The sequence below is a fragment of the Esox lucius genome, chromosome 16, assembly GCF_011004845.1.
Source record: "Esox lucius isolate fEsoLuc1 chromosome 16, fEsoLuc1.pri, whole genome shotgun sequence".
Lineage (NCBI taxonomy): Eukaryota > Metazoa > Chordata > Actinopteri > Esociformes > Esocidae > Esox > Esox lucius.
The window spans coordinates 26084705-26156793 of NC_047584.1; the positions used below are offsets into that span (position 1 = coordinate 26084705).

A 72089-nucleotide genomic window follows, 5' to 3' on the forward strand; every position below is an offset into this window, starting at 1 on the left:
TCATCAGTAGGTGGCAGTATGTTGAAGACATGCCGCCATCCGCTGCGCACTTAATGCGGAGCTTCATATTCAATGAGCTGCTTATGTTGATGATGAGCCATTTACAGTTTGGGAATCTTGTAATATTGAATGATTAACATGGTTGCCCAGTATTTGGTCCACAGGGAAAAGTTGCCTAGTGCGTGAAATGCTCTGAGGTTTGAAGGTTTAACTACACATTATGTGGCATTACATCAACATTTTATGTAGCAATATCATTTAGTGATTTTTTTGCACAAAGTAATTTCAATCATCTACAAAAAAAATAGTACAGAATTTCCCAAAGCTTTAAATGCTGAGTCTACAACATCTACCTGCTACGAGGGATCCGCAGTATTCGCCAATCACCACGGTACCCGCCAATCACAGTGCGCACGCGGTTCTGGCTCCTCCCATGTGTATAATTGAAGTTTCTTTAGTTTCTCCAGCAGAGTCAACACGCAGTGTAGCCCGATTCAGTGAACGGATAAAAAGCGGCACCTAACGTGGAACGATGTTGCCCAGGAGCGTAAACTGTATGTTGTGACCATGTGTCTATGGATTATAGTATTGTCCACCCATGGAACCATCGCTGCCAGGAGCAAGCAGGATGACTCTTTCCTTCACTGGCAGCATTTACCGTGGCTAGATGCGCCTCAAGATGTCTCAGCCTGCACATCACTCGCATCTCTGCTTTTTTTAAGCACTCTCAGGTAGGCGCGTGTTGATCACAGGCTCTTCAACTTTTTAGCATTATATGAGCTGCTAATAATACAAATATTACATTTATTTAATGTTTTAAATAATTATTTGTGTGTTGTGTGTTTGTGGTTTGTGTGTGTTGGGTGTCACAACACACCCCCATACAATGTGACTATGAATAATGGATTACTGGATTAGGTCCATTACAAAATGTGGCATAAATAAAGTTGAATAAAATTCACTTTTAAGATATCTGGACATTCCATGACACAGAACAGACTTCTGAAGGCCTTGTGTGCCCATTCCAAAAGTCTCATGGAAAGTGTCTTAAAAGGGCTGGCTGCTGATGACCCTATTGGTTTTTAGTTTTGCTTTGCTGTAGAATTGATTCATTCTGGTGACATGTTGTAGGAGCTTACCATTATAATGCAAGGACATTCTTAATTTGTTATTTTGATAATCTGAAACCCGTTTCAATTAACTCATTCATTCATTCAATCACCATAGTACAAAATATAAATGCTGTTCTTGATTCTGAGGTTAAAAAAAGTTGTGGTGGGATTTGTGGGCAGAATTTGTTGTTTTAGACATCTGTCAGAAATTACTTGTTTTATCTTTTCACATATCACTTACCACTCAATTAACTTAACAATGATCCAGAAAATAGCATATCACAATGATGACCTACCATTGATTATCACCTTATGTGTCCCCATGTTTGTCTTGTTTGTGTTGGAAGAAGTGATTTTCTGTGAAATGAGTCTGGTCCTCTGGATGATTTGGTGTGTGTTGTCAGAGATGTTTTCTTCACCCTCCACTGGACACACTCTCCTCTCCCAGGACCCTGTGAAAGGGACTCGCAATGATTCCCCAAGTCTCTTTCACCCAAATGTTGGGTGGAACCCAAAAGAATATTTGCATTTGCTAGAATGAATTCAGTACTTTCACTCCCTATTGTGTGTTATCATTAATTGCTGTGTTTGCGGAATCAATGTTGGAAGATTTTTATTAATGCTCATGGATCATTTAAGTGCTTTGTCTCCCTCTCCTGTCCTTTCCGTTACGTTAGTTGATCTTATTTTAGGAAACATTTGTGTTTTATCAGCTTTATTCAACCACTGAGTCTAGTTAAGTTAACATAACATGGTTTAAAGAGTTTCAACAACCTTTAATTTTGATGCCCTATAATCTGCCACCCTTTTGACTAGAAACTATGAGAATTAGGTGGAATTGATCAACTCAGTAGTACTAAAGAGTTAATTGTGGGGTAATTGCCTGAAGAGCCGTATCAGTTTCATCTCAGGTGTTCTGAGGGTAGGAAATGAGGAGGAAGTGTTCATAAAAGAGAAGCATTTTTGCTCGATGATAAGAGGCTGGTTGAGCAAGCTTGAAGCTCCAAGAATAGAAGCCAATTGTTGTTGATACTCTGAGGACTGTCGAACGCACTGTGTTCTCAGCAGGTCCTTTCATGTGGAAATAGGAGTTCTGGTCAGCTGCAAAAACACAAGACCCCCCCCAACCCCCACCCCCACCAACCTTTGCCCCAGCCCGTGGCCCTAAACCCTGCCCGCAAAATGCCAGCGTCACACCTCCTAAGGGGGACACTAGCCTGCTGACGCTGCCCTCAGTGAGGTCACCTTCCTGCTAATCATCAGAGGCCCACTTTGGCTAAATGCGATAAGCTCTAATGTATGGATGCCAAAACCCTGGAACATGTCCAGTCAGCACTGGAAGACCTACAGGTGAATCTGCATCCTCTGCTGGGATCTTATTGCAGAGATGGGGGCTCGGCTGGGCGGCAGGCGTTACTTCCCCCAGCGTGATTGAGACGGCAGACCTCTTAATTCTACTCCGACCGCGTTCATGGCTAGGTGTCATTTGATACTGGAAACCAAGACACCCAAGGCTTCCGGTTTCATGGACGTGGACCCTTTCAGTTCTATCTCTTGAGGGAAAATGTTCTGTTACTAGATTTTCAAGTTAGAACAAATATATAAAATAGACTCTTTGTTGTGTGTATTGTATAAGAGCCATTTTATTTTGTACTAGATTGTTTTGCATATTGAAATTAAAACCCGAAAATGATTCAGGCACTTCAAAACAGTACGATCTGACACTCAGTCCTCCTTTGAACTTGGCAGAATCTGGATCCAAGTAATAGGTTTAATTGCCTGTGATAATGAGTTACTGAGTGCTGTAGGAAAATACTGTGCCGATACAGAGCTGTGGAAAAAGACATGGTCTTTTTTTGTCTTTATATTTATGGCAATTTAGGATTTATATTTGTGGAAGTACTTCACAAATACAGATGTATTTATTACCATTGACTTCATATATGGGGGAGTTGTCACCCTGGAAAATAGACAGAGAGAGCAACACCCAGTCATAAATATGGCCACTGGACATTTGAAAATATTAAGAGTGAACTGGGGCCTCTGTTCCCTAAGCATTCTGAAAGCATCAGGGTTGGTGTGGATTATTTATGCGAGGGCCATAAAGCCCAAAAACAAGTGTGTCCATGTGGTTTTGTTATTACATTTGAAACTCATAAAAATAGAAAAATCTGAAAAATTCGTCTTCATACCCACAATGAGTGGGGCTGTGAAGGTTTTGCACTTTGAGACGTGTGTTCATGGTGGAGGAAAGAAAAACACGGGAAGGTGTATTTTCCATGTCCTCTTGTTTTTGCCTTTTGATATTAAATATGTTGGTGTGGAATTAAACCACAGCCACTGCTTGTCCCATGTGTAGACTTTTTCATTGGTGAAGACAGGGGATGAATAGAGGTCTATGTAGCTGAGCCTCACCTCTCTGTAAAAGCTTTTAAAGCATGACAGTCTTGTCTGTAAATCCCAGCTTCCAGTTACTACTACAGCCAGTTACACCCTCAAATGCCTCCTCCTCAGATAAACAGCACACATTCGTCGACAACTTAATAATTTTAATCTGATGCTACATTAACTTTCGATTATCCTCAAGATGAATAGTAGAACTATGAAGTACCCAACCGTCACAATCCCACTCTGTCAATACACTGATTGATTTGCTCAATGCACAACGTTTTGAACTTTAGATCTGGAGCATTTATATTTGAACAAGTCAGTGGGTGACAGGACCTGGATGGTTTCTTCGTTATTTTGGTCCAGGGAGACATTAGAGGCAGGTTGCTTGCTTGTTGAGCTGTCTCTGCTTGAGGTTCCAGTTGCATTTGAGAAAAAAAAGCACACTTCACTTTGAATGAAGTGGCATTGGAAAATTAAGAAAAGAAACAAGTATTGTCTGCACGCAGATGTTTTTGACTATGTTTTATCCAAACAGTGGTTTGACAGGCTATTACCAATGTCAGTGATTTGCCTGAAATACATACTGATGTTCATAAGTGCTGAAAACAGGCCAAATGAGCTTGTCATTCATCTCTCATATACACTGTGTTCTATCGTGTTGGCCCAGAGCTGCACCGTTCTGACCAGATGAATGTTGAAAGCAAACGCTCAATGTCTTCAAAACCAAATAGACAAACAAGACATGTCTGTCTTTGGTTTTTAATGAAGGAATGTGGTCCTCAAAGGCAGAGTAGGTTTTTTTCTCTCCCGTTTCTCTGATGTCTAGACAATGCATCTGGCCACCTGCTCTGTCTCCTCACACAGATGCATGTCTAGGATACATTTGTGTTGGCATGACTTCCCCAGTGACACAGGACTTTCTGTTAGTCACCTCAGCAATTAGACCCCCAGAGCACCTAGGTTATTCGTTTTCTTTCAGTTGTTTCAGTAAATGTCTGGATTTGGAACGCATTCATCGACCTTTTGAGAGCGGCTCTGCGTAAAGTTGAGACGGCTGAGGTATGCCACTGTGAGTTGTCGGATGAAGTTCTGACCTATAATTATTCCCCCATTGGTCCACGACATGCTGGGGTCAAGCCTGGACAGCGGGGCAACGTCCCCACTGAAGCACATCGGTCCCTGCAGAGATGCTGTCACCGGGCAAAATTAGCCCTCCACAGATCCCTGCCCGTCGCCACTGACAGATGGGTTAGGAAAGGTGTCAAAAGCCAGGCCTGTGATTTAGGAGCCGGTCTGGAGCCGTGACAATCTGTATAAATTATCTTGAGTGATCGCCCTGAGTGTACATACCAGGGTTTTATTTTCAAAGTCCGTGGCACTGCCAGGTTCTTCTGACTTAGTTTGATTGTTTTGGGTATATTTAGTACAATTAGATTTGTTTTACACATTTACAAAATGTAATTGATTTTTTTTTTTTAGAGCACATTTCAATCAAAATACATTATGCATGAATACAGGACTTTGCTGTGGCCTGCCTTCAAGTTCTGTATCCCAGTGTCAGGGCTTTCCATGCAATGTAAAACCTAAATTCTGTTTTCCATATCCATTTGAATCTAATTTAGTCGTTATTTGGTAAAAATGATGCGAGCCAGTCCTGCATTCTTTTCAGCAGTGACGTGTATTTTATTTTAGGTTTCGTTTTTACGAGAATGTTATGAAATGCACCTTTAGTGAAGTCTCTGCTCTAGTCTCCCTGATGCACAATGCCAGTCTTTGAAGCTGGCTGACCGTTATCCTTGACACCAAATGCACAACACTTGCTGGTACTGGATGGCAAATTAAAGCCTTTAATGATAAGTTATTTCCCGAGGTCTCTCTGGGAATTTCCACTGGATTACATTGTTTGAGAAGGCTTTGAACTTGACATTGAACTTGAGCAGACGTTTCGGTTCGCAAACCCTTAAAGTTTGGCTAGTCACTCAGTCCTGACGCGGTGTCTTATTATTGTAAGGAACAAAGCTCTGGTTCATGTCCAATTGTTACTTTTCATTTGAACATAAGTTTGCTGAGGGAAATTCATACTCATTGCCTTTATTAACAAGGTTTAATTTCTCTTGTTTGGACAATTGAAACTCAAAACACATGCACCTGAGCCTTCCGAGCTCAAACCGCAGCTCAATATTTGCCCCGCAGGGCATTAATCAGGTGGTCTATTTGTCTGGGTGATCATTTATCTTCCATTTAATGTCCAAGTTAACCATAATTGCAGAGAATAGCTTGTGGTTCTTTGCTCCATTGGACCTCAGGAAATGGCCACTTGCACCAGGCATTTAGACTTTTCGAGATGACAGGGAGACACTCTGTCTTTAGCCGGCACAAATTAGGACCAAATGTTTGACTTCATGGGCCCCAGAAGGTGGCACTTCCACAGCAATTCAGGGGAATTGGAGGTGTCTGCAGTTTGCATGGGAGTGCTGACATCAGTTCCTGTGTGTGACCTCTGGGATGGCTGTTGTAAGAGTAAACGCAGACCAAAAAGGTTTGGGGTCACCGTTCTGCTGCATAACACTGAAACTGACCAGAGGTTTGACACCTCCCTCTCCCGCCCAGCTCTTTGCTACCTTAGGTTCTATGTAGGGATGTATAACGCCTCGTAGTGTTTTTCGTTTTTTTTTTTAAGGTGGTCTTATACGTTGTGTTTACCTCACAAACTGAATTCCAATGTGCTTTGAATTTGTCACAACAAAAATGTAACTTCTCTTCTCTCCGTTTTCTTTACAGAACAACGGGTCCTTGGTGTGGTGTCAGAATCACAAACAGTGCTCCAAGGTAAGTCTTGACCACTTGAGCTTCATATGTCAACAGGAAACCTTCTAAACAATTCTGATGTACCTGATTATATCCAAACTTTACGGACTTTCTGGGTAAACAATTTGGAAATATGATCACTGTTACGTACACACTCTCCATCTTTTATATCAGTCGTTATTGACAGACTAGAGCTGAACCCCACAACTTTGGCTTTTGGTTCATTAGAGTTATGGTAGGCCATTTTGTGCAGTGTTTCCTGAAGTCTTTGATTATTTTTCTGCCCTATCCTGAAGACGGTTGATACAAAGATGGTGTTGACAGGCATTCTGAAAAGATGGTGCTGACACGTACTCTCAGCTTCTCTGGGAGCTGTTGACAAGCCCCGTGCGGTGGTGCTGAGCCCACTAAGCAGACTGTAGAATGAGGACAGGCTCAGCCTAGGGCATTCTAGGAGGAGAAGGTTGAGGAGGAGGTTGAGGATGGGGATGATGACAGTGGGGCTCAAAGACCTTGGGTAACTGAACCCAATTCGTTAGACTGGATCACCTTATATTCCCCATGTGACTCTGAAGTAGTGCATTTTAACGCAAATTAAATGCCATTTCAGACTGAATTTCGGAATTCCATCCAGGAAGTAAATAATTTATCTTTTACACTCGTAAAGGTTTTTCTTTCACAAGACTGTGTTTGTTTTGTGTTTTCTTGTAGCGTTATAAAATGTTGTCGGTTTATGTGTCTCACACTGTTTCATTGCCGTCGTAGAATATATCATACACCTGGAAATGCTAAAAGACGCCCATCTGACCAACATTTGGGCAACAGTTTGTGTGTTATGATTTACAAATGACATTCAGGAACCCCCTTCATGATTATAAATAACTACATGGATAATATGAAACAGAGAAATGTGAAAAAGCATAAGAGGATTTGCTGACTTCCCAGTATTGCATTTGTTATGAAGATTAATTACAATCAATTTCTTGTAATCACACGCACATGCAAACAGTCTCCTTATGTTTGATATGTAAATATTTATAAATCCCTTTGATATTCAAATCAATTCCATGCTGATTATATTTAATTGATAATGGTTTGGGAAACATTTGTTATTCAGGTCCTCATCTAAGCTGCAGTACATATTTATGTAATTCATACAATGTGGTCATATGTGCAGTATCAGTACATCATACTTCCACCATTTAGAAGTGCTTTTTTAAGAGTGCAGGAAGGCAAAACATTAATGGACCTCATCTAATATTGCTGGGGGGCTTTGGTAAAAGCACAAACAAAACTCATCCTGTATGAGAGAGTATCTGCTAAATGATGAAAATGTAAATGCAAAGAAAATATTTCTTGGCTCCAGATGATATTTTTTTAGGCGATGCCTAATTAGCTTGTCAGGGTGTTAAAGTAGTGATATGCCTTTTTTTTTTTTTTTAAAGGAGACACTATTGTTTACACTATAACACAGCTAAACATCTCTGCTTTCCATAGTGATGGCCAACATCAGTTCTTGGCACATGCCGTTCCTCAGTCATTCATCATGAGTTTTATGTTTGAAAAGGCTTTTTCTGGCTGCAAGTCCAAGCAGAGCATACGGTTTTCATAATCAACCAGTTACATTGCTGAAACTCTGAAAATGCCAGAGATTCTTTAATGGACATCTTGCTCTCTTGCCTCTAACTAGCATGTCAGTTTGAACTTGTTCACCCTCTCTTTGTGTGTCTGTTTAACCTGTCAGTGGTGTACACTTGTTTAGCCTGTACTTAGTGTAAACAAGAGAATGCATATTTGAAAGTAAAATGTAACATTAGCTATCATAATACTGCCATAGGCAACTAGATTCAGATAGTTGAAAACGTAAACGTAAAGATGTATTCTTAAAATCAAAATTGACCAACAAAGTCCAAAAGGAAAGTATTTAAAAAACAACAATGTTATGCTGTTAGTTTTATCTTCTTTTGGTGAGGATTCTAGAATTTACTGAGCTAAACTAAATTAAGCAAAATTCTTGATGGTTACGAGTGTTTTTAGACCAAACGCAAAATAATTAAAAAATAATAATAATATAAAGGTTTTTTTTGGGGGGGGGGGGGCAAAAGGAAAAAAATCACCCTCTACTTATTGCTGACCCCTGCCTCACTTTTGGCCTTAGAGCAAAAGGCTGTGTTTGAGTAGCACACAGGCCCGCACACTTCACATCGGCATAATTGAGTGGAGAGTTTGCAGAGTGTGTCTCTCTGGCTCTCTCCGATCGCCTTGAAGCTCAGGGGCCATTGTGCCAGCTCCAACAATCACCCTAAATGGGCCCACGTTGTACATTGCCTCTGTGTGAATGATTAGCCACTCCTAACTTCATGAAAAGCTCACAGACTAACACACAGACAACAACACCCTCCCCTCCCTCACTGGACCTGCCTGGCTGAGGCAGAGAGACACACTGTCTATGCATCCATCCTTCCATCCAAGGCTGGAGTCAGGATGCTGTGTGGACAACGTGTGGTAAAGAATCGTTAATTATTTAGACAAAGATGCTATGACCCGGTCCATCTGTCGGCCGTTTAAAGAAATCAAAGCCTCCTAGTTTTCATGGGAGACGGGAGAACATTGTCCAGGCCTTTTTCGTAGGCAGTGTCTGGAGTCGCCCCTGTTGCCTCCGAACTCCCAGCACCCCTCATTGTCATGGTGATTAACCCCCCTGCCCTCTCACCGGCGCAGGGAGAGGTGGCCCTAGCGGGGAGTAATTAGCATGCCATAACACCAGGACGGCCTCTATTCAGCCTGGGGATTCCATGAGGACAGAACAGAGCAGGCAGCGTTTGTTGGAGCTATTGTCATTTGGTTTACTCCACTTTGATGGTGTCCCACTTGAGAAAATTAGAAGAGGTAATCACTGAAAGTCTGCAAACTACAGGGAGTAGTACTTTCCCAGCTAAGTGTGTGTGTGTGTGTGTGTGTGTGTGTGTGTGTGTGTGTGTGTGTGTGTGTGTGTGTGTGTGTGTGTGTGTGTGTGTGTGTGTGTGTGTGTGTGTGTGTGTGTGTGTGTGTGTGTGTGTGTGTGTGTGTGTGTGTGTGTGTGTGTGTGTGTGTGTGTGTGTGTGTGTGTGTGTGTGTGTGTGTGTGTGTGTGTGTGGTGCAGCTAAAAGTCTTTCCACATGCGGCGTATGGCTAACATTAACAGGGGTTGCTTTACCGAAGGTTTGACCCAGGTTCCAAATCAAATGCTAGGATTGACTTGAGGCAGCTAAACGGCAGTTTTCAAATAAGCAATGCACTTCATTACCCAAACTCCTCTGTTTGAGTGAAAAGAAAAGGGCCTGTTTGTGCCATGCTCCGTTAAACTGGCCTGGAGAGACACTGGAATACACCCAGTTTTCAACCCATGTTCTCCAATACTTGGCCAATACAATCTCCCATTTTTCAATTTGGTCTATGAACAAAGAACATTTTTGATTACGACTTGGGGCATAATGGAAAACAGGTGTGCCTTTAATGGTTCGTTGATGATGTTGATTAATTAGTCTTACTGGCAGATTGTGCTATACTATCAGCAGTACAGCTACGCTGACTGTTGCCCACGCACTACGTTAGTATTGTATACATTTTCACAGAAATATTATTTTTTTGGGATGGAAACTTTAGAGCTTTGTAAAAAAAAGGGCACTTTTGAAGCCAACAATCTCCTAGGTCTTTTGTTTTTAAGCATTGCGTGAAGTAGCATGATGATGCATCAATCAGTTTAAAAAAAAAAAGCTGTTATTGTAGAGCTTTGGCCCAAAGGCGGCCGTGAAGAAGAAAATCAAGCTTTCAAATGAAGATGTAAAACCATGTCATGCTCACTTGTTGACCGAGAGATGGATTTCTCCGTGAACTAGAAAGCTCAGCCCATCACTAAGCTGAACGTAAGTAATCCATTAATCTGTAGTCTAACATCCCTCTACAGTCCACTGACAACTTTGCCTCGTCTCTGTTTTCCCAGACCGCCACATCTCCAACCCACCAAGGTTTTCAGTGCTTGCCAAGTCGGAAGCTTTGTAAAGCAGCATTGTCTGGAGGACGTCTATTTAATGGCAGTGAGTCGTGTTTGTCCTTCAAGGATCTGAAATGCCCCAGGTGTCTTTTAGCTCACCCGTCATACCAATAGAACTAGACACTCCTGCAATAAGAACAAACAGCCTGTTCATATAAATCTTTTGGGTAACACATGTCTCAACCAAAACCTTTACATTTTGGGAAGAATGCTACAGTGTAGTTTGTTTGAATAGCTAGCGCTGGAGAGCTATACATCTCTCTCATTTGAAAGTGTATTTTAAAGCTTGCTGTCACCCCTCCTCCTTCTTACCCACTAGTTTTCTCACAGCAATTTCTTTTTATCTTCCATTCCCAACAGTAGTGTTTTTCTAGGTCAATCAGTCCAATAAAATAAAAGTGGTAGTGCTGGCCTGGTCCTCAGTCTGCATTAATTCTCATTAAGAAATACAATAATGGCGTGTGTTCTGGGAAAATCTCACATTACTACATTGGCTACACACTTGAGGAGTGTGTCATGGCAATTTACTGAGGTTTTTGTGTGGTCATCTTGTGTTTAGCTGCAGGCAGTATATTTTGAGGTGCAGTGAAAAGATCTGATGGAATAGGTGCTGTGTGGATGGTTTTACGGTCAGGCATGGCTGGGACTCTTTGGTCTGCTTGGACACACTTCAAAGCACATTTTAGCAGTCACTGACACCTCTGACTCTGTCCTCACCAGTCACCTAAAACCACACCGCCAGAATGGACTGGACCCTCCTCATCTGGGTGAAAATCACAGAATTTCTATTTAGAGTTGGACTGCAGATCAAAATGGACTCCTGTAAGTGAAGGGTCAGACATAAAGCAATGTGAAACAGTACATTCACCCTCTGGAACGTTTGTCTTTTAAATTTTTACATATTTTAACTTATGGATATGTAATCTAGCTAACACTAACACTATTTCCCTAATATAGCAAATGACACCAAGAGATTGTATTTAGTAAACATTTATTTGTGTAGGAAAGGTAACTACACCCTTAGTTTCAGTAGCTGGTTTTGGCCCCTTTTTCTGCTGAAATAAATGTTTGTAGCCATTTACTCTAATTGTCTATTGGTCCCTTACATCAGCTGGGAGGATTTTTTCCCCCACCTTTCTTCACAGTTCTGCTTGAACTGTCCTGTTCAATGGCTTTCTTGCATGCCCTACCTCCCTTAGCATTTCGATTGGATTCAAATCTGAGTTTTAACAAGGCCATTCCATAACCTTCCATTTCTTCTTTTTGAGCCATTCTGTTGTAGCTTTGCTTGCATGTTTTGGATTTTTCTCCTACTGCAATATCCATGTTATGGTTCTGCTTTTTTGACAGACGGCCTCACGTTCTCCTGAACAATTCTCTAATACAGAATGGATTTCATGGTTGACTCAGTGATGGCAAGTTGGCCAGGTCCTGAGGCAGCAAAGCCAACCGTAATGCCACTGCCTCTATGCTTTGCGGTTGGCATGAGGTTATTCGGTTTAAAGGAAGTGTTTCATTTTCGTCAAACAACTACACATTTGACTCATCTGTCCAGAGCACATTGTTCCAGTAGTTCTGGTCTTTACCCAGATGTTATCTGGCAAATCTTCTCAAATCTTTTTTTAAAGCAGAGTCTTCGTCCTTCCTGACGTCCCATGTATGCCAAGTGTGTGCAGTCTCTTTCTGACAGTTGGGTTAGGGTTATATTAATAAAGCCCGTAGAATCCTTGATGTTACCATGGCATTCTTAGAAACCTCTTTGAGCAGCTTTCATCAGTTCCCGGGCCTAAATATTGAACACCTGTCCTATGTAGATGGTCATGGTCATCGATCCTTCTTCTGAGTATCTCTGATGGGTCTTTTGATATTGGTCTGATGTGTGTTACCACTGGTGATGTTATTAGCCAGAATGGTTAAGACCATACCTCACCTCATTTTTGAATGTGGAAGACTGGACCCGCCATAGTTACACTCTGATAATTTACACCTGTTTTGGTACGCCTGATTCCAATTCTAGCCACTTTATGTTATGGTAAAGGTGGGGGTGTAATAACATTTTCTGCTTTAGGATGCATCTGTTTTTTGTTTTCTTTTCACAAATAGTTTCTACGTTTTTTTTATTCAGTGATTTGTTCCGGGGTTACCTTAGTCAATGAATGTGTTTGTATCTTAAGAAAATCTAACTTTCCAAAGGTTGTACTTCTCACATGACTGGACCATTTGACCAAATATTGATTGGACCAGTTGTTCTCACTTGTATTCTGGTGTTCCTTTATACCAATTACAGAATGGTCTTTATTCATGTTGAACTCTGTGTGCATTAATTACTTACCATTTTTAATCACTTTAATTTTCCACCCTGCTACTTTATTTCTGAAGTGTCTATGTGTGTGTGTGTGTGTGTGTGTGTGTGTGTTTGTGGGTGGCAGGGGAGTGTGAAACAGGGATGGTCAGTCCCAGCAGGAAGGACCTGATCTGGACATGGCTGTTAACTTTCATTGGTTGAGGGGGGTTGCTCCATTGCCTGCTATCTGTGGAGCTCATTATTCACAATGTGGGTGGCAGGGAGAATAAACCCCCACAGCAAGACAAGACCAGCAACGCTGGAGACCAGCATTCTCCAAGCTGACGTTACAGCCCCTAAACTTTCCTCATGGGGATTGTTCATTCCTGATGATTCCTATGTTTTAAGGCAAATGTGGAATATTGAAATGCTGAAGGAGAAGTTCTGTTACCAAGGGGAGGCTCCGTTAAGTCATCTCGGTGAAATGTGAACCACAGATATGTTTGTCATTTAACGGAGCTATATGGAACACTTAATGTCAAACTGTACATGAAGATTTTATTTTAGCGCGCGGAAGGCACTGATATCTTCAAAACAACTTAGATAAAGTGTTAATCAGAAAGAAGCTTCACAGTTCCCCCGTTGAATGTTTTTTTTAAGAAGTCAGTTTTTTTTTCCAGAAGGATTATTGTAATCACAACGTCTTGTCAAATCCCCTTCACGCAGTAATGACCCATCATGCAGAGACAATCTGGTCTAATCCAAGTTGTTTACTCCCATTCTGCGGATGATGAACTCTGCTGTTTTCTGTTGGGTTGCGTGGTTTATTGGCACCCACAAGCTCAGTCTATAGCTTAATGCTCCTGTCCTCTGGTAGTTAACCCTACTTCATGTATGTTTGTTTATTTGGATCCTCATTAGCTCTGGCAGATGCAGCATCTAGTCTTCTTGGTGCCCAAAGCAAAAACAAAACACGAACGATAACAAAACGCATATATTGATAGGCGAAACAAAAAAAGGTGTGTGTGTGTGTGTGTGTGTGTGTGTGTGTGTGTGCCTCTTCACAATCTTTGATTTGCCAAAAGGTTTTGTTTTATTTTTTAAAGATCACCTTGCTATTTGCTTAAGTAACCTAAGATGAAATACCATGTTACTGTGTTTTATACCTGAGGACTTTGAATAGAACTTTGGTGGAATGTCTTGGATATGTCTTGGGGTGCCTATGGATATCAGAGCTGTATGTTATCTCATTATGTGGATTATTTTGACTTTACTTGTATATTCACAGTACAAATTCTCATTAAAAACTGCCTAGAGACAGTCAATCTCCTTTCAACTCTCAACCAAGAAAGAAAAAGCATCGCATGTCGTTAATGCTATATCTGTGTGTGCCGTTTAAAGCAAATCATGCTCTTTTGTTTTGATCTAAATCTAGGCTACTTATAAAAGGTAACCACATGTTATTTTTAAATGATAAAAACATGTATCAGAAGTATCAGGACTGGCAATTGCCAGAAATGTAGGTGCCAGTGCGATATGTATTGCAGTTTTCCTAACACTACATGTATTGCAATTCAGTTCTTTGATTTTATTTCAGTTTGATATTCAACAAATTGCTTACCGTATTTCTGTTGCAGGGGGACAATAATGTTTTAATCATTCGTAGAAGTACAGGTGCAGAAAATAAATAGGTTCCCAATTTAAAAATATTTCTATAAAGAAAAGTATTGGTTTTGATTCAGATACAGAAATCCAGCAAAACAACATTGCGATTATGTCCAAATGATGCGGTGTCATCGCAGACTATCATGTTATGCAACCGTCATGTTATGTTTCCATCATCACAATGAAGTATGCCAAAGCCATGACAAGAATTGGCTGAGTGCTAGTCTAGGTAAATAAATGTTCATTTTACCGGAGCTGGATGAGTTTCTTGGCACACACGACACACCTCCATGCCTCCGCATGTGAGAGTCGAAGAAGACTGCGGCAGAGGAAGAGCACAACAAGTAGCTATTAGGCGCTGGGTAGCAAAAACATCGCATAAAGGCAATCTTGTGTAGCCCGTGGAAAGACGAGTACAGCGGATGCTGATGAGGGGTTAGTCAAGTTGCAGCGGGCCCATTTCCTTTGATTCAAGGCCAAATCCCTCTCTCCGCTTAGCTGTCGTTACATGCCAATATAAACTCAAATGTCATAAATGATTACGGGGAATTAGACCCGTTTAAATTGTCTGTTATAATGTGAAAAGGCCCTAGCACTGTTAGGATTTTCGACGGCTGCACATTTCTGTAATTGAGAAATCCTCCGTTGCGTCCTGAGGAATGTCTATTCCCGACGCACACCCTGCTGGGTACATTCCAGTGACCTCTCACATTGCCATGTGTCCCCGCGGGTAACGGCATTGTCGGTGACATTCTGGTTTTGTGTGCTTCAAAATAATATTCTCATTGGTGGAGATAATAATGCAGACTATCCAGGGGAACACCGCTCCCATTTGGGAGTGTTTGTAGAGGTTAGCGGGGGACTGCTTGAGTGGGATTAGTGGATTTGAAGTGTTTCTCTAACCTCATATAAACAACAGGAGATAGCAGTGGAATGCCATTAGGTCAGTGTTACTCCCTCTGAAGACTTGTCATGTTGCAAATGTTTCTGACCTAGATAGGGAAGGTGGTCTGAATCCCAGACGCTCCAAATCATCCACGTTTCATTTGTAATCCCTTATTCCAGGACCAGACACAATTCCATTAAGTAGCATGTACAGACACAGCGGGAGCACGTTAGCCAAGCCCAAATGCATTTCATTTGGACGCTACCTCCCCAATTCACCACGAACTGCGTTGGCCATATCAAAAAAATAAAAACGATTTTTCTCTCTTCTACTGTGAGGAAAATATGATCTGATTATCCAAATCTTGCGTCGGGATCAAGCCCTTCGCAAATGACTGGGATGCTGGGAAACTCCCATTCTACGCTCGGCTTTAATCTATCCATCACAGGACGATGATGTGGTCCCTGTCGTCACTCCAATGAGGGAGAGCTTAGAGTACAGTAAATCAGATGGGACGTTAAGAAAAGTGGCGTGGGATGGGGGGGGCAGGTTTTTCCCAGGCCAACGCCACGGCAGCCCATTGACAAGGACAAATGGACGTCTTTATCACCCATCTGACCCCATCCGATGGAGACTTCCTGTTGAGTCTAATGGTCACGACATGTAAACCGAGCCCTGAGAAAGGTGATAAGTGAGGCTCACGTTACCAGCCACTGTAATTTCCACTTCATGTCTGTCCTGCTGGTGGCATTAATGTGACAGCACTACCAAGCGGGCAGATTGGAAGAAGTCATATTTGATGTGGCCACTTTGTTGGCGTGTATTTTTCAGAAGTTCTATGCTGGCGGCTGGGATGGTGTGATTGGTTGGGTGGGTGTTATGGGTGTAATGTCAGAGTCATGAAGTATCAAGTGAACTGGTGTTGGTTCGTCAGGAGACCGGCAAAGCCCCGATCCTGGCTGGGTGTTTTTTAAGCTCATAAATAAAGCAGGCACCTCTGATTGTGGGCTACATGTATAATGCATGAACACCCCCTTCTCCTCCCCCATTTTCCCCTTCTCTCTTTCTGGCAGCATATTCCTCCAAGGCTCTTTGTTGTCTGTTCCCTTCAACCGCATTTAAATTAATAATTAAAGTGAAACTCAAAGAATGTCTGCGATACCACCTGCTAGGATGCAGTTTCCCACTTCTCTATTGACGAAGAGAATAGTCTTCAACCATCTGAAGTTCAGCCTGTTAGAGCTGCAGCGCAGTTTAATATTTGTCGGTTTGAAAACATTGGATGGATAATGATATTCGTGTTTTAGAACTTCTTCCCTTTTAAGTCAGTATAGTATTTGGAAGTTGGCATATATTGTAATCTGAGTCTAATAACATCGATAAAGCATACGTTCCCTTGCTTGACATTCGTTCCTACTTATCATTGTTATTAGCCCGTTAATAACTGTAGTGTATGAGCTTCAGAAGTATCCCGGGAACATTGTCTTTAAAAGAATAATTTGACAGCTTATGATTGACAGCAAACGGTAGATGAAAAGTAGTTTATAAAAGAGTTTTGGAACAAATCCGAGATAAAAACAGGAAAAAAAACCCACAACAACAACAAAGGGCCTTGTGGAAGGAGCGGATGCACTCCATAGGAAAAGAGTGGGATGTAAAGGCTGTTTTTTCTCAGGCTGTGAGGAAGGGCTGTGTCTGTGTGATCCTCGCTCTGGGCTGTGAACCTATGATAGGGCGTATGGTGACATGACTCATGTAATCCATGGTAAGTATCGGATCCAACACAAACCAATGTCAAGGCTTTTGAAGTCCCGAGTCGTCTTGAGTCAAACCAGGACTTGAATTGCGATGAAAGGTGTGTGTTCATCATGTGTTTGTGTGTTTATGTGTGCGTGTGCGAGCTTGGGAGGAGGGAGGTGTGGAATCATGTTTCAAGTTGGAGCACTTCAGTTAATCTGTCTTCTTCTCAAACCTTGACATGCCTAACCCACTCACACACACACACACACACACACACAACAGCGATGGCATGCCCTGGTTGCATTGCTGAACATTCAGCTGCGTTGGTTTACTGCGAGCAGAGAGAGGGAGCAACCCAACCTCAGAGCCTGACACACAACCACGCCCCATCCTCTCACGATCCCCTGAACGAAGGTGCCCAGTAGAATACAGTAGAACAAATCACTCCGGACAGATATATTCCGCAACATTTCTACAGTCCTGTTTGAGTTAATGACAAGTCAAATACCTGTTTGAAGCCTTTAGAGCATGAGGGTTTCAGAACCCCTGCCACTCAGTGAAATATGTTTTGACAACTGATGTGTTGACCTCGGCTTGTTTTCGTACTCCCAGTGAACATCAGCCGACAGGCAACTCCTCACCAGATGTACAACTGTAATTCTTTCATTTGAAATATGTCACGAAATGCACATTTTCAATGTTTTCTGGGACAGGGTTGAAATAAAAAACCCTTGACTTGAATATGGATTTGCATGGAAATCAAGCTGACTTTGAATTCTCTAATGCAGTTTGAAGTCGGGCCTTCTGCCATGAATAAGAATGAGCGGGTGCGTAGACGAGACAGGAGAACCATGAGGAGTAATGGTGCTCGTGGCAGCTCCACTGAGACGGGGAGAGGAGAAAAGGGAGGGAGTGATGGGGGACAGAAATGAAGGGAGAGATAGGGGAGGGAGAGAAAGAGGGAGGGATAGGGAGGGGGGACAAGGGAGAGAGGGAGGGATATGAAGGGAGAGTTCTTTAACCCCAGTACAAGAGGAGGCCCTGGTGACTAACTGTAGCTCCTGTGTGGGTCGATTAATATGAGTGGCGCTCCTTCCGAGTGCCGCTACAACTGGAGTAATTGCCCGGTGGTGTACTTGAAAAGCGCCAGGGCAGCAGAAAAGGACCATAACTCACTGAGATAGGAGGGGAGATTTACAGCATGTGATCAAAAAGAGAGATGCCCTCCGTATCATTCTCTCCCAGAGGAGTACGGTCCCTCCTGCTTCGGCGCTGCTGCCTCTCGGGCCTCCAGACATAAATATTCCCGCTCGCACTTCCTCATCTCACCAACCTGACACCGAACTTCTGGGCGACGATCGATAGTTTCTACTGGCCCCAGACATTTTCCTTTCACTTAATGGGGTGTAAATGGAAAACATAAGGAGCCTGGTGATGTTCGGTATTCAGTGGGACTGAGACTTTATAGTCAACTTCATAGTTTACGAGGATCGATGGGCATCGCATTGGCTGTGCGGCGTGTAGAAATATGATGTTTATTTCACAGATTTCAGAATGTTCAAAATGTAAGGTAATGAATCATAGCCTGCCATCAGAAAGCCACACACATCTCTTCTAAATCCCCCCCCGTAATTGACCAAATATTCTCGGGCAGTATGGGAAAATGTCTGCCGCGTGATTAGTATGAATGATGTTTCCTTTTATGTCCGCGGTGCGCGTTGTGAAGCCCAGGGCAATGTCCACTGGTAGCGTTTCACGCTTCATTAACTGAAGCAAGACCCTCTCTGTGACATTTCGGACAATACATTTTCTCAGGGTTGATGTTGTTCCAGCTGTCCCCGTTGGCAAGGGATGGGCTGAGATAACCAGTGCCCTGCGCCTCTGGTGGCCCGCAGCCCGGGGAAAGTTCTAGGACACACACACAAACAGTTGGGTCCGCCCCCACACTCCCTGTCATCTCCTAGCCCCTCTCCCTCTCCTCCGTGACAAAGTGAGGACAGTGCTGTGGCATTGGCAGCCATTCAGGCCCTGACTCTCACATGGGCCCCACAGAAAGTCTTTCAGCGCTCCCCAGTGCGACAACTGCTGCATTTTATTACGGCGTGAAAGGGCCCATGGCTGGCGCTACTTAGCCATGCAGAATGTGTCACTTTTCGGGGGGGGGGGGGGGGGTGGACGATAACGACACGAAAGGGAGAGTGTGGAGCTCGAATGCTTTTGTCGGTAGACCGCTACAGCCAGCCGCTAACCGACAGCCAGCGTTTACATCTGGGCGTGAAAAGCGTTCCGTTCAACATCGCTCAGTAACAAAACTTGTTTTGTAAATATGTGTGCGCATAATGGAGCAATCTGATTGGGTGTTGTTTTTCCAACATTACGCCAGTCCTAACCAGGCCACCCGTCCGTGTGTTGTCACGGCGGAGTGCAGAACTGTTGGTTTTAAACCCACGTTAAAGACCGGCGGCAGTGGGGGTTCTATTCAGCTAGTGTCAATAAGACTCTGCGCGTAGACTGATGAGAGTTACCTTTGTAATTACAGAGCGTGTGCTGTTTGTTTTGGTAAAACATCTGTTTTCGCTGGTCCTACTGAAATATCAGGTCGGAGGGTGTGGCCGGTTGAGGAACACTGACAGATTAGTTAGTTATCAGCACACCTGTGGATATATCCAGCTCAAATGTGGATCTTCTTTTACGATCTCCAATCCCTCCCTGACAGAGACTGTCAAAGGGCTGAAATCCTTAGGATGCACTCTTATCACAGCATTGTTGTTTTTATTCTGTCTTTTATTTTTTTTTGTCCAAATGTCAAAGGGATAGGGTTCATGCATAAACATGCCAGGTCTAACGTACGTTGCGTGGTATGCCATCATATTTCCTGTTTCCTTGACACATGAGCTCAAGCATTTTAAATGCAAGCTTCAATCCGTTTTCACTTTCCCTAACAGATCCATTTGTGATAAACCTGACCCCCCCCCCCCCCATGGAATGCATCCATTTCTATGTGCACAAGATCTTTCAATGGGAGAATTGGCTTGATCCTGCAGCTTACGTGTGTATGTTCAGTGATTTGTAGAGGGGATTTCAGGGTTTTGCCATGTGCTGTGTCTGCCAGCTGAGGTTCCTTTAGATCCTCAAGACTGCTGAAGCAGAAGCCGTTGCCTCAACACCTCATTGTTCCCGGGTTGGTGCCTCTGGAAGGAAGACTGCCTGTTAGTGCTGCTACTGGCTGCTAGTCTGGTACAATGCCACTGGAAATATGTTAGGCTTATAATTTGAATGCAGGTTTAATGCAGTCAAGTTGGATGATGTTTCACATCTGCACTAACAGCCTTAAAGGCCTCTGAAAAGTTATTTTGGTTTTTCTCTGTATTTTTTGCAACCCCACTGCGAATTCATCCCAAAGTCCAGTTATGGCACTTGGTTTTTGGGGATACAGAATCTGCTGGAAAAAATATAGCCGCTTCCCACGTCCTCCCCCTCTTTCTCCCTCCTTAACGCTTGAATATCCAGGCACTCAGAAGTCGGGACAAGGTGATACCAGGCGAGCCGAGTGCTGAGAGGCCACAGTATGTAATTGAGAACTGGCAGGCGAGCCGAGTGCTGGTCCCTGATTGCTCCGTGTTCCTACCAGAAGCAGGGTTTACGCTTCATGTGCCCGTCCTTATTCACTCAATAAAAAGCAAATAAACGTTTCACTGGCAATGGCATAATAATGACAGAGGCAGCTAATGAGCTAATTAAAGACTCGTAAACACAGTTTCAGCTCCCCGACTGAGATGTGTAATTTCTTACATCAATGTGGCCTTTATGGACACTATTGTTATTCAAGTCTTTCGACCAGTGTAACATGGGCACACACTCTTCTTTATGCTCACTGACTGACTGACTGGCTGGCTGACTGGCTGACTGACTGGCTGACTGACTGGCTGGCTGACTGGCTGACTGGCTGACTGGCTGACTGGCTGGCTGGCTGACTGACTGACTGGCTGACTGGCTGACTGACTGGCTGACTGACTGGCTGGCTGACTGGCTGACTGGCTGGCTGGCTGGCTGACTGACTGGCTGGCTGACTGGCTGACTGACTGGCTGACTGGCTGGCTGGCTGACTGACTGGCTGACTGACTGGCTGACTGGCTGACTGACTGACTGGCTGGCTGGCTGACTGACTGGCTGACTGACTGGCTGACTGGCTGACTGACTGACTGGCTGGCTGACTGGCTGACTGGCTGACTGGCTGGCTGGCTGACTGACTGGCTGACTGACTGGCTGACTGGCTGACTGACTGACTGGCTGACTGGCTGACTGGCTGACTGGCTGACTGGCTGGCTGACTGGCTGACTGGCTGACTGGCTGGCTGGCTGACTGGCTGACTGACTCAGTATTCAGTATCTAATCTCCAATGTTCTGTGACACAGAAGCGAGGAAATGTGAAAAGTCCTTGGCCAAAAGTTCATCTCACGAACATTCCCTTGCTCTTAGTCCTTCACTCACAGAAGGTCTCCGTCTCTGATTTACCAAAGATGATCCTCCCCACCGACCGACATATTGGACATTCCCATACGAGGAATGCGGTGGTGGAGTCTGTTGACAGTTAGCTGCTGCGTCTTTGTGTTGGAGCTGAGCAGAGGCTCTACATTGAATGAGCCTGAATGACTGTCTCTGACAGGCCTCTGGCCGCTGTGGTTTGGGTCCGACCCAGTGGCTTTACAGAAGCAGCAGCCCAGCAGCGATTCCTCTGTAGGAGGCTCCTTCTAACTCTGGTTGTATAACTGGTTACACTGTAGTGGCTAGCAAGCAGCACAGGGAACACATCAACCCAGAGCCACTCTATCCCCTCTGAGCTTCTGAACGGGTTCCCCTTTTGCTGCGGTGCCATCCGAAGCCTGATTCCCTTGGACGTTCGTGAACTTGTCATGTTTTATTACATTTTGCCTTATTGAGTTTGATTTGTTGAGGGTGAGCTGTTGTCTTTACAGCACGAGGAATCTGACAGTTATTGGTGTATTTTAGTTTTCAATTCTTCATCCGATATGTATGGCTAAATGACTTGCGCTGCAGTTGCTACTAAGATCTTTGATCCGGTGCCGACGCCAAACATCCAGTAAATAAGTTCCACGTGTTTGACAAGGGAATCCCAAGAACATTTTAACTGAGTGCATCATCCATTAACCACTCTCTCTGTGTACAACTGGAAGTGGTTCGTGGAGAGGGAGAGGGTTGAGGAAACAGGGAGTGGAGGGAAAGCATGAGTGGGAGATAGCGCCAGACAGTATCAGGTCCAGGCATGAGGAGGGAAAAGAGGGTGAGGGGCTTTTGAAGGGAGGTTGGGGGGACGGGGGGGGGGGGTGTGTGTGTATGTTGAGGCATTACATTTTTTCTTAAAGGAATTTGTCAAGGGCAGAAGAGCCCAACACAAAGAAATCCCAGTTTTTGAAGGGATTCACGGTGTCCATATATGCTCTTATGCTCTATTCTGAATCAAATCCCCCACGGCCTGTTGTGTCCTTTTGTTGAAATGTTTTGATGTTCTTTGAAGGTATGTGGAGCATCTGTCACAGAGGAGTGACTGCTGATTGTGGTGTGTGCCGTGGAATTGGCAGAGTGAGGTGATTGGCGCTCTGAGAGAGAGAGAGAGAGAGAGAGCGCCAACCCTCTCTGAGCTCTTTGATGTGCCTGGCTCTTTGAAGCACTGACACTCTTCTCCCTTTCCCAGTGCCTGGAACCCTGCAAGGAATTCTGGGACCTGAAGGAAAACCAGTGCCAGGACTTATGCGAGGTACATATGTCACCACTGCCACCGCCTTCTGACTCTCAGAGTTTGAGGACTCCCTATGGGGTGGGCAAATAAGGGAAACTCTGAGGGCACGAAGAGCGTCAGTCTGTGAAGTGGGGACTTTTTATTTTTTCTCTGTCTACTGTAATGAAGTGTAAAGTAATGGCACTAAGATTAAATCAGAGCTGTTCTACTTACTCACCACTCAAATGAGTCATCAGGCCCAATGTAAACAGGACAACCCCTGTTAGCTAACTGACCTGCCTGTTTAAGGCCTGGCACACAGAACGCCACAATTCATCTGACATTATTCCTCTCTGCTTTCCTCCCGTCTGCCTCCTCCTCTTCCTCCCACCCCCCTCCCCCTCTACCCACCCCCTTCCTCCTACTCACACCTAACCTCCCATCACCCACCCCCCCCCCACCTCCCATAAACTCCCACCCTACCCCCCACATCCCTCTTGCTTCCCCTCGTCCCATGCCCCTCCCCTCGTCCCATGCCCCTCCCCTCGTCCCATCCCCTTTTCCTCCCGCCTCCTCTTCCTCCTCTCCCTCGTTACCTCACCTCACCTACTTCCACCGTGCCCTTTTCCCTCCAGCCCCTCTTTCCGAAGAAGCACTACGAGTGCCTGACGAGCTGCGAGTTCCTGAAGTCCGTGGAGGGCGTGAAGCAGGGGGACTGCCCGGCCCCCGACAAGGCCAGTGGCTTTGCGGCCGCCTGCGTGGAGAGCTGTGAGGAGGACGGGGAATGCTCCACCGTCAAGAAGTGTTGCTCCAATGACTGTGGACACACCTGTCAGACCCCCAAAAACCTCTACAAAGGTACAGTGGCACATCGTAGGATGACATGCGTGCCATGAACAACATCAGAGGGCTCCTCAAACACGGTGCAGATACTGTACTCACAGGACTGGGCGGCAATATGAGCTTACTGAATTTGAATATCGTAGGCTACAGGTCCTTGTAGTTTTATGAGGGAAGATTCAGAAATCTACTCAGCTGTGCCGTTACTCATACGTTTCAATGGAGAGAAAAAACGTGCCTCTCTGTCTCCATACAGTCTCCGAATTCTGTACATATTCCATGATACTGTACGTTGAGTGTGTGAAATTGTTCTAAATCCGCTTCAGGCCGGCAGAGGCAGATAGATAAAGTGAGAGAGAGAACGAGGGAGAGAGAGACCTCCACCCCAGTTAAACTGTTTAATGACATGGCCTGAGGTGTTCGGAGGGGAGTGGAGAGCGCTCAGCACATTGTGACTCTCTGTGCCTCTGCGCTTAGAGATAGAAGCTAGATCTTCTTCTTCAGTTGTGTGTTATATCAGCCGCACACTGACTTGCTGGCTGTTGATAGCCTTGGGCCATAACAAGGCAGGAGAGGTCGAGCTGGGCTCAGTGGAAGGACCAGAGGCTGGCTGCTTCTTTCTTAAAGTCCTTCAAGTATTTTGTAATGACAGTGAGGTGTGTGTGTGTGTGTGTGTGTGTGTGTGTTGAAGCATGTATGAAATATACAGAGATTGATTTAACAGCCGTGTCTGTGTCAGACTTCCAGCCTGCCGAGATGGATTAATATGACATGAAATGTATCCTTGAGGAGTTCAATAGAATAACCCACTGTTTTAGGGGTGGGTGTCTCGTTTTGATTAACAATACCTTTTACCTGTTGAGGTAATGTGCGAGCGTTCCGCCAGAGAGACCCCCACACAGAGAGAGACCCCCACACAGAGAGAGACCCTCACACAGAGAGAGACCCTCACACAGAGAGAGACCCCCACACTGATTACTTCGTTATGAATGTGTTGCATCACCCGATGTGTGTTGTAGACTCGTCATGTAGACTTGTCCTTCCATGGATTTGTCCCCTTTCATCCATGTTACTCACTAACCAGGAAACTTGTATCCCTTTAATGCGTTCTGATTTCCCTATACTGCAGGTACATGAGGAGCGTGCCATCCTATTGATGTTGATAAGAGGGGCTAGGTTTTCTTAAACATTGGGAGCATCAACTATAACAAACTCTGTTGTGCTATTTTTGCTCCTGATGCTGACAAACTGTAATCATGCCTCAATGGCATGTTTTTTTGCTTTATGTCCGAATAGAAAAATAGTTTTGAGTTGTGATTGTTCTTCATGGTTAGATTCCTCAAAGTTGGTTAACATTTTTGTTTCCCTGGTGCTCCAAATTTAGACTGGAAAACCATTTTGGGGACTTCAGAGCCCTAATGTAGGCAATTAAAAACATTCACTATAGAGTACAGACAAATGTATGCAACCAAACTGTTGACTGTCCTGTTAATCCAAACACTTAGCCTATGATTGATCTGTATTGGTAGCAGATGTTTTAATTAGCAGTCTGGTTTAAATCGGGATTGAATTCCTATCCTGATCTCCAGCGTTAAAGGTGTAATTATCTGCTCACGGTGTGGAGAGAGTAATTGTTTCTGTGTGTGCACAAGTGTATTCAGGATGATCCATAATGCTGGAAGCCATTATCCAACGCAAGCCGGGCGAAATTGAGCTTTTCCCCAAGGAGATCGCTCTCAGATGTGTGTGTGTTTTGCACGTTGCTGTGTGTGTGTCTGTGTGTTTGTGTGTGCAGGTGAAAGGAGCCTGTTTGAATGTGTGTGGTATGTGTCCCTGAGCGAGGAAGTGTGGTAGAAAGCAGAGCTTTATGTGTGCTGGTTACAGGCAAGACCTCCAACTTTTCTATGCCATCTACCTTGTATTCACAAGTCTAGCTTCTTCTCTTTTCAAAGCAATATTGCTGGCAAAGTGCTTTCACCTTGGTGCAAAATTAATGGGGATTTCAGGCTCTGAGAAGTTATATAGAAAAATCTAATTATGAGAGTTCCTAATACATTATTTATTAATTAGATGTACAGCATGTAGTAATATCTTGCTGATTCTTGTGTTTTCGCTTAAAAGAAGACTCTTGGTTAGTGAGAGATGTGAGAGAAACTCCTGTATAGCATACGAACGGTGTTTCTGTTTCTCTCTGTCGGTGTGTGTCGTGATTCGTATCAGTCCTGTTTGATACTTATACAAAAGATGTCAACTCACCTAGTTTCCAATGTGAGGCTAGTGGGTTGGGTGGGCAGAATCCTATTGGGCAGTGTTGACTCATTTAACCAGGTTTCTGTTAAATAACGCCTAATCTGAATTGCAATAACAACACCTGTTATCTTCGGCAAACGGGTGAAGCATAAACATTTTGGCCACTCTGTAAAATGTTTTACTTTTCTGATTTGAGTTTCAATGTTCCGTCAGTGAGGAAATCGTCAGAACGTCGGCTCAGTTCCATATGGCTTCATAAGCTTCCACTGCCTGGGCACTGAGCTCCCTACTCCTTCGCAGAGTGGAATTGACGACCTGATGTCTCAAATGTGTAAATCCTGTCGGCTGCCTGGTTCCCTTCCTATCTGTGGTCGTACAGGCACAGAATGGAGACAAAAGGGAGACCAGTGGGAAAAGTCTTGTTGTCGGCCTGTGTCCTGATGTACGTCTGTCAGTTTTCACCTAAGGTCTATCTCCCTCTGGTGAAGACGTGATGCTGGGACTCCCCCATGCCAGCCGGCTGCCTCCCCAGCCAGTCATGACTCCACACTGCAAATCCGTATTTAATGTGAGAGTTAACACTTACAAGGGTGCGTGTGGGTTTGCATAAATCACTGACACCAACAAAAAACAGATAATTTGCCGTATGAAGACTTAAGGTGTATTCAGTATGCATTTACAGTCAACCGTCAAAGTGTTTAAGCAGGTACAATGTGTGCCCCTGGTCGGTATCTGTGTCACGACACTGAGCTCTCGTTGTGTTGAAGTTTATGGTTGGCCATTGTACTGCACTCACCTCCGAAGAATGTATGGTTGGCTGTGTTCCTCCCACGCTGATTGGCGCTCGTTCGCCTCTGACCCTGTAATTAACCGGGTCATTATGACAGGGTTTGCGTGAGTGCCCAGAATTAAGATCCAGGAGTGTCATTGTTGGAATGCGGTAGATATGAATGGACGCTGGGCTCCTGATCACTGTAACGTCATGGTTGTGTGTTTTGGATGGGGCAGAGCAAGCATGCGGCCATTGAAAGATTCTGTGATTGTTGGACGGGATCCAGTCCCATAGGAGCGTTCTCTGTAGGGGGGAGCTGAGGTTTAGGGTCGGTGACTATACTGCATGTGGATGGCTGTTGGATGAGCTGACTTGGGGTGTGTGTGTGTGAGTGTGTGTGTGTGTGTGTGTGTGTTTGGCTGTGTGTGTGTGCGCGCATGGCAGTGTGCGTATCTATGGCTGTGTGTGTGTGTGTGTGTGTGTCTATGGCTGTGTGTGTGTGTTTGGCTGTGTGTGTGTGTGCGCGCATGGCAGAGTGTGTGTGTGTGTGTGTGTGTGTGTGTGTCTATGGCTGTGTGTGTGTGTCTATGGCTGTGTGTGTGTGTCTATGGCTGTGTGTGTGTGTCTATGGCTGTGCGTGTGTTTGTGTGCGCGCGTCTGTGGCAGTGTGTATGTGTGTTCCTATGGCTGTTTGTGTGCATGTCTGGCTGTGTGTGTATGTGTGTCTGTGGCTGTGTGTGTCTGTGGCTGTGTGTGTCTGTGGCTGTGTGTGTGTGTGAGGGAAGATGAGCCAGGGCAGAGGGATGAGGAATGCTGTGGTATTGTTAGAGTTTTCGTCATTCTCTCTCTCTCTCTCTCACTCACACACACACACACACACTGGAGCTGTGAAACCACAGTACAATGGCACACAGCTGTTCCTCTGTGTAGAGAAATCTATCTACGAGACACAAGACCGACTCCATATGTGCCTGGGCCCGCCCCCATCTCCCACCCGCCATTTTATGAGCATCAATCAATCACATTAAAGACTCAAAGGCTCAATGGAGATGTAACCAGTTCAAGCAGCATGCCGATGCTATCCAACTCTATTTAGAGCACGTCGTGATCCGTTGTTTTGTCTTATCCTGAGTGTGTGTTTACACTTTGCATTACATGATTGCAGAGCAGATCTCAGTGCTAGTGCTCCTCAAATGGAGCGCAAAGGGTTTTGGGTAAGTGTTTGACAGGAGCAGTTGATTTATAGAGAGGTGTGTGGGGTTTATTCTGTGTTCTTCTGTACTCCTGAACGATGCGTTTCCAATCTCCATCTCATTAACACTCAGTCTGCTGCTCAATCAACGACTCACCACATCCCAGCTGCAGTAAATCCTCCAGAAGAGTTGGTGTCATGGCTTCTCTTTGAGTTTTCTCACAGTGCACTTAATAAATCAAATTTATTGCACACGGGCAAATTGATGGATTTTGAATAGGTACAGTGTGAGGAACAATGAAGCAAATGGAGTGTGTGTGTGTGTGTGTGTGTGTGTGCGCGTGCGCGCCTAGGCGTGTGCCAGTGTGCGTGTGACTCCACTTTTGCAAATATGTTTTGACGTGATGAGATCGCGTGAACTCCTGCTTTCTTACCCACAAAAACGAACCAGCTGCGTCCTCCGGCCTGAATGGACACCTGGTGAAACACATTCTGTCCATCCGCCAGAATCACCGTTCATATGTGTGGGGGTCTTAGGCCCAGCTTGATGGTCGGCGACATAATCTGACGCGTGTGGGACTTGAGTGTGGCCAGGTTTAAATGTACGTCAGCATTGCCGGGCCCCGGCTCCGTCTGAATATCCTAGTCCAAGCAAATTATTATTTGTTCAGATGATTGCAAAAATGACGACATGGGGAAACAGACCAACAGGCATGCCTCAACTTAAAACAATACAATTCAAAAGGCCTCCGAACAGACCAGTTCTTTGCCTCCAAACAAACCAGTAGCCTCTCAGTTCTCCCAGCCGGGGTACTGACCTTCCCTTAATTGCGTTAACCGTATATGCTTACCAAGGCCAGTAAGTTCTGCGACATGGAAATGGAGCGTGAACGTGGACCATGGTAGTGTAACTTTGTATTCCAGTCCAGACGCAATGCCCTGACCACTTGCTTGGAGTTCACTTTGTGACTCGTTGACGAAAATCAGAGGGTGACTTCCACGGAGTGGCTAGGGGTTTAATGAACTGGGGGTCTTAACTTTGGGACACACTCGTGACTTGAATGGTGCAATTTGTGGTTCACTGTGAATTAATGAAACTCAAAATTCAAATGTGTATACCTCGTTAACAAGTTATTTGGGAGGTATTTTGTTTTATGCGTGTCAATTCTCCAAATCAGATGAAAGCCAGTGCACGCGCCATATAATTAGGCACGCCAATACATTTTTATGTGTGAAATTGAAAGGATAAAAATAACATGGTGACTCATGGGACTCTCAGTTCATGGAGACTGCACCACTGCACACTCTCTGGAAGGGGCCACTGGAGGGCTTAATTAACCCCTACACCCTTGATCACTGTCTCCGTTTTGGGAAACTTGAACAAATGGCGTGCCAGGGACACACTGGCTTGGAGTATCCTCTGTTGTCACGTGCTGCTAATGAAACAGTGTGGGGATCAATAAACCCTTAAATGTCCGGACACACTTGTGTGAAGCCATTTAAAAACGGAGTGATGATGTCATGTTTGGGTTCTCAGGAGCGCCGCTCAAGCCCAGGAAGGAGCTGGTGTTTCTGGAGCAGCCGTCCGGAGGCCTGGAGATCCGCTGGTCCTCTAAGTTCAACATCTCCGTGGAGCCCGTTCTGTATGTGGTACAGCGCCGCTGGAACTACGGCATCCATCCCAGTGAAGACGACGCCACCGAGTGGGAGTCCGCGGCGCAGGTAGGGCTTGCTGCCACGGATCATACCTCGCCCCGGCCTCACCAGGCTCTGGCCGTGTACCTAACCACGGTACATTGTGATGAACCTACTTTGCCTGTAGTTTCCAAGTTATTCCTCAGTTATGTTCTTCAGTTAATTCAGAAACCCCATTGTCCGTTTTGTTGAGGGACATCACTAGTTGGGGACGGATGATTTAATTGGTTTGGCGTGGGAAAGTATTCAACCTGTGTATTTTTCCTTGAGAGAGAGAAAGACATGGGAAATTCAGGGCTCTACTAAATCCACAGCTGTGGAGGCGCTGGGCTCCTTCTCAGAACATTCCGTAGTGTTGCAGTGTCTTTGATAGTTTGGCATTGGGGAAACGGACAGATGACTGATAAGGCGTCAACACTCACACAAGCCGTGACCCAGTGTGACCTTTAACCCCTGCGGGTCTGCTCTCTCCCATCTGTCCTGTAGACTACAGAGGAGCGCGTCCAACTGGCCGACATCAGAGCCAGCAGATGGTACCAGTTCAGAGTGGCGGCTGTCAATGTGCACGGGACCCGAGGCTTTACTGCCCCAAGCAAACACTTCCGCTCCTCCAGAGGTACGTTTGTGTGTGTGTGTGTGTGTGTGTGTGTGTGGCCCCTGCAGGTCCTGTGTGACATCATATCCCTCCTTTACCAACAGCTGGAGGGTTTGGGACCATCCCACACAACCTAATTTGTTCTTGGTATCTTCCCATTTCCCCATTTTGGAACATGTGCATTTCCAAATTGTGTTTTCTGCATATCGTGTTTGTGTATCTGTGCCCAATGCCTGAAATCAATTCAGACCCCCACAGTGTAGAAAACCAATAACGCAGGAACATGACACTGTTCATGTTCTGTAAAATTCAAAGATTATTCACACCATAATGTGCGCATTTACTGCATGCAAATAGCTAAACGGTTTTGGCACCGTGTCTTTAAAAACCCATCACAACCATATCTAAGCTTTTGATTTTCCTTTTCCCCACCTAGTAAACCTGAACCTTAAATCGGATTAGCATTTGCTAAGCATTCCTTTGCCAGTCTGCCCTGAAGTTGTCCACTTAGCTAAATGGAAATTCTAATTTGCACTGACGCCAAACTGAGCACGCAGAGTCATCAGAGACCACTGTTTGTACAGAACAGGTTTTTCCCCCCACATTGCACTGCAAGACCTTTCTACGTTTAACTCTTCAAAGAGTAGGGTTTTCCTTCTTAATAGCCGTACGTAATAGGAATTAGGCAGGATATTACAAGTTTCAAACGCATGTACGTTGGGTCTAGCTTCCAGGGGGAATGAGGTAAGGTAGGCTGCTCAGTGCTTCAGATCTGTAATACCGATTAGTGATTTGTCTACCGTTTCTTCCCCGTGTTGAATGACTCTAAATGGCTCTTTAGTGCAGCGGCAGATGGCATTTGTTAAAGCAGCCAGCCAATTGTTATGGAATTCCCGCGGATTACAGGTTTATGAATGTAATATTGTGTCTAGATTTGATCTGATGTAGAGCAGATAGGATGTGTGGGTTTGCCTGTGTGGCGGCTAACTGCTCTGCGCTTGGATCAGATTGAAGTGAAACAGGATTTGGCCTATTTCTGAGTTCTCACGTTGTTTGCTTTGCCAGCGTGCCTTTGGGTAAAGTTTTCTCCGTCAGGGGCTGCGTTTTCTCTAAACTTACCATGAAAAGCCGAGGAAGTAATTGTTTCCATGGTGTACGGACTGTGAGAAGATCATTTGGAGACCCACCAAGGAATCAAAACGCAAACATTTTGCAAAGACCCTTTGCATGTCTTTGGGGGTACGTTACTGAGTGACCTTGCTTGTCATTTCTATTTTAACATGTGGTCCCCTGGGTGTTCTGACGGGCTGTGTGACATCACCAGACACCAGGTGGAAGCTGGGTTGTTCTGCAGGGCTGGAAAATGACCTGCCGTCAGTCCCATCAGCCCCACAATGCTGATGGATGGATGGGAGCTGTCAAACTTGATGAGCGACTGATTCTGTAATACCATTGTTATTTACACAGCTCAACCCCGATCATCTGATTGCAATTTGCAGCCCATGCTTGGTCCGGACAATTTGTAAAAATAAAAAACCCTGATTATTTTTAAATCACACACAACATTATGGTTCGCTCTGAAATGATGCGTCCAATTGCACTTTGAAACCACCTCAAATGTGTTTCAGGTGGGAGAGGGAGAAGCTAACAAGACCGTGGTTGTAGTCTCAATCATTTTCTCATTAAGACCAGTTTCCTCTGGTTTGACATCTTGCTTGACCTGCCCTCACCCACTGACCTGCCCTCACCCAGTGGCCTGCCCTCACCCAGTGGCCTGCCCTCACCCAGTGGCCTGCCCTCACCCACTGACCTGCCCTCACCCACTGACCTGCCCTCACCCAGTGGCCTGCCCTCACCCAGTGGCCTGCCCTCACCCACTGACCTGCCCTCACCCACTGGCCTGCCCTCACCCACTGGCCTGAACACAGCAGCCGCTTGCAGTACTGTGGCAGACCCCATCTGGTTGGCTTCAACCAGCTCTAAAAACAGCACATATTTGCATACTGGTCCATACAAGCGTGCACACACACACACACTCACACACGTGCACCCACACGCTCACACCCACACCTTCTAGGTGGGGCGAAACAGGGATGGAATGTGACGGTTGAGCCAACATGTGTTTGGTGACCCCCGACCTACGTTCTATGTCCTGTGTAATGCTGTCATAGACATGACACCTGTCATAACATTTCATGACAGACCGCCAGTGGTGGACTAATCACTTTACAGCGTCACACTGTCCGGATCCCTCTCCTACTGGCCCCTCGGCTGCACCGCAAAGCTGGCGCAAATCTATTCTGGATACACATGCTAAACCAAACGTCTGACTTGTTGAGGATAACCGCATTTCTGTGGTGCATTTAGTGGGCTGTTTTTAATGGATGTCAATCAACCCTAGTTAATTCTATTTCTCTAATTGGTCCGTGAATCACCAACCACTAATTACCAACACAAAGACATCGTGGCTGTCACATATCAGAGACTTTTCTGGCGCCGTTATTCTTGGTCTGACACGATTTTCTCTGTCTTCCAATGAGAAACAATAGTCCCTACTGTGTGTGTCTGACGTGATTCTCCTCAGCCTGTCCCTCCACTGTTCGACTGACATGATCCCCTTCAGTCAGTCCCTGTGGGCGGGCGGGCGGGTGGGTGGTGGGCAGGACAGAGGGAGAAGCGTTGCCGTGGTGAGTCATACGACATGACGGTTGTGATGTTCCTGGTCTCTCGCCAGATCCCGCCGCCCCCCCCAGCCCGGACAGCCTACGCGTCACCAACATGACCGTGGGAGCTGAGGGGACGATGACAGCCCGTCTCAACTGGACCCTGCCCGAGGAGCCCGACATCCCAGTGCATCACTACAAAGTGTTCTGGAGCTGGACCGTCCCCGGCAAGTCCCTGGTGCCGTCCAAGAAGAAGAGGCGGATGATTACCAACGGGGTAAGCGCCCCCTTCTCTCTCCCCGCTTCTGGGGGGGGGGGTGTCAGGGGTTCGGGGCCCTGGGGCCTGGGTGGATCAGACCCATTTTGCCTGAGCCACACTCCCCTAGTCTCAGCTCTGTAAATAAGAACCGCAGGCCACAGAATGGGAAAACGAATCAGCAACTCAATGCAGATTGCATTTGCTTACATAAACCCTTAAAAGCTGCAGCTCACAAAGCACCGTGCGCCACTGGCCATTTTTGTTGTTTTGTTTTCTTAAACAAATTAGGCTCCCCTTCAACGCTTGGTTAAGCTTTGAAAGAAAACACAACATACGTATCATTTGTGCCTCATTTACTGCTTGATAAATCACGCGGTGTCACAATGTTGTGTTCTTAACGCATATTTTTCAAAGATTTAAGCAGTAAGGTCCGAGGGGGTGTGGTAAATGGTCAATATGCCATGGCTACAGAGTGTCCTTAGGCACAATGCAACGGACATACAACCCTTAGCAGTGGTATTGCTATTATAAACCGGCCCTAAATGTCACAGGCAGTAAAAAGTAACAATGTTATTCTAACATGGATCCCAGATTTATTTAGCATTCAGCTCTAGAACCAGCTACTTTAAAATATTATTTTGAGCACTAGCATGAGGAAAAACTCATGCTACCCAGCCAAGTCAATACCCAGTAAATGGATAACAATAAATTACCTTTTCAAATGAAGTTTTGTAAGTGCAATAGCGTCAAATGTCTACGTTGCTTAGTGTCTTTGTGAAGAATAAAGCCATTTGCTCTGGCTTAGAAATCCTGAATTAGTGTTGGTAACCCATTGCAGATGTGGCGTGGAGGTGAGAGCGCTGGGTGACACCAGATATCTATTGACACATGTATTAGTGGTTTCCACTTTGGCACCTCAGGGTTTTGGAAAGCTACCTGCTGACGGTGGAATGTCAAAACAAGCGCTGGTCAATAACTGAAGGCTATCAGGCCCATGCTGATGGAGGAATGCCTGGACCTAAACACAACGCAATGAAACCCCAGGGGTTGGCGATAACACGACTCCCTCGCACGAACCCCACGGCCCCTTTGCCCTTGACTAGCACTATCTCTTGTCCATGTTGGCCTAGCGCACGTGTTTCCCCGTTGAAGGGTGGTTCCCATGCCCTTAGACTGGGCTTGGGCTAGGACCGGGCTGACCTGGGTTTGGCCTGGGACAGAGCTCGGAGTCGGCGGGGTCGGGTGACTTGGATGTGGGCTCCGTGTGACCCGGGGCTCTTTGTGGTTTTAGGCCCAGAGCTGGGTGGACATGGAGGGGCTGCTCGCCAACAGTAGCTACACCGTGGAGCTGCAGGCTGTCACCTATTGGGGTCAGGTCCGTCTGAAGAGCTCCAAGGCTTCGCTCCAATTCAACACCACCGCCCAGAACGTCTCCGGTGAGCCGATGAATCAGCATTTGGTCTGATTACGTTTTTCATCCATTTTCAAATCATCAGTGTGAATGGCATAATTTTTTTTTGCGTTTATTGAATGAGCTGTACGATTATAGGGATGTAATCCTTTCTTTTGCTCATGCGTTAAACCAGTGTTGAAGAAAGACAAGAAGGAGGAGGTGATGATTCCAGTGGGCTCCTCCTTGGGCAAGCGCCCCGCAGGCACCCTGGAAGTGGGTACCCCCTTCTACCAGGATGGCCAGCTGCAGGTCCGTGTTTACTGGAAGAATCGAGGAGGTATGTGGCACATTTTTGTACCCTATGTGGGCCTTGGCTCTTACGCATCTGTAATCACAACTTACTGTAATACCCCATCAGTCATCCTGCCTCATGTTAATCAATGCTGGGAGATGAATGATTCTCAGTTAAGTTCAATCTGGGGAAAAATGCCTTTGGAAATTGTAGACCAACTAAATGAAACAGTGTGTCTTTGAGTATTTAGAGCGTAGGGTAACCGGGTGTAAATCAGGATGTGTGTTTTGAGGTTCTGTTAGCTGAAGAACAATAAACACAGGGAACGAGGCAAATGGAGGAGATTATTGACAGCTGTAGTTAATGACTTCTCCATTTTACTGTTCGAACTGTCAATTTAGTTTTACAAGACCTTATGTCACCATTCAAACAGACACCAAGAATAGGTGAAAGGGTTAATAAGTTCATCCCACGACATAGATAGACTCCATACCCCAACCCGTAAGAACAGTGTGGAAAGATTGAAAAGTTGAAAGGCACGCTCCAAGCACAACCTGTCAAATTCTATTAACTGGACTATGTTATGTTGCTAATATGTGTCATCGCCCAAGCCAAACTCCATAGAGTGGAGGCAGGAATGCCCGGACTGGCCTGGCTGAGGAGAGGAAATGCCCGGGAGTGCTTCTGATGGAGAGGCCTTCTGCTGAATTACACAGAGAGACAGACAGAGAGAGACAGAGGAAAGAGTGAAGCTGAGGGGTGAGGGCTGGGAGAGACAGTCCAAGAGATAGAGGGGGAGAGAGTGAACTCCTAGTACAGATTGGAAGCCAAGTAATTGGGTTGGGCACATGTTCAGCACAGAGTGTTGGGCTGTTAGTTCTGGGCCAGCTCCACATTCAGGGTGGTCGTTTCCTGGGCACGGCCTGGGTATGGAACTGGGCTGACTAATGAGGGTGCTGAATGTGGCACTGCCCACACGGTTCATACAGGTGAAAGTGGACCGTTGGCCTAGACAGAGAGACATGGTCCCTGAACGTCTAAGATCAGGTTTCTCATAGTCAGCCTGTGTGTGTTCCGAACTCCAGGCTGGAGGACAGGTTAACTCAATGCTGCCGATAACAGGTCTGGGGCTGAGATAGTGTGTGACAGCCGGGCAGGCTTCGGAGGCTAGCTCACAGCCACGACTCATCCAACCCTGCCCGATTATACCTGATTTCCATGTTCCTTCCCTCGTTTTACATACCTCCTCCCGTCTCTGTCAGCGGCAGCCATGCATATCTTGTTTATTTTCTCCCAATTTTCCCCGCTTCACCGTAAATCTTCTCTTCTGCTTCCAAAGTGCTGGGAGGCTGAGCACACCAGATCCGTGTCGAAACCTTCAAAGGCGTCCTTTTATCTACCGACCGCAATTGAGGCCCCTGCCAAAGGCTAACACGGCATAACTCAATTATTAATCGTAGAAGTATAATTTCACATAGGAACGCACACAGCCAGATGAATAATAATTACAGTAAAATAACAGGGGGGGTGGGGGGGTGGGGCAATGGGAGCATAAACAGCACTGATTAACAGAAGAAGCTCTACTGTTCTGCAACAAAGTGAATTGGTGTTTGGGCTTGTGATGATTCACCGCTGGTAACGTTAGACCTTTAAAGGGGGTCTGGTTCTGTTGTTGACATGGTTTAACCCAAAATTCACAAAATATTTGAATGTTTTTGTTCAAGTGAGTCCATACTGTAGTATGTTAATAGCCATTACATTGTAGTGTAGACGTTAAAACGTGGTCCCTGTACTGCTGGTGAGGTGTTATTTAGTCAAATGCTTAAAAAAAGCTTTTCTTATTTTATGTTGACATGAATGTAATGTTGAGATTAGTTGCAGTAGTAAATGTAAAATGTTTTAGTTTTTCTGTCATTATACCAGACAAGGTATCAACAGAGTGTGTCAATGCCTGATAAGTTAATATTTAATGTACAAAAGTATGAAACAGACTGTCTGAATGGCTTTTTGTAAGGTAATTTATTATGAGATAAGATAGTTTATTATAAGATTATTTCAAATGAGATTTCCTCGAACAAGATGAGATTTTGAACAAGATGAGATGAGATTTTCTCGAACAAGCATGTACAGGACCATGTCTGCTAATGTCACATTCATCAGGAACTTTGTAGTGAGCTGACATTCTTCCTCAACTTTCTTCCTCCTCTCCGCCCAGACCCTCTGGTGAGTCGTTACCATGTCCAGTGGATGCCGGAGTACTGCAGCCATAACGACACCAGAGAACCAGAGAAGTCTGTGACACAGGTCAGTCCCATCCCCCAAATCCTCCAATCCAAGTAAACCAATCAGTCTTGGCGTGGGGGGTTGTACAGACCCATGACTTGGTGTTCAACACAGCAAGTGTCTGCCAGCCTCTTTTGTCTGGCACTGAGAAAGGCCCCCCGACTCAGGGCCTCAGTCCTGTTGTGTAGCTCTGGAGCAGGCAAATCGGCGACTGTTGTTTTGATTATGACTCAGTCGGTGTGGTCAAACATGTGGTGAGCTGCCCAATAAAAACACATTTACTAAAACAATGTTTCCGGGAATGGAGGCTGGATGCGGGAGCTGTGTGCGCGCCTATGCTTGCGTGTGCGCGCGTGCGAGTGCTTGTGTGTGTGTGTGTGTGTGTGTGTGTGTGTGTGTGTGTGGTGGGGGTAGTGTGTGTGGCCCTGGTTGAACTTGGGGCTGTTCCAGCGTGGCATGGGCCTAGCAATCAACGCATTCTTCAGGGAGCTCTTCTCTGGTTGCTAGGAAATACACATCCTTTTTCTGCAGATCCCTGGGAAGGATTCCAGCACGGCACTTGTCCTAGTCTGTTTTGTACGAACACGGCGCCTTAGATCACTTTTAATCATGGACCCTGCATATCAGAGAGAACACACAAACACACCCACACAGGCATACACATATTGCAGGGAATTAACATTGAACGTAGGTGCCATCTTCATTTCAGATGACCGCTAAACGCACTTGGGTCGCCTTTATTATGTTTTCCTCTACGTGTTACACTGGGAACCCACGATAAGGAAATTAGAATTTTGCGTTGCAGTTTAAATGGAAAACTAGTAGGTCAGCGCCTTGACATGTGACTGTTCAAAGTGGCGCAGTAATGTGGGCCATATTCCAGGGCATGGGTTGGAAACCGGATCCCCCCCCCTGGCCCAGTGCATTTAATTATCCGCGGTGGTTCCCAGGGACGTGACCTGGACGGCGTCATGTCAAAGCCGCCAGGGCTCTGAACGTTCAATGTGTTTCTTGGCTCAGGAGAACTACATCAACCTTCCCGGGCTGCTCTTCTCCTGCAAGTACAAAGTCACCGTCCACGTCCTCAAGTCCAAGAGGCGCGCCAAGGATGAGAGCGCCACCTTCCTCACCCCGTCCTGCTCAACCATCAGGAGCAAGAGCCACAAACACATCCCCTGTCCCGGGGAGGGAGGTGCGTCAGCTAGCGTCAGCTCATGCTCTCTTTTTGGATGTAACATGTGCCGGAATCCTGGGCCCCCAGAAATGTGTTCATATCAACAACTTTCTGGGGAGCCCAGGAGTCCAGCACATTACAGTAGTTTGTTTGCCTTATTCATTCTTTTAATTTCTTATCACACTAGCCTGTACACTTTGTCGTTCCAAGAACACACTTCCATCAGTACCTTTGAAAGCAGTTATTCCCATCTTGCTCCGCAGCCCCGGCTCCCAAAGTGTTGGCTAAGCCAGAAAACCTGACGGCGTCTTTCTCCATTCACGAGGGAAACATCACGGGCAACTTCCTGTGGCGCGTGTCACGGGTCCTGGCCCATCAGCGAATCACAGGCTTCCAGGTCACTTGGGCCGAGGTCACCACGGAGAGCCGACAAAACAGCCTGCCCAACAGCATCATCTCCCAGTCACAAATCTTGCCTCCAGTAAGTCTGTTCAATTCAGTTGAAGTAACCCTGTTTTTGTGACCGAACCGCTTGTTCATGCAGTCACACAAGTACTTCAGAATGAGCCTCATAGCTGTTGCCTTAGGACACGAAATCTTGGACGATTAGCCAAAGAAAGTGTGCCGGAATGTATTGTATTTAGGGGAAAGAAATAAGTGCTATCTTCAGCATTTGATTATACAACGCCTGCCAGGAGTGGAGGTATTTTAAGGATACACTGCATTGCCCTCCTTACATGAAGAAGTATATAAGCAGTGTTGTCCCCCATAAGACGTTCTCCTACTCCCGTGTTCCACCTACCTTCCTCACTTCCTCTTTCATCCTGTCTGAGTGCACCGCAATAAACAAAAAAACCCAACCTTCTATTTTTTTGTACATAATTGAGTCTATCAACATGTTCCACTGGTCCCTGCCACCCAGGAAGCCCCTCGCGGGTCTAAAAATACAAACACCAAGTACTCTCATTTTCGACGGGCAGAGAGCGAGAGAAAGAAAGAGAACAGCAGCTCTTTGTTTCCCTCTCAGGCTGAATAGAAGACAAAGGGTGTATGGGATTTATCCCAGGTTTAATCTTCGGCTCAGTCCACATGTTAACATCAGAACAGACTTATCTATTGACATATGCGGAGAATTGGCAATTGAGAAACAGAAAGAGTGGCCACCTAAAAGGTCCAACCGTGGTGAATGCACCGAACGACCAAAATATCGGGAACACAAATCAAACACTTTCCACAAATATTTCTTTAGAAAAGAACAAGCAGTTTTCCACCAGCTTAGATTTGTCCTTGAACACAGCTGGTCACTTTCAGCGTGGCACCAGGGGTGGTTAATGGTCTTCTCTTGCACCGTTAACCCTTTCAGGACCATAACCTGCTGGTGGTGTCCAACCTGCGGCCGGCCACCTACTACAGACTGGAGGTCCAGGTGATCACGTCAGGAGGGGAGGGTCCGGCCACCGTCAAGACCTTTCAGACCCCCAGCGTGCTACCAGTCCTGCAACACCGTAAGTTTCCAGCCCCGGCAGTGCCTCTCCTCCTGGCCCGGACTGGGTGGGGGGGTGGGGGGGCGTCCAACGTAGGCCGTGGGAGCAGGTCAGCGTCCCTCCGGTGTCATCTTTTTTTAAGGCACTTCTTTGCATAGTCACAGATGACTCCATTTCAGGGCTGCCCAAACCCGTTCCTGAAGAGCAGTCATCCTGACGGTTCTAACCAACCCCAGTCCAGAGTGACCTTATCTCCAGGAACAGGGTTAGCCCGGGCTTTAATTTGATCAACACATTGGCCCGGGGGAGCTTAGTTAGTAGAGCATGGTGTCGGGGGTTGTGGGATTGATTCCCACTGTCTTTATGAAAATTATAGGAAAATGTATGAACTCATTACTCTAAGTGGCTTTGAATAAGAGCGTCTGCTAAATGAAAAATGTCAAAATGAGAAATATAATGTTGTAAAAATAATGCATTATGTTTATATAGCGCTTTTCAAGGACCCACGCTGTAGCGTTAGAAACTGATATTAAGGTATTTTGTGTGTTTCAGGACCCAGACTCAGGCAACACCATGCACACCAGAAGCCCTCAGCAGAGAGACATTGAAGCTCTTGTCCTCATCAGACCCAGTGGGACCAGGACCAAAATCTCTCAGCGGCACCACCCAGGGAGGGAATTCAATGTGGAACCAGACAGAAACACAGCAAATACAGCAGGCCATGAACTCTGACCCAAACCCGTGTGATGCGGGTTGTACAGAATAGCTTTCCCCCCCGCAGTTCTTTTTGATTCCACCCAATGACTGTGCTCTCTGCAACATACAGTCAGATATGTGCTGTAGGACTCTTTGCTTTTAGGACTGAGTAGTTCGTTCTCCCATTAGTTCACCGAAATCTTTGTTGGACTGGAAGAGAAAGGTGATCCAGGTGTTTTCAGTCTAATAGATCCAAATGCAAAGCAACATCAATTCCAACTGTATATCTTTTAGAGAAAATGACTTGCTAGAAAAAATGAGGTTGCTAGAAAAAAAAGTTTAACAAAATGGTAACTAAATTGAAGACACTTGAAAAACGATGGAGAAAATGCCATACAATTGTAAAACACAATCATGTATTGATAGAGAAAGGAGCGATGGATTTCACCTATTTATTTAGTTTTAAGTAAAACATGGCTCATAGGCAAACCATATGTACTGCTGAATGGCTAAAACCAGTGTAGCTTAAACCAGAATATTTCTCCTAGTATGTTGCATGTAGAAGTACAATTGATTTTAACTGTAAATGAATTACTAGCTTCAAATTGAATGCTTGTCATGGTTTTGCATGTCAAGCGTCAGTGTTCTGTAGGCATGAATACATCTGTGTTACCTCTTTTGAATATGTTAGCAATGTTTTATTAACAGATTAACAGAGAATTATATGGGGAATAATATGTCATGTTTATTAATGAAATTATAACTTTGTGTGGAAATGATGGAATTTTATGTTCTTGGCTGTAGAAATATTTGTTGTGCAACAGTCAGTGAATGTCTATATTTATTTATGTGTGTATTACAAAGTTTCATTTGCGTGTGGATGTGTGTGAATGTGTTTTATTCTGTGTTTTAGTCTAGCGTTTTTGAACCGGCAAAACATCTTGTAAAGACATTTTGTAAAAATCGAATTGTAAATATAGTCTTATGTTACATGTTATTTTTCCATGGTAGAAACTGTACAAACTGTTAAGTAATAAAATAATCCTTAACCTATTCCTTATGCTTCTCCACCTTAATTTAAGTTGCTCTGAGGAGACAATATGAAATACTGCATATTATCCAAACATATACATTTTTGGCAAATTCTGGTGCTTATTTTGGCTTTGTCTTCTAGAAATTCAGCATATTCACCGATCTCCCCCAGGAGCTAGAGACATGCACTCAAACAGTCCAAATAAACAGGTCCTTCAGCGCTTACAACCAGAGATGGGTGCCCTGGACATAATACTCCCATATAGACTAGAGTATTCTGCCCTATCAGTGAAGTCACATAGCCTCTGTATTTGAATAGCTTTAAATCATTTCACCCTCAATCCCATCACTTAGAAAATACAATGTGGAATGTTGAAATATTTGTATATGTACAGAAATGCTGCTGGTATGAGTGCGATTCGAATTAAATCGATTAACATTAGAAGTATCGGTTATAGGTTTGGCCTTTACCTCCAAAAATGCTATTATTACTTAATGCTTTGTTGATGGCCGTGTTGTAAGTTAGTTAGTCTGCCATTAAGGGTTGTTACTTTAGCCACGACACATCCTTTACAGATTAATGTAAAAAGAAACAACTTAAAGTGCCGTTTTTATTAGACAATTTCACTTACGGCCATTATAGTTCTATCCCCTTGGCTTCCATTTAGGAAGTCCTCTGCAGCAGAATGAGCATAATGAACATGTTCCTGTGGTGCCAGCAGCAGCCGTTCAAAACCATGGAACACCTCGGAGGACTGGCCAACTGTGTGGCCTGATGGAGTTGTACATAGTCTGGACATCCTGACATTTGTTTTGGATGACCCAACTTGTTACACTCGGTTAGCCCTGACACCTCTTGTAACGTCTACTCTGTTTCAGAACTCACATTTTGGTTTGCTTTTCATATACACAACTGACAGGGCTGATTAGCTCTCCCACAGGCTGCCAAGTGTTCTGTGCACACAGGTTTTAAACAATGGCCTGGTCTCAAGTTATTATGGGATCTATTACTCTTTATTAGTGCAAAATCCAAAATCTGTGAAAAGCATGATAATTGCTGTAATATGCCATATCTGAACACATTTGAAATATTAATGTACTGAATATTGCCAAGTCGTATTAATAAACCTGCTTGCCATGGCTGTGTCCTAGAGTGCATGTTTAACATAGTATCTGGAACCACAGGGCCTAAGAGTCTAGACTGCAGACAATTGGCAGCTGGGCTTCAAACGGGGTCCACATTTCCAAACGGTCAAGACCCACCCCGATCTCACCTCCCAACACTTTCCACAGCAGCTAGCTAATTTTTCAGAGCACTGCTTCTCATCCACTCAGGCTTTCTCCTTTCCAGTCAGTTAGGGGCTGTGGTTGACCACTCTCAGGATGTTATTTATGTACAGTTCTATTATGTCACAGGAGATTAGTTCCTCTCAGTCCGTGCATGCTAAGCCTCCTCTGTGCTGTTCCAGGACCCTGGCCAGTGTTAGCCAAGGCCTCCTTTCTCTTTGGGCCAGACCAACCCCTCTCCCTTTCAACCTGTCACAGCCATCTCTACTCACACACACACACACACACACACACACCAAATTCCACTGCCATCCAGTGTGAAAACCTCAAAACAAAAGCCTCCAGCCTTCTTTAAGCCACGCTGCACTAAATCGAAGTCTCCTAGGACTTAAAAGGAAAGAAAACTGCAACAGCTAAATAAAAGGCTTGTCGTCGGGCACAAAGGCTTCCTTTTGGGCACTACAAGCCTAGAGAGAGTTTATTCACTTTGCACGGTTTTACGAGCCCATTGTTCCCAGACGAGGGGTATTGCCCTCCAATTCAAATATATTTTGATAAACAATAAAGTCCTTTTGGACCACTTGAATAATCACGGTCAGTTAAATATTTACCCTTCTGTTTGCTGACATTTGTCTTTTTTGATTGAAATGGGGTTTATAAAACACGGACTTGTTTCGAGTGGAGAGCAACAAAGATAGTCTGTCTCCTGTACATTTCCTTTGACCTCTCAGCTTCGTTCTGCAGATTAGCATTGCATTGAGCCATGATCCATCATTTATCAAACCTTGCACGCTATATCTGTCTGTCTCCGCTTCTCACCTGCACTAGCCATGTTGTAACGGCCAAACAATATCAGCTATATTTATGGATTTCACATGTTTTTCTGCCCTGCAGTGCTGGTGTTTGGGCTTCCTAATTCAGTACTCACATTTCATTAGGCAAACATAGAGAAACTCTTGATAAACAGTCATTTCCCATTCATTGTCACTCGTCAGGTTACCAGTTAGGATTGTTCATCTTAGTTATTTCAAGGCTCACACGTCTACTCCCATGTGAGTTCAAGGTCAGTTTCATTGCAATCAAAGTAGCGCAGTATTCCTTTTTAGATCAGAACCACCTGGTTAGATCAGAACCACCTTAGGACTCCTGCAACATGAATGGTTGAACTGGAATATATTGTCTAAGAGATTGATGCAAAGTAACTTGAATGTTGTTCTTGCTCCATTAGAGCAAGCGATGTTGCTGTAATGTTGTGCGCTGGCGGGACCTCTGACCTTGCCCAGGGCTGTGGGGTGTTTCTGGTTAGACTCTGGTTGAGCAGGACCAGGCAGGGAGGTGCAGATGAAAGACCTTCTCTGTCAAGCCAGGAGGATGTTCAGTTGTAGTCTAATGAAGACCAGAACGTGTGTGGATGTATAGAGACCTCACTACATGTATGGTACACAGTGAACAGCTATAGGACAAATGCATAATGATATTTCATCAGAGAGGGTTAGCGCAAATGCTACGAGTCGGCTTTGTACTTGGGGTTAGGAAGTAGGTTTAGGAATGTATTGTGGTCTTGTCAGGATATGATGACCTTCCAATTTCAATGGTTTACATTTCTGTAAGGCATTGCCACTACAAAAACATTGGGAACATAACAGCTCTGGTACACTGTCCACAGAATACTGTATTCATCCTCAAGGTCACATTAAGGCACATGAAGGAACTATAATAAATGTCTCTGAATTCCCCCGGTCCTGCTCCATGTATGGTATCTGTTTATATTAAGAGTACATATTACAAATATTTTGAGAAAGTAACCAGCGTTTTGCAATCCTGTTCTATATACAGAGGTTACCTAGGTCCTGGTGGGAGCAACACATCTTTCTCTCATCACTATACTAATGTGTTGAATCACAAACACACAGGAGGACCTGACATTGAGTTCCTCTGGTTTAGTGTTAAAGGTAAACAACAGGTCCACTGAGACCCCACTAAGTGTTTACTAAGATGGCTTCCCATGAGAAATCATTCTCCAGACCTGTGTAACCAAACATCCATCTCCACAGCTGAGACGCTGGTTTGAAACTCTCATTGAGCTGAGTAATAGCTGTTTATAATTTCCTCACATAAAAGCGAATCCCTTTTTGAGAATAAACAAATATTGACCTATGTGACCAGCTAATAATTAATTTGCAAGGTGTTATTGGCCTTTTCTGTAATTTAGATTAGCATGCTCACATCAGGTACACACATTCAGCACAGCTGCATTCAGATGTTGGCATTGGACTGTATACATTAAATAATTGACCATATATATATTGTAATACTATTTGAAACATGTTTGAAAGCTATGTAGTGATACAAACACTGCTTACAGAGTGTACTAAAAAGTTGCATCACTTGAAGAACTGTGGTTTACAGCTTATTTATGGAGTCTGTGACCCATGTCATTATGTCAAAGTTGCCTAAAGCTTCAGGAGTGACCAGTGTCCAGGGAGTCAACTTAAGATCTAGTGTTTCCTCCTTTTTCTCTGAAGTCAGAAACTGCATCCCAGGTCAGAAAGCTGGACGGTAGCAAAGCCTCAGGCAGGTCAGAGGTCATCGTGCCCCCGGAGGACAGACACAGCAGCTGGGGACGGGACCGGGGGAGGGCGGGGCAGAACCTGAACTGGGGGATCAGGGACAAGGAGCCAGTCAGGGGTCAGCTTCTGATGGAACGAATCCACACAGAGGATGTTAGAAGAGTTAGAATCTCCTTCTCAGTCTAATTCACAGAGGGGTCTTCTCAAGCAGAACATTGTTACGTGAACGGTTGTCAGGTGAGGTTAAGGATTGAGTTGAGCGAATAAATATATTTTTCAAGATAATTTCTTTGGTATGGAAGGTTACTGTCAAACGATTAGCAAGATGATTAATGGCTCGACATCTCTGGACCCAGGGCCGGCACCAGGCAGGGCCCACGACTGCTAGGGAGCCACCGACCAATAGGGGAGAGGGGGCCCCAAAAAGGCTAGAGCCAGCACTGTCTGGACCACTTTCCTTTTTTCTATCCAGTCCACGAATGAATTGCTCTAACTGGCTATCTGGAGACGAATAACACACATTAGTAACATTCTCTGTTTATAGACAAAGAAATGTGATTATTTGTGTTTCCAGACAGGTATTCTGTCATTGTACAATCCGTATGTCTGCTCTGTCTAGCACTGGGCATCCAACTGTACAGACTGCTAAAGATCACGTTACATCTGGTTCAAACCTTGACAAATTAATGTCACTTGTTCATGTTTAATAAGATGCCTACAGTAGTCAATATGAAACATAAGATAGCCTTTGTTGTGTTTTAAACTTGTAAAGCAGGCAGGAAAAGACATGTGCGAAATTGATTACACCGTAATAGAACAGTTTGCATGTCAAAACTGTTTGCCACATACCCATTGAAAAAGGGAAAGAGTGGTCCAAATTAAATGATTAACTTCTCTAATAAAACCCCATTGGAGTCATGTGACATGTTGTATATACTCCTAAACTCTGCTGGACAGGCTGAACCGACACTCGGCTCTGGCAAACCACAGCGTTTAGAAAAGAAAGGTGTGTGTGCGCTTGTGCACGTGTGCGCGTGTGCGCTTGTGCTTCTGGGCTGAGAGCTCATTTCCACTCCAATGATCACAGGCACCATTGATTGTAATCACAACGAGCAGGCTGTTCTACCCCATGGCACACAAAGGAATCTGGACGTGTTTAAAGCACTGTTTTATTTTGTGTGTATTATTTTTTTTTTTACTCATATTAAGTAAATTCTGATGTTGGGGGCTGGCTCTCGTTACCAAAACATGATGTCAAACAGGGAGAGGTGCTGGCAGGGTAGATGAGAGCTAATCTTAATTTTTGGCTCGATGGTTTGTTAGTGAAGACCCTAATGTCTGTATGGTAAAACAAGGTATGATAAGCCTTTGAGCACTAGGATGGATGATGAGCACATGAAAGGTGGAAACTGCAGGAAACCCTTGGGGTACAATCCCCCCTGGCTTTAGTTGTCTCTGGGAAGAGTTAGCCTACTCTTGTTGTGTTTTATGGGATTCGTTTTTTGCCTTTCGTCGTTTAATGCAAATTATTTCAAGCTTTACTGTTACATTGCAAGTAGACTACAGTACAGCGGTAAGGAAATGAACCTGATAATGTTGATATTAATGACTAGCATGGTGATAACATGACAATAAGCAAACCCTCCAGGCTTTAAGCCCTTGCCGTGAAGCCTGAAGTGGCTATGCCTACCTTATCATTCTGCCTGCTGACCCATTTTCACACATTTCCTCATAAGGTGACTTAATAATACTGCATTAACTCCACAATATATTGCATTTTATATTCTTTAAGTGTTCAGTAGTAGCCCAGATGATCAGTAAAATCAAGTAGCGTACCGTGTCGCTGTTGGTGTGCTCCAAAGCACACTGAGCTGGTGATTGTCAGGAGTGGAAGGTGGAGGGCTTGGACGCGCTAGCATGCTGCTATAACTCACAGTGAGTATGGTCTTTAGGAGGGGAGTCCAGGCTCACGTATCGTCATCTCCATCCCAGCTGTCCCAGCGGAAATAAGACTGCCAAACCACACAACCACTTAATTCCTCATTTCAATAATACATATGTTAATAACTAGTAGGAAAACATCGGCACTATGCCAACACGTCAAATCTGCGCTATCTATTTGAACAGTGCTGTTTATGGAATGTGGCTGTGGCTATACCTAAACCTACGATCGTGGCTAAACATATTGGCGTCGAGACACTTCAAATAATTTATATTGTCAAGTTGAAATTGACCCAAGTATTTGGTTACTTGACATAACCTTTTAAATCAGAAAATTAACAGAAATGGCACTGACAAACTTATAAACACCATAGACTCAATGTTTTGAAGCAAAGCCATTGGCCAAAAAAACTGCAATCAAGTACTTCCTACAGTCGTGGATGAGATTCCTGGATCCCTGCACTGGCAGTTTGGCGTACTCTTCTTGTGCAAACTGATCCAGTTCTCCCCTGATTTGAACAATGCCTCAGACCTGCTGTTTTCAGATCTCTCCAAGGGTTTTTAATATTGTAAGATGTAGGTCTGTATTCACTGCTGGAGAACGGTTTGTCTTGAACCTTTCTTGGGTCTCTGTCGTGCTGGAAGATCAATGAACTTTGATGGAGACCCAGCCTTCTCACACTGGTTTTTTCATTGTGCTCCATAATGCCTTGGTATTCTCCAGATTCTGTGATGCCACGCACACTATCAAGGCACCCAGTGTCAGAGCCTGCAAAGCAAGTGAATGAGAATCACCTGCTTGAAAAAATAAAATCAATATGAAAGTTGGCGATAATATTATCCAGGCCATTTTAGGATTTCTTTGAGTAAGCTAAGATGAAGTGAATTATTCAGTTTCCTTGTTTTTCCTGTTCAACTGCAAAACCAAGAAATACATATGTGGATAACAAAACATTTCTACAGTTTTCAAGAAGAAACGGTACGTTATTTTTGGAAAAAATAATTCAGATGCCAATGCACGTTTGTCTGCGACTGTAACAGTGACACTCAACCTGGCCTCTAAATAAATCAGAAGCCTAACAACTGTGGTCATGTTAAACATATACCCCAGTTTTTAATGCATCATTTCCTTTATGCCTTTCCTGAAGGCTGCTCGTAGCAACACAAACAGTTCCGTTTGTGTAGAGGTGATGAGAGTGACCCAGATTTAGGCGAGCCAGGGGAGTGCTGTGATTTGGTGTCAGGATGGACCGCTATGGCCGTGCTGCCTGCAACACATTTATGACACACACAGGACTTGAACATGTGGGATATGTGTTAAAGAGCTTTTCACTAGACAGGCAGGATGGGAAATTATCGCTCTTTTTCCACACCGATGATAGGTGGCTGTAAGCCACTTATACACCTGGGACAGATATCATTACTAACTACATACATATCTTGCTAACGCTTATCAGGACCAACTTGCTCTTAATGACTTTAATGTTAAATCCGAAAGTATTTAGCTGTTGTAAAATGTATAATTGTTGTGACATCATCAGTCAGGTCTTATATAAAGGTTCACAATACTTATCTCTTTTATTTGACACTGGGTTACAGTTTGAATTATCTTATCAGGGGCATTAATACGGTGGCCCTGTATTTGTTGTTGTGTTTTGCACTTCAGGGCCACCGTACATTAATCTATATACAAGCACAATCAAACAAGTGACATTATATGCAAGCATAGCTCCTAGCTATTCCACTGATACAGGGAGAGCATGGCTGATTTCGCATATTCTGACTTCAAACCTGTCCATGTGAGTTCACGAGCTGACCTCCATTACCACCAGAGGTCACCAGGGTTAGGGAGCAAAGTCACATTAATTCACTGTGTTCCTCAGGGAAGGAAAAAACCGATCTAATACAAGCCGATTCACAAACAGTGTGTTGAGGGTTCAGTTCGCCCGCACGTTTGTAAGTGTATCGTGTTGTTGTGATGTTCCCCTGACCCCCAACTTCTCTCCCCTCTTCAGCTCAGTTCATCTCATTTCCACCTCGTTGGGTGAAAAAGTCTTTGAAAAGCAGCAATGCTCCATTGCGCCGATTGAGGAACTGATTCAAACCAGCTCCCTCTGTGAGAACCTTGAGCTCTCTTAGACGTGTCATTTCACATTTCAAAACAGCCTGTTCGAAAAAAGCTCTGTAATTCGATTACAAACGATTGACAACCCACTGAGTTGATGTCAGCATGGCTGGCATTGGAGAGTGTTTTCGATTTCTGAGGGGAATCTTTCACCTCCCGATAGCTAGTTCTGTTAATTCTGGCCTTTCATGTTTTCTTCGAAGGCTTAATGCATCACAGATCTGTTTCAACTCACACAATGTTTCACCATTATAGCCTTTGTGGTTGTTTAGAAGGGGCTCTATATTATTCATCATAATCATACTTGAAAGCCAAGTCACTCCTCTCTTTACTTCCATACAAGTCGGTCTAATTTTTAAGCTGTGAATGTTTGACACTGCTCTGTTAAAAACCTCCTAGTCCCTTTAAATCTTAAGTTGGTTGGGTAGTATTACTAGAAAGGTTCGCTGTGCTTCAGAGCTTACATGTACAGCTGTGGTCAGACTTGAGACATTCCTGCAGCTGTTCAGGGCACACTCATTACTGTGGTCTAACAGGTTAATCTGAAGTTCAATTTACACTTTTACTGTCATGTAGCCAACATCACATCACATTTCAAAACATACTCAGTGACACACATTTTTATTTCGGGGCAAAATAAAAGTGCAGCAGTGATCTTGGTGTAAAAATGACTTAATCTGTCTCGATGTCTCATTGGCTCTTAAGAGGAATGTTAGGCACCCTGTTCCTGAAAACATCCATTTGGATGGAGGCCTCATTTAGTGTAATGTTCTGGTAGCAGGACCGATGACCATAGAAAAACAAACCATTCAATGTTGCTAATTTAAACAGTGGCTTGGCTGAATGTTGTCATTTCCAGAGCCCTCCTCCGGGTCCCCGTTCCAATACCCACTGTGATTATGGTATTTCACAGGACCACGTTACCCAGCCCATCAAGATACATACACCCCGTCCAGTACACTGATTAACTTAATTAGTAAGGCCAAATGAGAACCAGGGAGCTGTAATATGTAAAGATAATAGGAAAGCCAAACATTTTATTAACTAACCACTCTAGCGGTCGCTCTCAAATCCCCATGGTAGATGTCTGCTCTTGCTGCGTGATCTGTCTTTCATAGACGAACTGACACTGGCTGCCAAGAATAGCACTATGGCTAATGTGTCTGGCTCTTGTTAGCAGTGGATAGGTTCCCCTCAGAACCAATGTTTCATAAGAATTCTTTTCTTCTAGCTGTGTGTGTGGTTGTGTTTGTGAGGACCCTCATGGACTCTCCTGTGTGATCACTTGCAGGGTCCCTAAATGACACACCTATCTAATTATGTCACGCCAGTGGGAGTTAATGTGACTCGTATTTGTTTGAGGTGGAGGCATTTGTAGAATACTTTTGAACAATTGTCATTAAGTATTGTCTTTGCCCCCCCCCCCCACACACACACACACTCACACACTCTCTCTGTCTGAACCCCCCTTCCCATAACTTCATGTGTCTCTGACTCTCTGTCTATCTTCCACTTGATGAAATAACCAATGAAAAGATTCTGGCAACCTCATACTACTGGAAATTCTGAGAAGAGATGTACCATATGAGATTTCCTTTCCCTTAAGATTTATGTGCTCCAGCTTTTCTGGACAGACATTCTTGCTCCAGGGGTTGCTCTGTCAAATATTGAATTCGCTCAATAAAATCTCATAGTGTAAGATGGCCCGTGTAAGTCAAACTTATGGGAGTATATTGAATTTGGTCTCATTTTCATGCATGGACTGCTTACTGAGGTTACCTCAAAGAGATTACTCAAAAATGTTCTGCCCATTTCGTCTTATACCTTGATTTCATTCTGATCCTTTTTCAATTTAGACCCCAACAATCACCTATTTCTTCATTGGAAATCATTTTCTGAAGGTCCGCCAAGGGAAGTCTGTTTTGTATTGACTCATTGTCCACATGGTTGGAATATTCATTAGGTTTGGCCATGGGCGCTGCTAGTATTTTTTCTCATCAGGACCTGCTGACGATATACAGGTGGACCTCAGATCTCAGATCTAAATCAAGTAATTGAATCGATGGGTTCTGATTGATGTTTAAAGGAAGTTCCATTCCTATTTAAATATTCATGGCCTTCTGTGGCCGCAGGGAGGGACACGAGAACAGAACAGCCAAAGCAAACCTGTGGACAACAATAACATCAGAAGGACTGAGTTCCCCCATAGTCTGCTTCTCATTACAGACATTCCCAGGCCTACCATCTCTCTCTGCATTCCACTAGCCCTCTCGACTCTTCAAGATGGACGCCACAGAAGGGGAAGATTTGTGGTCTGTGGAGCCAAACCCAAGAGGATAGAATAGCTGTGTTTTTCTATTGTCATGGGATACTGTGGATCACCGGACACTGCAGACTGTGGAAAGTGGAAAGGCTTCTTAGATCTAATATGCTCTTGCTTTAATGTTCAACTCTTAACACAACAAAACACTGGGGGGGCATCGGGTGTTGTGTATGGTGTTCATGTATCTGGGAATGTCAAAACCGGGACTTCGGCACTTTAGTAGCTTGCTAACCTAAAGTAGGCAGCCTTCAAAGGAATGCCTGAAACTAGATCCCCACGATAGATTTGGTTTACGTAGGAAATATCACTGAACAGTTTAGGTGTAACACTTAAAGGATAGCTCTGGTATATGCAAATACAGACAAATTATTTGGTTTCTCATCCAATTATAAAATGTTCTTTCATCATGTGATATACTGTATGTTAAGAGGGAGATGCATTTCTAGCTACAGTAGCTAATAAATGTATACTGAATGTAAAAAAAGATTAAAGAAGTTTAAAGAGGAGTAGGAGTACACTCACCTAAAGGATTATTAGGAACACCATACTAATACTGTGTTTGACCCCCTTTCGCCTTCAGAACTGCCTTAAATTTACGTGGCATTGATTCAACAAGGTGCTGAATGCATTCTTTAGGAATGTTGGCCCATATTGATAGGATAGCATCTTGCAGTTGATGGAGATTTGTGGGATGCACATCCAGGGCACCAACAACCATGCCACGCTCAAAATTGCTTAAATCACCTTTCTTTCCCATTCTGACATTCAGTTTGGAGTTCAGGAGATTGTCTTGACCAGAACCACACCCCTAAATGCATTGAAGCATCTGCCATGTGATTGATTGATTAGATAATTGCATTCATGAGAAATTGAACAGGTGTTCCTAATAATCCTTTAGGTGAGTGTAAATAGGAGGACGATAAGGTGTCAAAACTAGACCAGATCCTCCTTATCCCATCCACTTGTAGCACCATGCTTGTCGGATGCCCATCAAATTAGGTAGTGTATTCCAGTTTCGTATTCCTTGTCTCAAATTCCTTGACACAAAATAAAGCCAAGTCATGGACTATGTACCAAGTTCAAGAGCTTGTATTAGTTAGTCAAACAGGAAAGTATTATGGAACGTAGGCTAAGTACTGCTGTCATTAGGCACTACTGAGGGAAAATCTGTTTGAATGCTCTTATTGATTGACTTTGTTGGTGCTACTGTGCTTGTTGAAATACACCTTTGCCCGGAAGCTCCGCCACAGTTCCCGTCGGCCCGTCACGATCAGCCTCCACAGGAGGACTGGCTGCTGCATTTCTCCCCACACTGACCCGTTGAGGAGATGTGATGTGGTTTTCATCTGTTTGCTCGTGGTGTGTGCTTTCCGTGACTCAGTGATGTGGCGTGCCACGCCCAAGGCACCGGGCGCTCTCATGGTGCTGAATGAGATGCCTTTCCTCAGGCCTTACTGGTCACCGCAGGATGCGCTAATATGCATCCGTGGTTCTGATGTTGTGCACGTTCCACGCGTCGACATTTGTTTCCTGGTGTAGGCGTTCAGAAGATGTGTCACGAACTAACTAGGATCAGATGTTTTAAGAATCCACAGAGATGATCCAGCCTAGATGTATGAAGGACACAGGTGGAAGGTGGGTTTACGCTTCAGTCTGCTACGGTCACGTTCGGTGCTCCCGTTTTTGCGGAAGCTTACTGGGCGAAATACCTTTTTTGGCCGCGGGGTGCGTGGGGGTGGGCTATATGAGTGGAGGGGAAAAGTGCCCTGTGATTTCTTTTGGCACAGTGGGCCCGTTGTGATCTGGTCACGCCAGCGACAACAGACCGACAACGGGCCGAGGTTGACTCTTTTAGGAAGGGCATTTGAGAAGTATCACTTGGCATTCAGAGCACATTACTCATCCTTCAGGTGTTGCCTGGAACAGGCAACCTCTCAGAGCCCTTATTCCACATCAAGCTCGAAAGAAGTCCACTGAATCAGGCCTGTCAGTACCTCCAACAGGCTCTCTGTAGTTCAGGGACCAGCCTGGCACAGGCCATACAGCGTGACACATCATTAACGGTGTGGAATAAAACAGAAAGCAGAACAGGCATTTAGGCAGGATTTAATCAGCATGCCGTAGCTGTTCACACTTTTCCTGGGCCCCCTACATGCCAAATAAGAAAAATGCTTTGATGGATGTGTTGCAAGTGCACAATGGAAGTTTCCTTCACGTATTCTGCCCTCAGTTACAGAGAGTGCAAAGTTGACAACTGAGGTGCGAACTACCATTTGGAATGCACACACTGTGTTCTGGTTTGATCAAATCAACACCGACTTCAAGTGCGTAAGGAGTAGCTAGCCAGCTCTTATCATAGGAAGGAATCTGCATGTTCGTACAAGATTGCTGTCCTTCAAGTAGGCCTATGACATACATCCAAGACATCCGATTACCACAATGAAAATTCAAAGAAAAATTCAAAGAGGCATATTCAAGGTTTATTCTGACACCCAAAACAATGAGGTAGACATAAATAATATTAACTGGTGAGAACTAGCAACAGGAATGCATTGTTGTTGCAAGAACCACCGCAACCCTGTCAGTGTCTCCATTTCTTGTCACAATATTCAAGAGTTGAAAACCGGGATGCCTAACAACTTAATTCAGAACAATAAATGTTATATTTGCTTGTCTTTTGAGAGAAAAGGCAGCATTGCAATACATAACCATCACACATTTTGGGACGTTATCCCCCCCGTCTTCTGTCCACCGTTGAAGTGAAAACAGATTCTTGTGTGCAAGAAGCTCCTTTCTTTCCATGAACAAATTTTGAATGGAGGATTAAATGAAGCGAGTGTGAATTTGTTTGTGGGGACTGGGCAGCCGGTGGGATAACAAAGCCTCTGTTACCTTGCCAGATAGCGAAAACAATGCTCTATTAAATACACAGCTCACATTTCTGTTGTTCAAGAGCTTGCCGTCATCTATAATTTGTCTACACATCTTTATTTATGAAGTCTTATTTATGTAGGTATGGGCCAGAGCATTCCTTGCTGATGTTGATGTAAAGGAGCAAGGCTTGGCCAATAGCAGGAAAAAAATCACTGCAATGTAAACTATAAACAAAATGACAACCCAGCTCCATGTGAGCCAATACTTTTTCCTAGATTTTGAAACAGTTCAAAAGTTGTAGTCATTACCATACCATTTCTGTATGGATTTAATATTTTACTTCGTTTCAGAAAACTCAAAACAAAAAAGTATAATGTAATAATGTGTATTACACAATCCATTGTTTTGTTTTTACAATATTGCTTTACGTATTCTGACGTTTATTTTTGAAGTTACAACCTGAGAGATATTCTTGATATGTCCATTGTCTTGTATCTTTTCTTATCTCTCTTTGTGAGGATTATCTCCTTTATTATAGCAAAGGCTCTGTTCTTGAATAGGAATGATTGAAATATGTGTCAGTTGATTCCATGCTATCTCTGATATCCATCTTTGAAGTCAGAGATAAAATGAATTGAACCATAATGTCCTCAGGCCCATATTAAGTATTTGAGAAAATAAACAGTTGTCAACCAGGCCTGATTTTGTGTGACTGATTGCGAACACAGACGTCTGGGAACAGAGCCAATGTTTTTTCTACAACATTATTAAAATCATAGGTATTTAGAAATTAGCTTGTTCTATAGTGGTGGTATTCATTTTGCATAACCCAGTTTCTGAACAATGTGAATCAGGTTAAATAAACTGGTCGGTACAGACATGATTCACAGTATGAACAATGTTTGTCAGGTTAATGAAACTGGTTGGTACAGACATGATTCACAGTATGTACTTAATCAAACAATTCCCAGAAATGCCCTTGTCCAGAATATAATGGAAAATGTAATTCCACTGCTCTTCGGCCACTTGTTTTCATCTACACACACATTTTAATCTCATTTTCAAAACCCTGCATCTCAGTCTGACTGCCCATAATCACTTGTAAGATGCCCTGATTTATAACCTATTCAAGTTTCACAACCTGGGGACAAATTGTCCTCACAATTTTTCAGAAGCCCCATATTAGCTGAAAATCTATTCATGATGTTGCAGACTGAATGTGGGCATCACTGTGTCATTTCAGATGAGGCAGGACACATGTTTTTTTATGACCTGCTATACTGTTCCTAATTAAGAGTAATGTGATACGGTGCACAGAGCATTTCATTAGCTGAGAGACAAACAGAGCTGCCCACAGCAAGGACCCTCATCCCAGTCCGCGTGTTTGAGGTGACAGCGACACACTCCCATTGGATCGCTGGGACACAGCTCTCCCCTGCGGTAAAAGACAAAAGCATTGCGAGGCCAATACTCTAAAGAGGCATGAACTGGCAAGTCCCCGAACTCCACATCTTGAGATATAATCACTCCCTTCTGGATGTGTTTATGAGGGCAGTGTGGCCTTGGCTGAGACGTCGGTACGATACACTGGGAAGGAAACACACCAAGCAACTGAACCCGTTTACATAGGAAGGACCAAACCTTAAGTGAGTTAGTAAAGGTGACCTGCTGAAAAAAAATCACCCTGTACTATTAAAATGTGTACACACAACAGCCATAACTGAACGTTATGTTCATTAATCATTTCCAGTACGATGATGATGTAGAACATTTCATTTGAAGTGCTCTCTTATGCCAATCTCTCTTCAACTGTAATGTAATCAGTCTTTTTTTCACATGGCCAGGGTGACATTTCTCAAACAAATTACTTATATCCGTTTCCCGATAGAAAAAAAGTCATACATTATTCCACTTCAGGCTTCATACAGTGTATCATATTTATTCTACGACACATATGCTTCTGATCAAATCAGAACAGGCATACATTAAATTCTGCTACAAAATCATTTATTCTGGCACATGCAAGCTTATATAAGGTTTGCAGTAAAATATAATATTTATCCCCTAGCACACAGGGATTGTTTTGTCCAAGGGAGAGGGAGTGAGAAAGATCTCATTCCAACACCTAAGTGAGAAAGAAGAGCAGGGCACCATCCATTTCTATTCCGATCATTTCTGCCGAAGCTAGAGCCAAGGAGGCTTAAAAACTCTGCATGCAGTCACATTTCAAAGCAGGGCAGGACAACACACACAGGCCATAAGGAACCTTGAACAATAATTGAGGAAAACTACATTTCAAAGAGCCCCCACTGAGCCACCACTGGGGTCTATCTGTACCGTGAGGTAAAATTTTAAGTGTTACTTATTCTGTTTAAAATAAGTCAAAGACAGGGACATTTAGGGAATCATGTGGATGTTATTCAAGCACTGGGTTGTTTGTTTTTCAAGTTACAGACAGATTAGGTTTGAACAGATATATATTTTCTAGTCAATGTTCAAAGTAATTCTCCTTCAAATCCAGGGATGTATATTTTTTCCTCTCTGATTAAAACAGCTCTTTCAAGCTGATGGTGATGAGAGCACACTGCACTAGAGGGGATTTGTGTGTTTTTTCTATTATTTCTGTGTCATTGTTTAAGCTCCATGATCCCCAGTGGAGCTCTGGGAAAGCCAGGCATTTGTTTGTTTGTGAGAGACCCATTTCTAACGGATTCATATTTCAAAACAAAGACCCCTAGCCCAGTGTTTATTTTCATAATTATGTTCTTCTCTGTCCTATTGTATAATGTCGCAATTAAGTTATATACTTTTGAAGATCAAATAGATTACCTGACTTTTTGGAATCAGTTTATACTTCCTTGAATTCAGAATCATGCCATCAACTGATATTTCTTTAGCATCACAAATATGCACAAATACATATTAAATCCACTCAGGGCACTGCATAGCTTTAGTTTAATAACCAAAATGATTTCTGACATTTAATTCCATGAAACTCTAAAAGCACCGACAATGGTGCATCATAAAACACGTGATTAAAATAAATAGGTGTGCTGGTTTTGTGGACTTTTTACCAGTTTTATGGATTGAAAATGTGTTCTTTTGCCATAATATCCAATTTAATCCAGAAAAATAACCCTTGTTTTTGAAGGGTCAAAAGATGTTACCATGTTTAGGGTTAATACTCAAATCATAGGATTTACTCTGATTGGTTTAGTTCCATGTGGTTTTGCATTGCATCTTCCGTAGGGCAGGTTGAAGACGCTGGCACTGGGTTGGTCCCAGAGTCCACAATGAATCCACACCAAGGCTTTATATGTCTCTATGAGCTTGTTAAGAAGTGCGGGGGAATGCCACGTACTGAATCACATGTGGATATACCATTCCCAGAAGAGCAGCCCTAAGTTTAAGAAACACAATGTGCTCGATGGCCTATGCCAAGTTTTCATGAATGGCTGTTGCTATCAATACATTTTATTAAATATGAAAATAGTTTTATAGCAGACAGTGCCAATGATGTGAGATGTAGTAAGAAGAAAAAAAAACTTTCCTGGAACACAACTCGGAAGTGCAATAAAAGTGTGTTTGTTATTGTTAAGTGTTGGGAGTCTTGGCTATTATGACAAAGTGTCATTGACTTTGCCATGGCTGAAAGCCAGATTTAAAACGGGTTTTCAACCAACATGTTAGTGATGATTTTTTTTTTTACTTGTTTTCAACTGGTAATGTTGGCATCAAGTCTGCATATGATCACTACAAAAAAATATGGAAATGTACGCATTCTCTACTGAGGCCATTCTGAATATTAAGAATATCTGCTAAATGACCTAAATGTAATGGACTGAGTATACAGTACAGCATGACTAAAGTCTAAATCGGTATGGCAACCATTACATACCACGTAATGGAATTCAGTGTTTGGCTTACTTTTGTTTAGGTTGGTCTTTCTAGTCAATGTCTTGAACAGTTCCTGTGTGGACATTTACAAGACCTGTGATGAATTTGGATGATTCTAACAGGCTTCATCACCAACGCGTTAGGGTGGCGTTGAGTTAGACGGACACAGTCTTTGCTGTTTCCAAAATCCTCCCCATAATGCTGCGTGTTAAAGTGGAACTGATGCCGTTTAAGCTATGTTCATTGTTTGAAGATTTTTATAATGCTTAACAAAACGTGAGCACACAGATATGGTCAATTTGCATATCCATAGATTCATACATGTGTTTGGGTATATGAAGTAATAAACACTGCAGTGAATAAATAACTAACTTTGAACTGAGCTATGTGTTTACAGGCAGCAGCAACAGCATGACTCCAAACCATTAGCAAAAGCCACAAAATACCCCTGAACGTTTTCCTGCAAATATCTAAATACCAAGGGAGTTTCTAACATTTCCAAACATACCAGTCCTGATCAACAATTTTAATGAGCTAATATCGAAAAAGCGAGTCATTCACACACTTCTGTGATATACAGTACCTTGTAAAATAAAGCAAATAATGAAGAAAAAAAAAGTTTGGTCATTGCTTTGTTATAATAACTTAGCAAGCAGTGACCTATGTTGAAAAACCCACAGTGAACGGCTGTCTCATGTAGTTTGGAGAAAGAAAGGGTATTAATCTAAAGCTGCACTGTGTACCACAACAAACTTGAGACATGACGATATAGATGGATGTGTTGGCCGTTTATCTGATTGTGTCTGGCCAAAAAACAAGTATGGCATGTTGCTGCCTGAACTATTTAATTGGTTGATGGCAGGATTTGGCATACCTTGATAAACATAATTTTAGAAAGAATTAGACAATTAGCATTGTGCTGAGCTCAACTGTAGGACATTTAAAAATCCCTCGAGGGAAACCAGTTTGAATATGGCTTCAAACAAATCACATCCCGTCAAAAGTCTAAATCTTTTTGTAAATTCTTTGTTGACTAGCTAGGAGTTAGGGATTTGGACTTCTAATATTTTACATTATTCTCCATACTGGCCATAACAACAACAAAAATCCACTTGCACACTGCATATGGACTGTTTAAACAGACAGATTTCCTCCTTTCACACTGATTTCGCCAGAACACATCTTTTTGATGACTTTTGACTGTTCCCAAAATATCACAAGTTCCAGCATTCACAGCGAACATAGATCTGACAGCCAAAATACATTGCAATTCGAAAGTAACATACGAATACTACATTATAGAAATATAAACTTTTTAAAACAATAGTTATTTTCAAATCACCTAAGTTGATCATGTGGTTCTCTGTGCCTGGGTGTAGTAATAGTGCTCTTGCACATTCTGTTTGGCTGGTGGAGATGTATCAATCAAGGACAACTGTGACTACACACATTGTTTGTAGCACGATTGGTACAACATGGAGGCTTTGCAAAATGAAAGAAAACATGGGTCCATTCATTTTCCAGATACCGCTAGACCTTCAATGTCCGTTCTGATATGACGGAGTGTATTATATAGCGAGCAAATCCCGTTCCTGTGCTCCTAATGGCAAATCTCACTGACTTGAAAGCTCTAAAACATGACAAAAAAACTAAACAAATGAGGGTCCCCATTAATTGAATATTTCTACTAAGTTAACATATGGAATAGTTTCAAGATCATAGAATTTCAAATGAAATAATTTTTTTTTGGAAAATTCTTTTGAAGCATAGGCTGAGATGTGATTTATTATTTTTGGATATGACGATTGTTTCATATCTGCAAGTACTTAACAATTTTGTCAGTTCCATTTTAACTTGATCAATCTTTTGTTCCAGGAATTCTAACCTACGGCAAGAAATGTCTATTTGAGGTTTTAAAAAATGTACACTTTAAAATGTCATACTCAATTTGCAGTTACAACAATTTCCATCATATAATTCACATTATAATTCAAATTACTTGTTGATGCTGGAATTTTTACCTGCTGCAGAAAGCTGGCTGAAGTTTTAATCTAAACAACCTTCCTGAATCCACACAGGAGGTTCCCATGACTTGTACTGATCAAAACACATCAGCCCATACTGGGATTTCTTGAAGCCTTTGGCTTTAGGCTGCAGCCTCCAAAAACCTTTTTGGTTCACTCCAGTTAGAAACTCCATTTATCATTTAGCCAATCACTGGTGTAGCATAATGTATATTTTAAAATAGTTATGAAACCACAGCACTCTCTTGGATATGGAAATTAGGAAACACATCACACCATCGCATTGCTACCCATTGCTTTGAACAGCCTAACTTGTACGACTGACGGTGATACTAATTGCTCGCCACATGAGGGTGCTGCCTCGTGTTATTTCAGTTTTGATTTTAATTTGGATCTAAAGGTGTGATCAGAAACAGGCCAGGTATCAATAGGATATCACTCATGGTTGTGCCTGGAACCAGTTTCCCCTCACTGTTCTGTGGTGTCAGTGGGAAGCAACAGCCACCGCTGCCGTCGTCACGCCACAGAGCAGATCTATCAGTCTGTCGACTGTTTTTCTTCAGCCCTTTCTCCATCCATCCATCTCTCTCTCCATCCCTGCTCCTCAGACACGACTACAAGCGGGAAGAGCTTTAACCTTAAGGGCAAGGCAGCGTGAAACATGTGCAAGCAATTTGTTTAGTCTGAATAAAGAGATGATCTTCTGACAGACAGTTCAGCACTGCTGCTCTGGAGGGTTTTGTTGTGAAGGTTGGAGGAGGCGGCAGCTCCCAGGGGCCGTTCTCTATTGTGTCGATGTGGTGGAGATACTGTAGAGACCAACACAAGCTCAAGGCCACTCAATCATGGACAGCACCTGGGAAACAGCGGTTTTCAGATATTGTCCTTGAATTCATGACCACCACTTCCACCTTCCAAGCTTTCTAAGATTGAAGATTGAAGTTAAACTAAAACATTATGCCACAAAAAGACTGCATTTTGTAAATTTGTATTCAGGACATCCAGTCAGTTTCACCTAAGAGTGCTTTGAAATGAACACTCTTGTTTTACTTTGGTTGAATGTTTGTCGATTGTTGCTTGAATGTTGGTTGACTGAAAAAGCTGAGAATGTCTGCAGTGTGACGTCAACATTGATAAATGCCCATATCCAAAAGTTGTTGTTTCTGGTGTTTCTATTGACGATGTGATGCTGATATGGGAAGCATTTACATGTTAACACACTGTCATCATTTTTACACCACCAAGCTTATCATAGATGTCCTTCATGTGAACACCAGCTACAGCAGACACAACAACATTGTTAAAACACAACCGCCAAATTATGACTATAAGATACAGCCACACTTTTGGGTCATTGTCCTGTGATAGTCCCACAAACAGCAAACCAGACGGGATGACATACCGCTGCAGAATGCTGTAGTAGCCATGCTGGTTTAGTGTGCCTTGAATCACAAATAAATCCCTGACAGAGTCACCAGCATAGCACCCCCACACCATCACACCTCCTCCTCCATGCTCCACGATGGTCCTCACACATGGGGAGATCCTCCGTTCCCCCACTTACAATCTCAAATTTGGATTTATCTGACCAAAGGACACATTTTCCACCCGCTTAATGCCCATTTCTTGTGTGTCTTTACCCAAACAAGTGTCTCCTTCTTATTGGTGTGTTCTTCAGTAGTTGTTTCTTTGCTGCAACTCGACAATGAAGGCCTACACATTCCCAAAGATTCCGATGATACGGTATGGCCTTGAGTTCCTTCTGTCCACATCATCTGACCAGGAAGAACTTCAGACATGCCTATGTTCTGTGTAACTAAATTCCACTCCACAGTCATGCTAACAGACCAGGGAAATATGCTTACAGACCTTCACACCGCAAAACGACACGTATGGAAGGTCTTTATGAGGGAGTGCAACCTGTGCTCTTAAATTCTGGCCCAGTCACATATGGACTTCAACACTCCATCAGCTACACATGGAGGGTGGGAAGCTTAGAGTGGAATGTCTAACAGTGTGTGAGCAATGCATCATAAACTTTTGCATCCATATCAGAGATCTTTTGTGGAGTTGATGATTCATAACAGCTTGGAGAGCCGAGCTGGTGCACCTAAAACAAATAGCTGTTCTCATGATTTTTCAGCCCTGTCAATTCTCTCATGCCATAGAGATATCCAAAGCAAATATTACTTATTCTCTTCACATAGTTTTACCAGGACAGGTATGGATTTAGTTATTTCCTATAACTGAGCCCAAGAGCAGATGGATTGCACATTAAAGTAGCACAGACCTACCCACCACTGTTTGTAGAACAAGAAAGAATGGGACTAAGGGATTGCACATTTAGCAGGGTGATTTGGAGTGCTATGATTTCCCGTAGGACTTGATGACCTGGAGGCACTTCAGAAGCAAAGACTGATGAGGATAACCACCATTCACTGCCCCCAAGGTACATATTCAAGAATACCGTTGGCCTGGACTTCCTGTTGAGAGTCACAATAGAAGAATTTCAAATTGTAGGTGTATATTTAGTAGTGTTCTAGCATATAGTCACTGACAGTCACTCAATTTGACCACGATAGCTGAAACTTTTTAGTAGCCAGAAACATCTAGTAATCATGGCTCCCCCCATTGATAAGTCTCTCACAAAAAAAAAGTGCAAACATGGATGTGTGTTCACAAATAACTGCAGCCACTTGTTATGAATTCCGACTTTGTGTGTGACCTCCATCAAAATTGCCCACCTCCAATCTAGAAGTTGTCAGCATCGTTTAGTGGCAACCGATCGCCATCCAAGAATACGATGAAAAACAAACAGGTTCATAAAAACCTCTCCAGAGTCCCCATGGCTTTGAGGTGGGGCTGTGGACAGTAAAGGGGATACGAAATCCCCTTTAAGAGACTCAATGGCCTCAGGGGTTAAGGTAACAGTTCATTGTTTCGCTGGTGTCCTGAAGATATCCACAGTGAGCTCATGAAGTCAGCATGTGACTTATGCGTCCAGCCACATCCTCACTCACTCCCTCCTCCAGCAGCAAGCCTCTGATTTACGGCTGGACAGTGGCCTGAAGAGGTGTTGGATTAAATGAAATACAAGGGAAAACATCTGGAAAGGCTATTGGCCCCGGATTCCCAGCTTGGGCCCGGTTTGATAGTAATGGCTGATGGAGGCCTTTAGGCCTAGGAAGAGAGATGACAGAGCACTTCCAAAGACATTGTGTTTTCCTGCTCATCGTCCAGCAAAACCTGAACTGAGGTCATTCATACAGTACATTAAGCAGATTATTCTCACTGCTCAACATCAAACCAGCAGGTGGGCTAATGAGGTCCAAAATGGGCTTTACCAAGTTAGTTATACTGTCATAATGTGTTCCAGGTGGACCTCACCACTGATGTTGGTGTCCTTCATAAAAAAAATAGTTACTGCAGAACAGGAATTAATCAAAATCATTGAATACCTGTTCTGTGGGAGTGGACTACTTCCAGGACTGTTTCTCTCTAGTCAAGGATCCATAGGTAAGAGTTTTGACACTCGTTACATACCCCCCAAAAACAAGAGTCATGTCCAAATACCTCACAGAACCAGCACACCTCCCTCTTGGTTCAACCGTCGCTAGCATGCGGTCTGCTTTTCATTTAGCGGATTACCTATGGGAGGTTGCGGCAGACGTCTCTGGAGTGGCTCTGTGTGTGTTCTCCCCATCAGGCCCTGCTACCCACAGAGACGCCTCTCATTAACGCAGTGCTACACAGGGCCAGTCTCTGTCCTCCTACGCCGCCACGGCGGAGCTTCGCAGACTGCCGACTACCTAGCCTGTGGTAACGAGTCCCACATAACAGTCACAGCACCGCACAGTGCCACAGAGCCCCAGGTTAATGACGAGGCTTCGGCTTCATCTTCAGCGTCACACGTCACCAGTGACTGTAATGAGAGCTCTGTCATGTCCACGGTACTCAGAGAGACCAGAGAGGGATGGAGGGAGGGAGAGAGTGGGGGAGATTATTGGGAGAGGGTGAGGGAAAGGTTGAACGGGAGGGAGGTCAGGGAGGAGGAAGAGAGGGTGTGTGAGAGAGAGAGCTAGAGAGAAAGGGGGAGACAAGGAGGGAGAGAGAGGAAAGGGAAGTTGGAGAAAAGGGAAGAGAGTTGAGGTGAAGAATACTTGAGAAGGAAGTAATGGCTTAGATTTCTTTGCTGACCATTTTAAAGCAGCTAGACCAAAGCCACATAGATGTTTAGAAGTTTAGCACCATACATATATTATCGTAAAAAAATAGGTGTTTTAGTGCAGACACATTCAAATTGACACGCAGCTACACACAAAAGCGCAAACAGACACACACACACACACACACACACACAGGTACACATTCCATCAGATATTGTCGGGTATAAGACAATTATGAGTCTCTTAAAGCTTTGCCAAAGACGTTTTAATGAAAACATTCATCAGTTTCACTGAAGACTAACCTTTCATTATCAGGGTCAATACTAATTGCCTGGCATTCTTAGCCACTACAAACGTCATGGAGAAAGGGCGCTCCCCATGTCATTCACATTTCATTAAAGCGACTATGCCTGACATCATTGCCTCCTCAACCTGGAGTTTCCATGCGGCAGGCATCCTGGGTGAGGAGAGAGGGGAGAAGTGGAGGAGAGAAACAGGGGGGGGGGGGGCGGGGAAGGAGAAACTGGTGTGGTGTGTCTCGCGTCACAGGGCCTGTCAGGGGGGCTGTCAGAGGACGGGATCCAGACCAAGGCAGGGCCAGAACAGGATGGGCCGGGCCAGACAGCTGTCACTATTCTGACACCGGGTGAGACCATCCATCTGGTCAGCATAAGGAGGCCTGCGACGGCTGGAGGGAAAGTGCAGATCTCAAAACAGACACAACACACTCATACACACCCGCACGCACCCATATCATTTGACACAACCACAACACTGAATTTGGCTTTTCTGGATTATGGCCGTTTGGGTTTAGACAAACGGTTACATTTTGATATTGTTTCAGTTTATTGGACTTTATTACATGCAATGTTTTCAAAGCTGATCTGAGATCAAATACCAATTTGTGAGAGAAAAAAAAATAGGTCTGCTTGTGTAAATTCAACTAAAGAGTCAGTCTGTGGCCCATGTCCATATGAATCACACTCTCGCTGAGAGATCTGAGAAACAAGACTGACACACTGCCATCACTGCACAACAGATACAGGCTCAGATAACCAATTACAGCAATGCCCCACTGTGACCTATTTCTTGGGGGACCTCTGTATCACCGAAGGTGACAGGTGATTACAGTCATCTGGTGTTTAATACAAGACTTCGATTATTTAAATTTAATAAAATACAGATCTTCAGCCTAAGCACAAACAGATTTTTACCTTCGGAAACTATTCAAGAGTTTTAAAGTATTTATTTGCCATCCAAATTATAGTCCCACAGAAAGCGTGTCTTATTTCAAAATCTGGCAACTGTGGGCAAGGCTCTGGAAAGGTTTATTTAGCAATAGCTGTGAACAATGTCCCTCACTGTCTGTAGAGGCTCTTCAGAAGGGCTCAGTGACGGGTGTCGGAGAGTCGTGCCATCCTACCAGGGTGTGAGAGTCGTGCCATCCGGGTATGAAGAAAGGTATGGTAAATACACCAGATCTGCCACAATTACCTAGAGATAGGCTGGCAACACAGTTTTTCCAGAGATCATCAGCGTGGATGTTGGGTATTTAAGTCAAGTGAAGGTGAGGTCTGTTCGTTTCAGTCTTGGGCAATGACCTTGCTGTTTACGACAATGGAGGAGAAATCGGAGCGTGACGCTGTGTCGGTCCACCCTGAGCTCTAGCGCCAACACAAAACTCCGCCGCCATTCAGGGTTTCCTTATCAGAGCCTATTTGATCATGGGGGGAGTGAGTAATGGGAAGTGTGTCTGAGAAAGAAGAACAGGATGAAGGGCTGAGAAGAGAGTGAGTGAGCGTCGGAGAGGAGAGAGAGAGATCAACGATAACGAGATCTGATGTCATAGATGAGTGAGATGTTTCCCTTGGTGGTCTCGCCATCTACCAACTCTGAGATGAAGAGAATCTGCTTTGTTTGGATTGGCTTTAATCTTCTCATTGAGCAGTGCGGAGAAGGCAGTACGTGGAGAGTGTTTCCATTTTGTCACATGAGAATTCTGTCAGGTCTGCGAGTGTACAAGTGGAGATCTTTCAGTGTGGCACGTTGACAGGCAGCTTGTTCAAATAAAAGACCCGCAAAGCTCTGAACGCAAGCAACTAAGCTATTGAGAAATGTATTTACACGAATACACACGCATGACAACACAAAACAAAAACAGAACCATTTCCTCTATTGTTGCACAGGATATTGTATCTATGGGGCGTTGAGAGGATACGTGGTTCAAATGGTTGTAAAGAAAGTGCATATTTTACTCTGAAAACCTAATTACAAATGGTTACCCTGTTGTTTAAAAATGCGAGCAAATTGAAAACATAAGCTCTCTCTGACAACTTTGTCCTATTTATAATTTGGCACAAGGGAGTTGAAACAACTTGCACTTAACTTATCTATGACAAATAAAATCAGATGGTTCTTATTGTCTTTAACAGAATAGTGTGAAAACAGATGACGAGTTTGTGAAAGGCTAGTGATAGCATGGGAATAAAGGAACAACATGTTTTCCATAAAGCCCTTTGTCTCTGTTAGTGGAACGTTTTCACAGAGCATGCTTTCATTTACTCTAAATGACACTGATATCCCTCAAGGATAAACTAAGAGCATATAAACAAATTTGTATGCGCCTTAATTGAATTTAAACTCATAAAAGAATTTCAAAAAGGTTGCCAATAGTAGTTGTGCTTTATAGATATTAAGGAGCATTTTGCTTTTACAAGGTTCCATAATCTGTCTGTTCTGTCCATTTGAATGAACTGGATCTATTATGAGAGGTTCAAGGACCGTATTGGTACAGATACAGATAGAAAAGAAAAGACACACATGGAAAGATTTTCGCGTCAGTGTAAAACCAACGCGAAAACACGCAAAGACTTCGAGACCTTAGCCAGTCTTAAAGTTGGTCTTAAAAAACAGCATTATTTACTTTTGAAATTGGGTTTACGGTAAATGTCTCCTCCTGCAGAAATACTTCCAGGAGGTTGTGTGACAGAGAAAGTAGTACCGACACAATGGAGCCTCCACGACTTCAAAGTCCGGACAAAACCGCAAAGAGATGTTTTGGGACGGGCTAATTGGGTTATGGCTGGACTCTCGCTGGTAAAGGATCTGCAAAGGGGCTGAGACTCATGCAAAGTGGCTTTATCAGCCCTGGATGTCACCCCCACATTCTGCCACCTTCCTTTCTCCTGGAAGACTAACACTTACTGTTTACATTGTGGTCTGCAAAAAATGGAAATTAAAACCACTTTGTTTCGTAGACAGTGTGTAATTCAAACAGAACACAACTTCTGTTAACAACCTCAAATTAGGTTTTCCATTAGTCATGAAAACACAAAATCTGACAAAATCTGCTCCAACATGGTGAGAATAGAAAAAGTTGAAGGAGAAATATTCCAGTTATATAGAAACTTGGCACAAAAAAAACACTGTTGAGAATGATCTCTGAATTTTGAAATATCATGTGTCGCATTTCATGCCTACCAGTTTTAAAGGTTCATCCCGAGGACATCATTATGAAGAAAAGCTCTTTTGAAGAATCCTAGTGGTTTTCAAGGAATGTATTATTGCATTTTAAAGTGGTACAACTGTAAAAGAAATGCAATAACACCAACAATGTCTGTGCCCCTTCTCTCATCGACGGGAAAAGATTTACACAATGTTCCCAAGATATTTGACTGGGTGTGCTGGTTTTCATGATGACCAAATGTTGACAGTACAATGAAGTGTACTGACTTGGCCTGGTCGAAATAAAGTAACAAACCTCAACAGAATCCGGGAAGGCAGATGGAGCCGAAAGAAAGCGATAACCCCACAGAGCAACGCCCTCTTACTCACTCCCGGTATTCCCATAAAGGTCAGGTACAGAGACCTGGATACAAACCAGGCCTTAATTGAGATCAGGGACAATAATGGGAAAGGAGTCTCATTCGTTGTTCCTATTTGGTGACTCAGCCACACTACAAATGATGAATACACATAATAGGCAGGAAATCTGCACTGTCACCATCAACCATGGCACAAAAAGAGGCTTTCACGTGGGCACTCTTCATTGTATTAATAGTAATTGATTCAGCATGAGACTCCGGGACATGGCCTCCTTGGACTCAGCGGCCAGCCGCCCCAGTGGATTGGTGCCAGACAGGCCTCTCTATCTAATCCAGGTGAATTAAAATAAATGAGAAGCTACGGAGTCTAAAAGCCAGATTCGATTGTTCAATTCCACCTTGGCCTTCCAGGAGGCAATTTAAACAATGTAGCGATGCTAATCAACCTGCTGTAAAGGGACGTTTTGGACTGTGGCCCCTTCTCTCGCTCCTCTTGTTAGTCTCTCCCTGTCTGTCTCTCTGGACCCAAATGAACCTCAAACGGTGCCCATGTCTGGAAGAACAATAGGCTCCAATGGGACACATGACGAGGAGGAAGGGACACTTAGAAGACGGTCACAAACTGTACCGGAGCTTTTTTTGGGTAGCCCTAATGATGCAGCTTGGAGGACAATTTACAAGAAATGCTTCTTTTTGGACTAGACAATCGTGTCAATGTCTCCTCGACCTCACGGATGCCTCTGTCTTTTCTCCCATGGGGGTCATTTTTGTGAGAATGAGTGCCAGTGGTGACAGTACGGAATCTCCCCTGAAACACTTACTGTTGAAGAAGGAGCTTGGTAGTAAAAAGAGAATCATGGGATGTTGAACTAAAAATCCCTGCTAAGGAGCTTGAAACACAGAACCAAATCTCCTCTGCTCTCAGCAAGACATCAATAAGATCTCTAAGTAACTGTTTCATGACCCCGATCTGTGAGTAGCAGCCCCCCCCCCCCCCTCCTCTGCCCGCCCCCCCACCATCAGAATAATTCAATATATGAATATTTCTCTGGGATTTGTTGTGACCACAGGAACCTGATAGTGTTGATTCTCCTCTACTGCTCTGGACCCACGGGTCAGTTGGTAGCAGATCTGAGGCCTTTCTCTGACTGGGGTTAAACTAATCAGGTCTGACTGTTAAAGATACCCGCTCCCTTTGGAAAATCTTGACTCACTGGTTGTTCTGTTCTGGATGAACCTGTTCTCATGTTCTTTGTTGTGCCCTTTCTGTATTTGTTCATTAGCTACTGAGACAAATGTTGTGAAGAATTCTGTTATTGTGTACTGTGTAAGGTATATTATTGTGCTATGGAAGAACTAGACTAAGGACTACTATGTGTATCAGTATTAAACTGATAAAGATATACATCCTCAGCAAGGTAAAATCAATAAGTCAACCATCAATTATTTAATATTGTATCATAATTGTGGCCTGAAATAAAATAAATCTCTAGAGTAGATGTGTCATCATATTCATAAGTCATCTGACATTTATTAGATTTAAATTCAAATTTTACCCATTTTCACACTCTGGTTTTGTTAGATGTGTCCACAATTGCTATCACAGAGATATCCCTGATAAAATTCACTGCAAGGGTGTAAGTAGTTGAAAAAGCTACAGAACACTGACCCCTACTGGTACAAACAAGGAGTTACATCAACTGTGGATCAGAGAGATGTATTTCGATTGTCATGTTTTTTGCTTTTCTCCGTGCTCAGTACCTTTGAATTCATTAAAGTCCACACTGTACAAAAGCCAATTTACCATTGTTTAATCAGCTTTTAAATAAACATGTATGTGTGAATAGTTCACAACCATTGCTCAAAGTTAGCTAAATGTGTAAAAATTTGATGAGTATAATAAATGTTTTGCCTTTGGAAGGCAACACTGTATTTTGGTTCAGCTATATCCAAAAATGATAAGCAAACTTACAATCCTATGACAGTTAGATGCTATGTTTCCCGTCCAAATATTAACATCTTATATTAATGTCTTGCTGAACTCTGATGTTTTGTTATTAAGCAGTTTTTTTCCCATGTGTTGACAGAATCCTGGTTCTCTTTTGGACTATTCTTCTTACAGAAATTAATTTATATTCTTACGATGTCTTGTATGAATGGCATGCTTCAGGTCATGTCACATCATTTCAGTAGGGTTGAAGTCAGGACTCTGTCAGGAATCTTTCTGACTCATGGAGGCCAAAGTCTTTGGAAATTCTAGCCTTATGAGTCTCGACAACTCTTCTCCATAGCTTCTTTTCACACTGCTTTCGTGTGTAAGAATGCACTCTTACAGACTTCTACCTCGAATTGAGATCAGTGCCTCTGTAAAGACACTAGATGCCTCTACTGAAACTACCAAAGGTGTACTCATGTTGCAGAAGGAAAAGCTACCCGTACTGACGCTCAGAGATGTTTCCCTTTTGTTTCACTGTATCACCATCTTCACTTTCAGAGGAAGAGATAATGTTGTATCAGCTGCAGACACCTGTCCCAGCGAGCGAGGAACACAACGACTTGGTTTCCAGGCTACGCTAGAACCTCATGTGCAATCTGACAGTGGCTATGCAGTTGCTCACAGCTTCTCCACTTTCCATATAAACACACACTGTTATATTCAGTGTGTACCATGCACTATGATCTTTATACTCCTGAACAAGGAGGACACAGTAGACACTAAACTGATGTCTAACCCTAACCCAAGGAGGATAAAAGATACTCCTGTTCAGCCAGAAAAAGACTAACAACTGCAGTCCACAAAAATAGAGACAATTTTACCTCTGATTGGCTGTTGAAGGTAACCACGCTCGTAGGAGAACCTTCGTTCATCCAACTAACATCCAAACATAAAACCCACAGGAACACGTATAACAGGAAGTGCATGAATCATCAAACAATCCATTGAACAGTATTTTAAAAAACCAAAATAATTTATGTTACACATACACATTTTAAAATATATTAATATAAAAATGCTAAAGTGGTCATGTGTTTGTCCACCTCACTCTTTTACCAGAGCAGTACAGGTGGTTAACAACCCATCCTCCCACTACAGTCTTCAGTCTAGGTACACTACAAACACTCTAGCATTGTCTTAGAAGTCACCTCAACCAGTGTAATACACACAAACAGAACTATAAAACAAATACTATTTTATTGTGAAATTCATTAAATACATTTTTGTCATCTAGTATTTCACAGTAGTTGGAAATATTTAAAATTATATTTTTATCAGTTCAGAAGATGTTCTTATGCAGAGTGACATACAGTTATTACAAGATGGCACACCACAACCCAATACATTTAAAAATTGTAATCAATGGAATAGCTATCAGCACAGCCAGTGCTCAAAGAATAAGAAATAAAAAAAGCAACACAGTTAACAGCATTAGAATGCAGACTTAAAAAAAAAGAAGTAGACAATGTACCGGTGGTAGTTAAAAGACAAGGCATATCTATGATTCGAAAACTGCAAACATTAATTGTGAAATCCATCAATTGGTTGCGCTACGTCTGAGCAGGCTGTAGTTCTCATCTGGCTAAAGCCCATGAGGTGCACGTTTGTCCATCTCCTCAGTCTGGAAGCGTATATTTGGTTGATGTGTCTCTGTTTGTGGTTGGCAGGTCTCTCACCCTATTCCTTTTTCTTCCATATTTTCTCTCTTCAACCTTTTTCCCATAACTTCTTTCTCTCTCTGTAAGCCTATTTGGGCAAATGTGGGCATTGGTGTGATTGAGCTTTG

At 43.7% G+C, this 72089-nt stretch overlaps 2 protein-coding genes across 3 annotated transcripts in view; one reads left to right on the forward strand and one right to left on the reverse strand.

The window, feature by feature from the left end:
- Positions 1-459: 459 nt before the first annotated feature.
- Positions 460-41297, forward strand: LOC105016455 (anosmin-1). Its single transcript, XM_013137727.4, is given in 16 exon segments — positions 460-639; positions 641-661; positions 663-731; positions 6285-6332; positions 22633-22695; positions 23292-23514; positions 29248-29432; positions 29892-30021; positions 32735-32940; positions 34214-34358; positions 34509-34652; positions 36823-36911; positions 37911-38082; positions 38328-38545; positions 39428-39569; positions 40101-41297. Coding segments are annotated over 16 exon segments (1983 nt in total). The 5' UTR covers positions 460-567; the 3' UTR covers positions 40157-41297.
- A 30184-nt stretch (positions 41298-71481) lies between these two features.
- Positions 71482-72089, reverse strand: part of LOC105030607 (cell surface glycoprotein 1-like) — a 7861-nt gene continuing 7253 nt past the window's right edge. For both annotated transcript variants that reach the window (XM_034286975.1, XM_034286974.1), the window contains one exon: positions 71482-72089. This exon is cut by the window's right edge and continues 1643 nt beyond it. The gene's annotated coding sequence lies outside the window, so the exon portion shown is untranslated.